Here is a 72,089-nt window from a genome sequence, read left to right on the forward strand (position 1 = left end):
GTGATCAGATGACCTCTGCAGGTGATATTTTAAAGTCCTCTCAAGGAGTTTGAATTGCACAGTATACACATAATAGTATCATGAATTATTTAAAATTATGTCTTAATCCAGACAGACTGGGATCATTCTGAGCTGGAATTGTCTTTGTACTTTAACAGATCTTTGGATTTTTTCCACTGCTTACTTTGATGATACCCTTTGCATGTCTGAGTTTGCTAGTTGTTTAGAGTTCACAGCTTCAAGAAATCCTGCAACTGCATTATCAAATCTCAGACCAGTCAGCATCAGCAAAATTTGTTAAGAGTGATTTTAGCAGACTGTAATAATTCATGATCTATATTGTATTCCTCTCTCTGTATTTGGTTAAGATCCTCAGTTAGGGCTCAGACCTGCTCTGTATTGAATTCCAATGAAACATTGTCCACAGATATGGTGTGACAGGAATTCCCAGAGATCAGCTGGGCAAATGACTCATTGTATACAGATATAATTGAACAGAGTTCTGAACTGGATTTGAGCAGTACAGCTCCAGACTTCCATGGAGGTATATAGTTTTTCAAAAATTGAAGTTATGGCCACAGACATCTGTTGACTAAAGTGTTATATGGAATTTTTCTATTATGCTGAACCCTCATGTCACTTGACGTTTTCTTTCATTTTATTCCTTTCATAAGCCTGGAAGGCTCATTCTGCTGGCCAGTGGTCTCTTGTTTTCTTATTAGCCCTGTTGAATTGTCTGGGCACACTTCGTGGCATCATGTTCCAGGGGCTAATGACTTTTATCTTCAAGCACAATTTTCACAAAGCTAAAAAATGTGACTGATGAGATGCCATTTTGTTGAATTGCTGTAAATTACTTAATATGTGGCTAAAAAAAACCCAAAAAACCAACCAACAACCCACGCATCATTATTTTTGCTTGCTTCTTTAATGGCATTAATGGCATTAATGGCAATAATAATAATAATAATAATAATAATAATAATAATAATTATAGTAGTTACAACATCATCAATAAAACATACAGAAAAATCCTAATTTTCTATTATCTCTTGAGTCATATAATAGTCTATATAATTCTCTCCTGGAGACAGCCATATGGAGACAACTTACAAGGGAACAGAAAGGGAAGGAGGAAGGAAAGGGAGATAAGAGAATAGAATGTAAAGAGGGAGGAAAAGTGAAAAAGAAGATAATAGGTAAAATTCTATACAAAGAAGAAAACAATAAAGTTACACCATGTTATGTGACAACTGGAATGGAATCTTCTCTACACGAGCTGAGGATTTTTAGAATGAAACAGAAATGTCAGAAAAGCCTGACAAAGAAATCCATTGATTGCCACTTAACACACATTGGAAAGCACTTGCCTGATGTATTCTACAGGTTACAAATATCAGTCTTCACAAAGTTTTGAAGAGTCATGCCTATTGAATATAATTTCCAATGGTAGCTTCAACTCAGTGAAATTCAGGTATTTATGGTACAGAGGTCCACCTGCAAGCCAGGTAGCTCAATTCATTTGCCCACCTAAAAATGTCTAACACCATGTCATTGTGTCCAGCCTGGCCTCCAGCTGCCATTGCAGCACAGGACGTGTTTCCAAGAGTTCTTATGCAATATGTGACTGTCATCTCCATGTGCATGCCCTAGATACTGAGTGGCATCTCAGATGGCACCAGACATTGAAGTGGGGACAGGAGAGTAGAGTTTTAGGTCCTCCTTGAACAAAAGTGATTTAAGGAATCCATCCAGCACGTAGATAAGTATGTTTCTGTAGTCTTAATTAAGTGAGCTGTGCTTGTAACATTGAAAAAGATGCTTCAGTTCCATCATAGCTCAGGCACAACATTAGTTCACCTTTGCCTTTAAAGCCTATGAGGCTTCACAGATAAATTCAGTCTACATAAAGAAAATGAGGAAACTGGAGATAAAGAGGCAAAAAGGACAAATAATATCTTAAAAGCATATGTTAGAAAGAAACACAATAGAAGAGACTATGAAAGAAAAAATAAGAATTTTAGCTTAGATATTTTTAATTAAAGAGACCCAATATTCAGTACTAAAAAAAAAAAAAAGGCGAGTTAAGCTCTGATTCAACAAAGTATATGAAGATATGACTCTATTTCACTGAGTCTTTTGCTGAAACTTACACAATAACATCTTTTCTGCTTTTGCTGAGAAGATTTATATGCTATATAGTTTTAAACTGTGAATTGAGGCACAATAGCTGGATTAAAACTGTACCTTTTATGATAAAACTACTACTAGGTTGTGTTTAGTAGTCTTCCCATTTCTTTAATTCATCAGTTTTCAAGGATCTCTAAAGAAAACATTTTAATCCCAAATGTTACGGAACACAAATATTATACCTCAGGCATCGTGTTTTCACAAGCATTTTAGGTGCAACAGTAAGAAAATGTAGAAGTTGTTAGACTCTCCTAGTGATCTCTCAAGCATGGGAATTGTCCTACTTGGCTCCTTCTTAATTACTTTTACCTTATTATTCATATTTTCATTAAGCTAGTAAGCTGTCTTTTTTTGTAGTGCATCCCATATCTTTTCTCACTGGAACTGGGATTGTATTAAATTACTGTACTTTACCTCAACCAGGATATCTTACAGTTTCATTTTAATCACTTTATGACATTTCATTTTTGCATACTCTGCTAATGGTACTGACATATTTTGTATCATATTGCACACATATATTAAACACGTACTTTTGGGATAAGCTATTTGGAGTTGGGTTTGGCTGCACACACTCCAGCAGAGGGACTAATCTTATAACCGAATAATCTTTCAGGGAGTAACATCAGGTCTTTAAGTTGACACCCTGGATTTCATAGAGTGGGTAAACAGCTGATTGGGTTTTGGTCTTTATGTAACAAACTGAGGTATGTCACTATAGCTGGATTCTAAAAAGATGTTCTTAACGTATGGGTAGGTGAGTCTAGGTGCACATCGGTCTCTGTGTTTCTGACAGCATCAGAGTTTGTTAGTTTCCCAAGGCATAGTTAGATAGACCCCTCTCTAGTACTTCCAAGTTACCTCCAAGTTACCTCCAAGTTACCTCCAAGTTACTTACAGAGAAACAGATAATTTCCTTATAGAAATTCAGCAATTAAATGTCCTTCCTTACTGTCCCTACCCTTGGGAACAGAACAGCTTTTACTGGGGGCATTATTTAGTTGAATTATGCATTGGGGATGGGTCACTCCAGACAGAAAATTCATTCATGTTTCAAGTAGTGCTTTTCAATAGGAAACACTGCTGGAGTGGGTAGTGTAAAATCGTCAAAGGCATATATGCACTCTTAACTTTACCACTTCTTTCAGTTGCCCAATGAACATTCACTAAGTATTGACAGAATCTCAGAAGGCAGAGAGGCTGAGGTTGAAAAGAACCTCTGGAGGTCTCCTGATATGAGCTACCAGCCCAATCAGGACCACTAAGAAGAGTTGACCAGGACCATGTCCAGGTGGTATCTGAATATCTCCAAGGATGAAGGCTCCACAGCCTTGCTAGGAAAATGGTACCAGCTTTTGGCCACCTTCACAACAGAGGTCTCCTGATATTCAGAAAGAGACATCAGTATTTCAGTGCGTGCCCATTGCTTCTTGTCCTCTTGTTAGGCACCACAGAGAAGAGTCTGGCTCCCTCTTCTTTGAACCCTATCTCTCTTCACGCCTTTGACTTAGGAATTATCTCTTGAAAAACAATATCTTCACACTTAAAATCTTGACCCAGAAATTATGTTTGCACTGACATGGGAAGTAGAAATTTATTTCCAAGTGTATCTTAGATATTGCCTCAGTTGCCTCCACTTATCGCAGCCTGTTATTTGAGAAATTTCTGGGTTTAGTTTCTAAATACTTCTAGTTCCTATGTTTGTCTTAAAGAGTCTTAAAAAAATCTGAACTCAGAAATCAAAGTTCAGAAGTTATGTTTTTTAAAAAAAATATTCTGCCTTTAGTTTTGGGAACATTTAAAAGTGCCTGCAGTTGCAAAGGTCCACACTTGAATCAATCAGTTAAAAACAGTATTAGAGCCACTGAAGAATGGCAAGCACTGCAAACTGCTCTACCTGACCTGTTTTCTATTTCCTATGACCACTTTAGGGTGAAATGAAATATCTGAATTTATTTTGAAGAAACCTATTACTGCCCCATTTTTGAAGAAACCGATTATTACCCCATTAACTGTAGGGGTACTTTGGGCAGATGGCTGGGGCAATAGATAGATAGATAGATAGATAGATAGATAGATAGATAGATAGATAGATAGATAGATAGACAATCTGACTGATACAAAATCTGAGGCCAACACATTTCAGATACATGTAGTCTTTTAATGTTTGCTCATAGGAGTTCTTTCTGTTTAATAGAGGTTCTTGTTTTCCCCTATGCTGTTTTCTTGGAGACAGTCAGTCTATTCTAGAGTGCAGATGCATAAAACTAACACAGGAATGAACAATTTTTTAGTATTTTTTTAGAACGGGAAAATCCCTTGTTGGCACTGTGAAAATACAATGGGAATACACATATGTTGCTGGGACATGGTTGATTTTCATTCAGTAAGAAGACTTGCCTTGGAGATTTTCTGATTTTTCAGTGACATAAATTACTTTAACAATAGGTACAGCTGACCTGCGTTCACCATGTCTCTGGCTTATGTGACCACAAGGGTAGCCCTGCTGTTGAATAAGGTATATTTGTTATATTTGCTAAAGGTGTATTTGTATGTGTGTGGAAAGAGGAAACATCAGCTCATTTGAGGTGTCTGACCAAGCACTTTTAATGCAAAAGGAGATAACAATAAAAGGAGGATGACACAAACAAGGACATACAGAGATACAAACCCAACTGGCAAATGAAAAAGGAGGAATTCAGGCTGGGTCACACTAATTGATGAGGATCTCTGGGAGTGTCAGAATGCTTCTTCCAGCGTAGTTATCAGAGATCTTGTCAAATGGGAAAATAAGGAAAAGGGGGAAAGCAGAAACAAAATACCCAAACCTAACAGGTGAGTATAATGCAAACAAAGATAAGAACCAAACTTGGTCAGTCATGGTGGCAGATGGGCTGTGGAGAAGCTGCAGGCAAACTGGGGTTTTGCAATTGACAACAATGCAACCCTAAGGGTCCTGGATATTGGAGGGGCTCAGTGGGACTATACCAGGTGGTGGGGAACTGTGCAGGGGGAGAAGATGAGTGTTGCTAGAAGACACAAAAAGAGTGATACTCACACAGTAAATCATCAGGACAAAAAAAAGGGAAGTTTATTTACTTGACCTCGTTTATTATAGATTCTGGACAATGACCAGGGATTGGAGAATAAGGTCGCCACCTCTCCACCCCACTGACCAGGCTAGAAGTCCATCAATTGTCCCTCCAAGGAGTAATATGAAACCAACCACTTTATGTTACAAGCATGAGAAGATTCCGCTACAAAAATGTAAACATTCAGAAGGCTAACAGAATATGGTTACAGATGAGAGAGGAACAAAGAAGAGGTAAACAGAAAAGGGTACAAAAGGGGCTAGTCACCTGTAAAAGGGTCATCCCAGTTTGACCAGCCAAGTGAGTAGGATGCCCTTTGTCCAGGCAGAGGTGTCAGATCTATGCTGGAGGAACCTTTGAGCGTGAGTATCCTGTAGGATGAATTTGTCAGTGCTGTATGTGTGCAGTGGGCACCCAGCAGTGAGTCAGAGACCCCTGAGGTGGGTCAGGTGTGCTAGAATCCTCATAGCAGCGCTGGGCAGGCACAGGGAGCCTGCCAGGCCTGGGAGAACTCATGAATGTATGTGTACTTTGAACGTGGGCAGTGTGGGCTGTGTGCTGCACTAGTGACTTTCTGCCTCTGCCAGCCCAAGAGGAGGAGGGGATGTGTCTGCTTGGTCTTGTGTGTGACGTGAGTCTTGAATGTGGGAGCAGCTCGAGCAACACCTTCTCTGTGGCTGCACTTTATCTGTGGTCCCCTGTGTGACCGGACATGTCTGTGTCCTACAAGTCTCTGTGCAGATGCGTCCATGACTGTGCACAGGTGCCTGTGACTGGGTCTCTGGGGTATGTGCTCAGCACTGCTTCTGGTTTTGGAAAACAAAGGGGAAAGTGGCAGCCACATCCATCAGCCAGAGACATGGGACTTGAGGAAGTGACTGCTCCTAATATCAGCTGACATTGCCACTCTAAATATATATATAATTCACTAATATGGAGAGTGTCCTAAGGTTAAAAAAACCCCCAAAACCTAAGTAAAAATAGAAGGTGTCAGGCTTTGATAGTGACAGATTTTTTCCTCCTATTGACAAAATAGCCTTAAAGACTTACATTGAAAATTACATATCTATAAAAAGTCAATCTATAGAGTTCCTGCGCAGAACTACATATCCCCATTATATTGCATGGACTAAAAATGAAGGAATTTATACCTTTAGTCAATTGATAAGCTTCAACAATTCTTGAATAAATATCCTGGTTCCATCTCTTTTATCCTATTAATTATTACAGACCAGTTTAGTTAAGGATATTTTCTGAACTCACTCACTTCACTCTTAGTGTAAAATAGTTGTGGAAAGGTGTGGTACAAAAGATTTTCTGGATGAATGTGTGAATAATGCAAAACTAAAGTGCTCAATTTATCAGGACTCGATTGACTAAAACAATCTCATCCTTACTGCAAGTTTTCATGAATCAGCAATGAAGAAAGGTCTTGCTTTCATTCAAATTTTAAGTGTAAAAATAGTTTGCAGTAACTCCGATGAAAATGAACAGAAAATAAATGAAGTTCATTTAACATATTTTGAAAGTGAAGCTTTGGATGGAGTGGAGTCAGTAAAATTCAGGCAAAAGAGATGATGACAGTAATGGTGGATCTGCATGATGAGTAAAAAAACGTACATATGTAACACTCTAAGGTAATGACCCTAAAATACCTATGTCCTAAAAATACTAATATATGTCTACTTTATGCCCTAAGAGCAATCAGTCCATTTTTAGATGTTAAATGAACATACACCCTATGAAGAAAGAAAAGCTGCGTTGCAGTCCTTGTGGGCTTGTGCGCATCCAGCAGCTGGGTGGCTTTAACTATTCAGTCTAGGCACCCTAGTTATCTGAACATTCCAGTTAGCTATTGATAAATCCTGCTCTACTTGCCCTAAGATTAATTAGTGCTTTAGCCTTCCAGCACACAGTACATTCATTCTTCTTTTCTCTGATCTAATGCAAACGCTGATGAAAAGTTATATCTGACACAAAATCAAAGGCTGCTTCCACTTACTAGTGGACTAGAAAGGGAGGTAGAAAAGAGTAACATTTCACATTTAAGACACGGTAGGGTGGCATAAACATTGAGAAACACTGTCAGGGCAGAGCTCACCACCACAGTGACAACCAGCAACAACTTCCTGGCCAAACCTAACACAGCATTCTGTATACAAACGAGCATATGGATGTTTTGTGAGCAGTACAGCGAGTCAGTGTGGGCCAGGCAAACTCCTGTTGTGTACTAGCAGGAACAGGTTTCTAGGGCCTGAAGGTACTTTAGTGTGCTGGTATGAGGATAAAAAGATATGTCATGTGCTTAAAAATACTCTTCGAGTTTTCTTTCTCAGAATATATTTTTTTCTCGAAAGCTACCTCCTCTGTGTGTTCTGACATTAGATTTTACACTTTTTTTTTAAGTGAAGATACTGTTTAATTGTCTGCTAAAGTGTAAACACGACATGTCCCCATTGTTGCCTTGAGTGACTTATGTGAGATGTTTTTACTGGAAACACTGCTTGTTTTGTCTCCTACCTAAACTCTTCTCAAGCCTATAGATTGCTTTGAATGCAGAGTTTTCTGAACAAAGATTTTTTTCCCTTGAATCACTAAAGTTTATTTGCCTGACATATGCCTTTTGATCTCCCCTCTTCCATTTTTTACATTTATCATCTCTAGGGTTTCTAGTGCTGTTTTATTCACTGACATTTTCTTGTTCTTTTTACATAGTAAATACAGCTAGTTCCTGTACCCTGGTACAGTAGCACAGAGTATAGGTACTACTGTACTCTGGAGAGGGAATGGGAGAAGAATTGAAGTTGCCATCTGTTGGCTTGTAGCTGTGCCCTTCAGCCACTTCCAGGAAGACTCACATTTTAATTCTGGCTACCAGTAAAGTAAAATTTCTATAATTGCTTCAGTTGCAGTTTCTTTCTTATATTTAATACTTACAGTGAGTGCTACTTCCATGGCGTGCAACTAAATAAAAACCCTAGACATATTTCATCTTACTTTATTGTTAATGTCAACAACATTTAATCCTATTAGATCTTTCATTAATGAATAGATACAGATAAGCAGCTCTGAGAGGTATTTTTAAGTAGTAGATGAAACAGGTAGAGCTGAGAGCTCGATTTTTAAAATCTACTTTAGGTGAGATGAATTTCTCCCCAGGAGTGCTCCCTTCAAGGTCTATAAAAAGAGATGGGGGATACCAAGTGATCTGCTCAAAGGCAGATGCTCTAATCTGTAAGCATCTAACATTAAGTGTCCAATCTAACATGGGTGGCTGGTATCTCATAAGATTCAGTGGAAATATAATCAATAATACCATAGAATCCTACAGAGATAAACTGCTAACTTGTGTTTAATATTTTGTGCTCTGGAATGCTCCAGTACCCTTCTGAAGACCTGCTTTCTATCCAGTCAGTTCCTAACTTTGCAGTACTATCGGATTATTTCAGATCAGCTGTGGGACTTGCATTTGTCTTGCTTGACCTTCATAAGTGTTTTCAGTCCGTTCCTCCAGCTTGTTGATGTCACAGTGAATGGCATCCATCTTTCTATCATATATCATACCTCCTTCCCTGGTTTGATGTCATCTGTGAGCTATTTGAGGCTCCATTATGTTCCATCATCAAGAGCATTGATGAGGGCTTGCATCACGTCCCAAGAAAAAAAATTTTTAGCCGATCACCAGATGAATCCATTGACCATTATCCTCTGCATTTTCAACTTTATACAGTTTTTCACCCACTATATCCCATTAGGTCCAAAACAAGGTCAATGAGATCTGAAGGACCTGAGTACTTTAATGCACCTTCTCTGTAAAGAAAGAATAGACTTGCCTAAGGGTTCCCCTATCCTAGAAAACAAACTCCAATGAATTATTTACAAACTAAGAGGAAGAGGATATGGCATTGAAGATACTGAGAACAAGGTAGCTCTAAACCTTTTTCTGATCAGCAGCCAGGAATAGTAAGGAAAGACCTCTTACAATGTTAAGCAATGACAGAGTCACTTAGCAGTATGTTAAATACAAAATGGCTTAAAGACCAAAAGAAAACATGACTGAAATTAAACACAAACAATTGAACCCTTATTTTGAAAAGTATTAGTTTGCTGGAACAGAGTGACAAATTCTAATGAATGTCCTTAATGATTTTACAGTGGGACAAATCATCTGTGAAAGTAAGGTGGTTATAAAAGACACTTATTGTGCAATATGAATGCTAAATGAAATCAGACATCCCTGTAATCAACATCAATAAAAGTACCATAACTAATTTTGCTACTTCAAAGAGCAGCATAATAAAATGTACAAAAAGAAAGAACCCGTGGCCTAAAAATATTGCTCACACATACAAAGATGCGCATGCACATATTCATATATACATTTTCAATGCTGAGTGAAATGCTTACAAATGTAAAAGGAAGCTATTTACGAAGATAGTCTTATCCTATTCGTAGTTATTTCTTTTGACTTTGCAGGGGGAAAGAAAAAACATCATTAAATAAATATGGAATAATTTTCAGTGGATTTGGGTTGATATCCAGAAGCTAGGTAAATTTTACTTTTCATTCAAAAATAACTCAACAATAATTCCTCTGGATTGTATAGTCCAAGATTCCATGAAAGGTTTTACAGGTTTATAAGAGATCAGCATAGAGTTACTATAGTTAATAATGAAATAAAAAGGACATGATGAAGAATAGATACACTGAAGCAGGAACTGACTTTTTTTTTTTTTTTTTTTTTTTTTTTTTTTTTTTTTTTTTTTTTTTTTTTTTTTTTCTCTCTGAGTTTGAGCAAAGGATTTGAGGAAGTCATGCAGTGGGATTTCTAAGACTTAACCATGATAGAAATTGGAGAAAGAGTATATGTTATGTCATTGCTGGTGGTGTGGGGAAAGAAATCTCTTTGTGGAGAAGGGTTTTCTTTTGGTCAAGTAATCATGGAACTGTTTCCTAGCTGGAGGGAGAGCTTTCATGGCACTGGGAACCATGGGGAGTGGTTGTGTGATGCTGATGCCGAGCCAGAGGGAGTGGTGGGGATAGTGTGGCAGAGGGGACGATTGGATAACATCTGTTGCTGGGGATTTCTGTGGCGCTTGTTTTCTTGTACCCTGAATCCTTAGTATTGCTATTGTTACTATTTATTTTCTTATCTCACTGTCATTTCCATCAAATTGTTCTTATCTTCAACCGTGATCTTAACCTTTTGTGCCTTCAATTCTCCTCTCCATCCCCCTGCAGGAAGAAGAGGAAGAGGAGTAAGTAAGCAGCAATGTGGTTTGGAGTGTCAGTAGGAACTTTAAATTATTGACTACCATTCCTAAACCACAATATGTACCCCAGGTAAATTCAGTATAGAAATTTCTGATTTTGAATATGTCAACATTTAGACACTGCTTTGGGTAAACCCCAATACTTGGGGGAAATTGTGCTTTGATTTTTTCCAAAAGATGCAGATATTCTAGCTTCTGTTAGAGTGCAAAAAATAGTTTGTGATTTTTCAAAAGTACTGCTTTTTCTCTTATGCAATCCTGAGTATGAATGAGAAGGTTCCTTTGCTTTATTTTTTTCACACAAGGTGGTGAAAAGCAGTTTTCGCATTTTCTCATGACAGTAATAAATGTATTATCCTTACAAATTTATTATGGAGACGATTTAAAATTTTTGGATGTTATCTTGACTCCCTAAATTTTTTAATTCAAAAAGCACGGATTACTTTCTGATTTAACAAGACAGTATTTTATGAAGTCATGAAATAGTTAAGTGTTCATTTCTCTAGAAAATTCCAGAATTACTTCACATCACTGCAGTGACAAGACTTGAGAGTCACAAGGCTGGTTGGTATTTGTCTTGGTGTGTGTACATAACCCACACTGGATGCTTCTGCACAAGAGTGAGAGCTGATCAGAGCTGATCAAACTTTTTGCTGTGAGGAAAATAAAAGAAAATAAAAGAAGGGTGATCTTTGAGAGGGAAAAAAGGATAAATAATGTTTTTGGCTTTACTTCTGATGGACTAAAGCTATAAAATTGCAATCATTTACTACAAAAAAGTTAGCACAAGTTAAGCTGTTTGCATCAGCTAGGAAAAAGGATAAGTAGCTCCATCTTGAGCCATAATGCCTATTAGATTCTTCCCTGAAGAGAAGTGTGATAGGCACATCCTTTAATCCAATCTGTCTAGGCCTCAATATAGCTGTAGCATTAAAATGATGCCTTTAACATTAAAATTAAACCTCTGTGGAGAAAGAGGTGAATTTTTTCATCTTGTTTCTTCAGCTACTTTTTTTTTTTCCTCTCTATAATTCCTTAATAGCATTTGTTGCTAGTTGAACAAATATAGAAAATACAATTCAAACAGTGAGTCCTTCATGTTTTCATATTTTTTGCTTTAGGAAGCTTGTACCTTCTGAACCATTTCAGCTTCCATCAGATTCACAGAATAGTGCAGAACAGGCTTTCTGAGGGAGGCATCGTGCCGTTGGCAACTCTCCAGGCCTCTTCAATGAAATACTAATTTCAAATAAATTTAATTACCCCTTTTAGAGTTTTGGCTTTTGCTTAATTTGTATAAATAATTTGGGCGTCTAATTAGCTCTCACTTTGTATCACATAAAATAATTGGGACTGCTTTGTCAGGCAAAATCTTCCCTTCAAAATGAATTACTCAGATGCAAGTCCTTGCTCTTAGTTCAGGAATTACATCACTTCCAGCTTCATAATCTCTTTTTCTAAAGCTGTCTGATGTTGATCAGTATGGACACCTCCTCCTGTGCTGCTGGATACAGACACCACTGACTTACTAATATCTCAACAATATTGCAATCCAGCTTCAGCTTTCCCGGGTTGTCACTTCACCACTGCAGCATCTCAGTACCTCTCAATCTAGACTGCACTTTTTCTGGAAGCTGTGTTCTACAAAGCAGAAAAAGGAAAAAGTTAGAGGAAGCATATATTATAGGTTCCTTTGAAAGTCGCATACTATATTAATTGAAGAAGAGTATATCAAATGAAATGAATGGAGGGTTATTTCTTCCCATTTAACTCAGCTTTTTCAGTCAAAGATGGTTATGGAAATACATCTAAAGAGCATGTGGACTCATTCCAGGAAGATCTATGAATTCAGAGCTCATGCAGAGGTTGAGAAACTGTTGAGATGAGCCGTGGCCTTGGGGGCTGTAGCAGAGGGCATATGGGACTCAAGCTGTTGCAAAGAGCCTTCCTGGAGACTTGTCAGGACACTGAAGATTTTACTGCACCTAGGAAAGAAAATCACTGAGATGGCAGACACTTGAATTGGAACAAAGACTTGTTTGAAAAAAATGTGCCTGGGGGGAGAAAATTAAATTTCATTTTTTATTCAGTTGGCATAATTCAGAGGCATAATTCAGCTGGCATCGGTGTTTAGTTGTTTGAGATTCCATATTTAAGAATTGACAAGATCTCCAGGATACCCAGCCTCCTAGAACAACAGGTGAATGCCTAGGTTGAATGCCCCGCAACATCTGAAATCAGCCAAGAAACCTTGGCTATGCTCAAGTTGCTTAGCTGCCTTTAGGCAACTGAAACAAGACCTGGAGATTTCTCTGTTTAAAAAAGTTAACAATTTTAGTTTGCTGTCTAGTGAGACCTCACTTTCTGGACCTTGAAAGGTTTTTTTTTTTTTTTTTTTTTCTCTTGCTGGAAATCTTTTAAAGAGAAACTGTCGGCGGACCTACTTTCAGACTCTGACCAACCACAAGACTTTTTATGGTGAATGTTTTCTCTATCATGGCTTCGAGTTTCTTTTTCACATGAGCATTTTTGGGAGAATAAGTATGATTTCCTAAATGGTAGTACATATTTATTTCTATCAAGAGAAACCAAAAGAGTGGGATTCTTGCAAATAAATGGAAGGGATCCAGACACCATTGCTTGCTGGTATTCTTTAGGACTGGTGTTCAAGTACTTTACATTATGCAGTCATTAAGCTAAAACACAGAAATAAAATAGCATCCCCAAAGTAGTATTCTTAGAAGGAAAGCTTTGCTACTACTACATCCTCACTGGATGGGTTTCTCATATCTGTCTACACCTGATGGTTTATTGGTTACTGTAAAGAAAATAATTGTGACCTATTCTTTCAGAACCCACAACTTCACTGTCAAACTGCCTCCATGTGGAAGGCCCTGCCTTAATGGAATGATTCTTTATATAGCAGTAAACAAATGACAAAGTTAACATGGTAACAGTGAAAACTATTAACATACTGGAAGCAGGTACAAACTGCATTTGTCATATAAGCATGAAAGAGTCATCATATTATTTTAGAAATACGAAGATGATGGTTACTATTGCCAGACCTTTGAGTATCATTTGTCATCAGAGAACAGGCATAAGGAGCAATAAAAATTTAGTAGGGCTAGGATGTGACTGTGCAGTAACTTATCACCTGGTATCATCCTGTGGAAAAAGAAATCTAAAGGAGAATATAGGAACACAGCACAGGAGATACACCAGAATCAATGTATTTCTGATAGTGGTGAGAACCAAATACTGCACTGTGGGTAGAAAATGTCTATGGTTGGTAATTAAGTAACAAAATAACCATGGTAAAAAGTCTTGATAATCCTAGACCATTATCAGCTGTCTTATATATCAGAACCAAAGTTAATGTCCCCTAGATATTTTTATCCTAGGTAATGGAAACACAGACACTCTCAGAGTAAGAGAATTTAGATAAATGCCAGGATTCATTCTGTTCCTACAGTCCTTTAAAGAGATTTACGTTTTGCAGTGTGAGATACTGAAATAGAGCCACATATTATATTCTATACATCTTCACCCAGTCTCACCCCACTGAATACTGTCTTATAAAAATTCTCACATCTTCTAAATATTGAGAATATTATAGTTCACCACAGAGTTTTGCAGAGATCAGCTTTCCCTGTATATTTTCTAGAATGTGCTCCCAGAATGAATAAACTTCCTGATTCTCTTCCTATGTAATATTCTAAAGGAGGCTTTGAGGTTACTACAGATCTCCTGGTCCTGTGATACATAAAACTATCACGTTTGCAGTCATTCCTCGAGATAATTATTTAGTATACTTTATATGTTACAAAGGAATAATTTCTTCATGTGCCATGTTTTGGGTCTTCCTTACCCCTGAAACACCTACTCTTCTTATCTGACTTTGTTCTGGCAGGTCTTTCTTTTCTTTCCCATATGTATTCTTTCTTCCCAGCTTTAATGCAGTGGTCTTGGAGAATTCCTGCTAGAAATTTTTTAAGATAAATCCACAAGTGATGAGAAGTTGATTTTTTTTTTTTTTTTAATTGAACTCTGTTTTGTGAATGCACAACAATAAATACCCTGTAATTTTAATTTCATGTGAAGTAACAAGTGCAACAGTAAAATGTATAGGTACTCAGTGGGAGGATTCAAACAAAAAAAGTTGAGCTTAATACAGAAATAAATCTACACAGAGATTTGTGAGCCATGCTGGCTTTCAAAACAGTGAAATGATATATTTTTTTTTAATTTGTAAGGTCTCTTTTTGTTGATTAATTATATGGATTTGGCAGAATTTTTCTCAGCTATATAGAAAAAAAATCAGGTCTTTTAAACCAATTATATTTATACTTATATTCAAGTTTTCATCTTTCCTAATCTTGACCAAAACATAAAAAGAAATGCATTACAAAATAAACTGCATGGACTCTTTCAGTGTCTATAATCTCAAACTCACAGTATTTTTATGTCAGCCTTCAAAATTCATGCATAGGACAAATATGGAAATCATAGATGACATCCAAAAAGTTTCAAAGTAAATGTGCCACTGTAGTAAATTAAAGATTTCCACTGCCTTAATTGTTTTAATAAATGTTCAATGCAAAATCCTCAGTATCTGGTCTCTCAAACGACATCAATTTCAGAATTCACAGGTGTCTGAGAAAAACTGAGAAAACTCAAACCCACCATATCCTCTCAAATGTCACTTCCTTACAAAATAACATTGACACCTTAGGGATGGCCTTTTGTTTGCATCTGGAGTAAAATGTGTTATAAGAAGATGCCACAGAAGCAAAATGTATTATTCTCACTGAAAAACCAATACTTTCCTTTTGAGATGGGTATAAAGGCAACATGACCAATAGGGCAGTGCTAAGGCATTGCAAAGTGTTATGAATACTTTGGGAGCCATTGTCTACTTTAAAAGGTATTGTATATTTCCCATTTACTTTCAAGATTTCTTCTTTAATTAAATTGTAAACTCCCCACTATTTCACTGTTAAGAGCTAACCCAAGGTAAGTAAAATACCTTCATAAAGCTGAATTCTCTGTGAAGAATATAAAGCTACAGCATTTTTTCCTGTTTGGTGTGATTATGACTAGATGATTAAACTGAGATATTGGACATAGGACATATTATTTATTTCTTGCAGAAGAATTTAATTTCATGCATGAGAAGTCTCTTCTTCCCCTTTTTGTCCACTTCTACATGTCTCACTAAAGCAGTAATTTTTTTGTGGGGAGATTTTTTGAATGACAGTTATTACTAAGGTCCCATGCAGGTGATTATTTTTTTTAGATAAGATGAGCATCGCAGATTATCTGTTGGAGTTAACCTGCTTGTTTTACAACAGATTATTTTTACAGATAAAATGAGCATCGCAGATTATCTTTTGGAATTAACCTGCTTGTCTTACAACACTTAATCCAATAAACTCCTCTGTTTATGGAGGAAACAAAGCACTGGAATAAAGTCCTCCAGGGGATGAAATGTTGTTTATAGGAGGGTGTCTCAGATTTTTGTCCACTTAAGGTAGAATTTTTCATTTCAGTCCATGATCTTATGCCTAACTGATTGAACTACAATACACAACAAAAAATAACATGTAAGAAACTAGACCTGCTGTTCATGTGAGACAGCCAGTAGACTCTGAAAAGGACAGGACGCCCTTCATCTTCTTATTTGCAATACCTTAGATGATTGAAACAGTAGTTTGAAGTCTGTAAGGACTGTAGGATTAGGACTACAATGAGAAGATGGCTAAATTTGTTTTGTTGGATTTAAACAAGTATAAAGTCCAACTTTGCAAGAAACAAGTGGAATGAAAAATGGATTACATTTCTCTTGTGCTTTTACACGTGTATTTTATACCTATCTATTCTTTTTTTTTTCCTCTCAGTGGGTACTATGCACTGAAATTTGCTAAGGAATGACCTAGACTCACAGTGTAAAACACAGGATGTGATGAATAGCAGTATTGTGTCTGGAAATAATAAACATAAAGTTTATCTCATTTAGCTTTGGCCATGTGGTAGCTCAATATCACAATCAAGCCAGCCCAGGTATTTAATGAAGACTAGGGAAACAGTTGCAGGGATTGTCATCTCATCTCAATTGTCTTCAGGATGTATGATTTTTTTTTTTAATCAATTACAGAGGGGTACAGTTTGCTCAGATGCAGTGCACAGCTTCTGGGAAATAAAGTTAAATGCACTAAATCCTTTGAGCCAACTAATAATTTTTTTGTGTGAGATATAAACCAATATTTTGTAAGGAAGCACAGAAAAACTGTAATTTGCTTTGTAAACTTTATAATTTCTGCATGTGGATCTGCCCTTGTGGTGCACAGACAGCTGGGAAGGAGCCCATTTCAACAATTTAATTTAATTAATACCTAAAGTTCAAGGTAGTAACTGGAATCAGCTGAATTTTATCCCACACAATCTGAATTTCTTTTACAATGAGGGAAGTAAGGATAGAATGAAGGAGAATAGGGTAGATAGAAGAAAGGTCATTGTGGAACAAAAAGCAGAGAGTAAAAAGGTCAAAAATAATATGCCCAAAGTACATTGGTGCATACACAAAAAACCAAAAGCTGTTTTTCTCCTTCTCCACATACCCCTCTGCTCCCATATCTCCCTGCAACTGAGAAAACAAACAAACTAACAAACAAACAAACAAACAAAAAACTATCAACCAAACCACAACTGTTTTTCTTGAATAAGACTTGGGAGAGAAACAGAACATTTAGATACTTTGAGGAGCAGAGAACTGCTACACTACTTGTACTACCACACTTGCAAAGCAGTATGCAGAGTTCCTGCATAGTTCTCCTGGGGGAGCTGAAGGGTTCAAACCCTCTGCACTGTATATTAAATAGAAGAGTTAGTTTGAACCATTTGATGTATCTGTAAGAAATAGATTTCCTTGCTGTGCTTTTACTTTTGATGTGCAATGAAAGTGAGAAGAGAATACAATCAGTTGAAGAGCTGTGATACTAGCAAGGAAATTTTACATTAATTTTTCATTCAAATATGCACAAAGCAGAAAAAAAAAGTAGGAAAAAATATCAAGGAGATGTGATAATAGACCATGAATGTAATAAATAGGAAAACTCAGTTTGAAGGAATTAAATGTTAAGGTATAGGACACAGCAGTGGCAGAGGAATGACAGCAAGAGACATCATTCTGACATGTACATATCCACACAGCTTAGGAAATATTGTGAAGCAAATCCTTTCTGTAAAATGCTTTCAAAATGCCCATCATGACAATGACAATTGAAAGACAGGGAGCTGTTCAACAAAGAAGGAGAGTGATACAGTACAAAGAAGAATGAGGATAGAAAAGGACAGAGAGAAAAAAGAAAGCTTGGGGAAGAGTAGGGAAGTAAATGGACAGACACCTATTACAGCTTCAAGGAAAACAGGAATGTGATTATTAGAATGCTCTTTACCCTTTACAGTTATTTTTTATCTCACTCTGACGTTCTTGTGATTATAAATTAACATCAGTTGTGTTTCAAAGGGATAAGTATCACCCAAGCACTAGAATTAACATAAGTGACCTTCAGTGCCTTTGGGTTAGATTATTCAAATTTACATGCTGTGGATTAGGTCATAAGTGAACATTGTGTTGAGCGCAGGTGATTAAACTCAGGGACAAGTTGGCCAGACATCTTGTTTAAGTGCTCATCCTTGGAGATGTTAAAAACCTGACTGGGCAAATCTCTGAGAAACTGCTCAAGATGACTGCTTGAGCAGGGAAGTTGAACTATACAATTTCCAGAGGTCCAAGAAAACCATAACCATTCTGTGATCCTCTCAACATTCCACGGCATAAATATGTGAAAGAAATAAGGACTGCTAAAATCTGCCTTAGGATATAAATTCTTTTTTCCCTGTGACTTATTATGGAGCTAGGTATTATAATTAAGAACAGGTAGGCAGCAAATCATGTCTTGTGCTTTGTTCTGTAAATTTTTTTTCCAAAAGAAATGAAAAATATAGCCTTTATTGCAGCTGTCACAAATTACACTACTTTTATGCAAGATGACAGTTGCCTAAAGAAAACATGGTAAGACATTGTTTTCAATCATTTTTCTCAGTTCATAAATATAAGGATATTATTCCTATCACATGAATATACAGTTATTGTTTCCTTCTGAGATGATATGTCAGATCATAGTTTTTACTGTTCACAAGGTATGCATTTTTCTTCTATGTTTTAGTAGTTTTTGATTTGGACTTTAATTTTGAAAGGAAACTCACTGAGATATATGAATATAGAAAGGAAATATTTCTAGTTTAGCATTTTAGGCTGGTAATTAATTTCATATTGATTTTATTAATCTGATGCTTAACTTTATTCCTTTTTATTTTTCTTTCTTCAAAAGAAAAAAGATTGTATATAAGGGTATAGCTCATTTATTTTCCTAAATATATGTTCTGGGTTGCTCAAGTTGCTGTCTTTTTTTTAAGATGCAGACAGATACAGTTCATGGGAGGGTGCACTCATCGACAGAGATTGCTTTATTTCAGATGAACTTGCAACTGCATATTTGATTAAGCAGCAAGTGGTGGCACATTTGTTGAAATGGACCATTTGTTGTATTAATAAGGTAGACAGAGGTATCTATTCATTATGTGTAAGGTAATGCCAGTTCAGACACTGTTCAAATCCTGTCAGTCTCTGGTTTGGAATCAAGCCTGCATATGGCTCAAAATATAGAGAGAAAAATGATTTTTTTTGCAAATAATTATTCTATTTATCTTTGATAAGGTTTTTTTGCACAGTTATGATTGGAAAATCCTCACCTCCTCCAAAGAATTGGAAAATGCAGTAAAACAGCTGTGTGAATTAGGCCAGTCCTATATGAAAGAGCTGAGATGGAGCTGTGCAAAATGTAGCAGGGTCTGCTAAGACGCAGTGTTTCCTTGAGCACAGGGTTTAATAAGAGAGTTTCCTGAAACAGGGCTAGCATGGTTCTAGTTAGCTTAGAGAAATCCAAAGAGTTTGAATATGTCTTCACCCTTCTGTGTACACTTGTTTATAGAAATGTGTTTTTACCCCGGGTAGCCAGGCAGATATTTAGCATAGTTACACAGTCATTATGCAGATACCAGTTCCCCGCTATAGCGAAGGGTGTGAGCAGCCAAACAGAACACAAAGCTTGCACAGCAGAGTTAGGAAACCGGAGTTCTGTTCTTGTAAACATGACGTCCTGAATATTTTTTCTTATTACCTTTGTCTTAAATTATGTGATTTCTGATCACGCAGTCCAGTTTCACTTGGCAAAAGATTGCTAATAAAATGTGATTTTCAATCTCCTTCTTACATACTATGTATTTGTTTGTAGACAATGACAAAAATGCTCCAGAAAAGAAAGGTTACTTTTCACAAAGTAATTTACTTCTCATCAGATCTTGGCAATTTGTCTTTAGAAAAGCTGTGGGCTAGTCACAACACAGTACAGACATACACAAACAAGAACTGGCATGATTTATGATATCCTTACCTCTAAATCTTCTCTAAATGCACATTTTTTAAGATTTCTGTAGAAACGCATAGAAACATATTAAGAGACACCATTTAATTTGTGGATCAAAATAGATAGGAATGCCATGTACCTTCTTGCCTTGGACTCCACTGTATTTGCCAATACACATTCCCAGGACAATCTTTGACCATGATTTTTTTTCCTGGCCTCCCCAACTTTTTAAGATGTACATTTTAGTACTGTGTTATATCATAGGAAACAGAGAGTAAAAGAGAAGTAAAGAAAGCCCAAGAAATATCTGAAATTATGAAGAAGTTTAAGATAAGTTTTAGGGAAAGGTTTGATTTTTTTCACTTGATAAGCTCCAGGAGAGCAAAAAACTCACATCCCACTAAACACTCTTGGAACTTTTGAGCCTGTGCAATGCAGATAGATTACATATTTTGTGAAGTTAAGGCAAACTTTTGAAAAATATAATAATTGTATGCTGAATTAAGACAAAAATGGTACTTCACTAATTGATTAGAGAAAAGAAATTCACCAAGAAAAACAAAATAAGAGAAAATATCACTGTTCCTAATCAGCATAAACAAATCTAAAATTAAATAAATGATTCATTCAGCTAAAGAAGTTTCCTGAAAAATATTTTATTCTCTTTCTTTCCTCTGCACTGTGTATGTTTTTTTTTTCCTTCTATTTTAAAGATAATTAAAATTAAAATCATTGCTTCTAGATGATAAATTCTTAGTGAAGTTTTATTTATGGAAGCTATTAAAATTGATGAAATCCAAGCCCCTCAGAATTATGACCTTCAATCAAACTTATCTATTCAGCATCTGTATATTATCTACAAAACTTTGATGCAATTTTGCACAGATGAGATACATTATTTTCAAATACTCACTAACTTAGGTAACAGCTTACATTCTGGTAGCTTTGATGGTAGCTTTGATAGATATTCAAGCAATTTTTTTTAATTTAATGGTTTAATTTAATTGAAATTTAAACCAGTAACTAAATTCTTCTGTTCATCTTCCCTCCTCAAGTATCCTTTCCTTGTGTTTACAATGAAGGGTAGAAGTTTGGCCGGAGTGGAATAAGTGTCAGAGAACATCATGCTAAGTGGTTGCAGAGGGAATGAAAATCATAAGGCTGTAATAGTGAGGTTTCTCTTATCCATAGCAGGTGAAGGATGGGAAACATTGGAAAACTGGGCTCCTTTTACCCCAGTCCAGTGCTGAAAAGTCTGTGAGAAAAAGAGCATGCTTCCAAACATTGCTCACTTTAGGGACTCCTAAAAGGAATACGAATAATCCTGCATTGGATTACTTTCCCTTTTTCCTAATAGCATTTAGACAAACTTATATCTTTGGATACTTTACACATACCTTCAGCTTTATAAAATAAAAACACTGGTCCTGTATGATGCAACATAGTCCTGTCATTATATTTAGCAATCTGAACTGGAAAAAATATACCAAAAAGACCCACACTTTAGTTCTTCAGGAGCATGGTTTGAGTCAGAATAGTCACAGAGACATATAATGACTAGTGTGTAGGCCGCCAGTTTTGTCTACCAAGAGCACTCTTGAGAGTGAGCATGAATCAGTTGGGATCGCCTGGCCTCAGGAGTAGGGGTCAGACTGATCTTCTATTAGCATAATAAGGCAGTGCTGGGTGATGATTCTCTCTCTCCCCACTGATGAACATGAGAACTTTCCAGAGATATTTGTGAATCCCTCAAATTACAGTACCACATCATTTTTCTGTGTTAAATTTGTTAGGCTGCTGTGCCATCTCAATTGTTCTGTTACAAGGGAAGTTTCATTCTAAGTTTCTGTTATTAGGTAAGTTTCACTGTTTTCATCCTCCAATGGATTGCTTACTACCTAAGATTCTACCCCTCCTGTACACTGAAGAAAAACTTCTGTCACACTCACCTCTGCCTACAAGTTCCCATCCTCTGCCAGCCTAAGGGTCCTTGAAAAGCTGTGTGGTTTAGTTTACATAGTCCAAACAGAGAATTTGTAACATGATCACAACAAAACAAATATAATTGTGGTTTTGATGGCTAATATTACATTGTTTGTAGAAAGTTCTTTGGCTAGCATATGCTGCATTTCCCTTTACAGCCTAGAGCCAGCAGGAATAAACAGCTTACACCCCATTAACCTTTCGAAGGTATTAAACAGATCTTCTGTCTCTACAGGACCTCTCTCTTATTGACACATGCCACTCCATCTGCAAATATTTGGCAAATACAAACTTTCACATGAAACTTACTACTCAGATACAAATTGGAATTTTATCGAGATTGAGTTGTTGTATTATGCTTACATCAAAATGTGAAGACCTTATTGCGGGCTCACTGCAAGTGTATTGGAAGTATTTTGCAAAGTCCTTGTGAAGCCTATGATACAAGGGGAGCAGTTTTAGAGTATGTGGCATGAAGCCACCCAACAGTTGCTCAAGTTGAGAGGATGCACCACAGCATGACAAGTGGGTTCTATTCATTGCAATTGAAATTTGAATGGACAAGGGATTCCTTCATTTTGCCAGCATAATTCAGACACAGATTTGTCTGAGAGTAAAAATGCTGTTTCCTTTTTCCAGGTGTACAGAGCAAGTCAGTCAAGATTAACCATGGATTGTTCCACCCTGCTGTTTTTGTAGCTAGTTTTCAAATCGTATTGTAATATTTTCAAAGATGACAATAATTTTAACAAGTCATTTCAGGTTTTCAGCAATAGCTTCTCTGTGTCAAACGTTCTTTTATTTTAGGGCTTATAATTTTAACACTGCTAGAGACACTGGTTATTTCAACAAATCAAGATTTTTTTTTTTTTCATTAGTTTCCAATTTCCTTTACTTTTTTACTTTTAGAGGCTGAAATAGTACTAATTAACATGTCAATAATAAGTCCACTCTAAGAGTTCATTTAGCCTATGAAGGTCAAAAGGTTTAGTTTAAAAATCAATAGGTAATAGAAAATAATGATAAAAACTATTAAAGAAGAATGCTTAAAGGAATCAGATAAACACACTTTTTACACTAATAACATAACCTTAAATCTTTGTGAGTTTTGCTTTTCTGAATGGTTGTAGTTCTTCTGCTACAAATATCTGCATTGGCACGTTTGCAAAGCTTTCTGGTTTTCTCTTATGTCAAGTACTCAAAATCCAAAATCTGCATAGTATCAAGAATGGACAAAAAGGAAAGATGATTGATTTAGCTGTAATTCACAGAAGTTAGACTCTGAATAGTTGCATGGCCATGATCACTTATTAGAAAGTATAGAGCAAATTTGTGTAGCCTAGTATTAATTAGTGTTTTTCTGCATCTGCGATTTTGAAATCAGTGGGGTAGTCAGCGGAGTTCAAGAAAAATAAATTTTAATTTCAGTAATTAACAATATCTGTCAAGAATAAGGTAATTTATAGTCTTTTGATATTTGATATTTCTGCCATTGAAGGCAGATTTTTGCTTGATAGCATCCTATTTTTTCATTGAAAGCATTCCTATTGGCCAATTTTAATATTTACCAGCCAAGTGAATTACACTTGGGTAATTGGTAGTTATGTATCCAGTATAAAATAATACTCTTAGAGCATTCTTCCTCTTTTTTTCACCTGTTTTAAAATTATGAAAAGGACAGTCCTGTTAATAGAGAATCAGGCACCATGAATCCTGTTCCTAGAAGACAAACTCTTTCATGAGAAAAGGAAATCTGTCACTGGAGATAATTTTAAGTGTGTTAAGTGAATTCATTTTCTGATGGAGAGAAATAAAAGAAAAAGAAGAAAATCATTATGTATAGGGGTATAATAGAAAGATTAGGTTTTGGTTTTTTGCTATTTGTGCTTGTGGGTGCTGTGAGATTTTCAGAGAAGATGGAGTTACTGCTTACTAAAATAAGATAGAATAGATAAAAGGAAAGCAGAGTTGGTTTTTTTTTGTTGGTGGTTGTGTTTGTTTTTTTTTTTTAATTTTTTTTATTGCTATAGATTGCTTGTATAGCTAAGATTGTGTTTAACCCAGATAGAAGAATATCTTGGGATAAAACCAAGAATGTGTTTTTATTCATGTGCCAATAGATATCAATTATTCAGCATTTAGAAGTTCTCAAACAATGTTGAGTCTGGAGCCCAAATAAAGCAAGCTTTAGAGCTGTAAGACTGAATTCAAATTAATAGCTTGATGTAAAACTTCAGAACAGCAAGCACCAGGATCTTGCTGATGCTGTAGGTTAATATACTACCCTTTAATTCAGACTCAATTCAGATCATGAATGGATCACAAGAGAAAATGAGGCTCATCATTTTGAGCTAGTCAAGCCTAATATTTTTCCTCCTGTTTTTTTCATACTAGCCATTGTGAAAGGATAAGCAATCTTCTTGAGATGAAATTCAGGACTAGAGAGACACCTGCCAAGGCAGGTAAGAAGTGAATTGCCAGCAGTTCTCTGGAGACAGATACACAACTAGTCTTGTTACCTCTGGTTCAAAGCAGGATTTTTAGCATCTCAGTTTCCTGAGCACTATATTCACTCAGGCATTATAGAGAAAAGAAGAAAAAATGCAAATATGTAGAGGGGTTTTAATCTCTTCCATGCTATTTAGCAATACCAAAGAAGTGCCTGAAAACATCAAGAACAATTTAAAATAAGAAAATAAGGAGACATAAATTTTCAAAAAGCTGTCAAGATGGAAAGGAGAAAATAAATTTATAAGACCCAGAAATAGAGAAACAGAGCATATACCAAGCTTGCAGCAGTGACAAGTCTATTTGGTCAAGTCTAAGGTGTGCTGAAATACTTCCGAGGCTATGCAATTCCAGATCATAAGAATTTGCTGCTGATTTATGATGTTCTTTACGTTTCGTCCTTTTAATCTCCCTTTTATTATTTCTCTCCAATGTTGAAAATCGTTGTAGAAATATCTGGAATTTAATGAAAATTTAGAACGGAAATATAAACTCAATGAGCTGTTTGAAAAACATGTCTAAAAAATAAAGAAATTATTTTATCTTAAAGACTGTAATCTGAGAGTTTCAACATGTCAGCAACAGTATGCCATTCACTTTATCTAGTAAAAAACATAAAAAGTACTAATGATTCTACATAAATTAAATGAAGCCATTTTTTCACTGTGTGCTCCTTATGAAAAAAAAAAGATGGTGTTTCTATCTTGTGGAAAAAAAAAAGGAAAAATAATTTAGTCATGATAATCCTCTAATATCTTTTTCTTCAGACTGAACTAATAGTGCGACTAGTAGAAAAAGACCTTTTATATATGTGTGTGTGTGTGTGTGTGTATATATATATATGTATGTATGTATGTATATAAATATACACACACACACACACACACACATATATATATAAAGCATGTTTTGTGGAAGCATTTAATCATCTTGAGTGCTAAGCACACACAAAACTGAAAAATAGCCTAAGAACCACCAAGATCAATAGACTGATAAAAGGACAGAAGGACAAGGACAGAAAGTGCAGTGTACAGATCAAGTGGGAACCAAAGTGTTTAAAGTTTTGTGAATATGATTAATATGTTAAAATCACATAACTCCTCAGTTATCAGAAAAGAACAGCCCAGAGATGGTATAAACTACCTACGCTCTTCAAACCACACTCAATTGTTCTTTCCTGTTGAGGTAGTGGTTTTGGTCCATGATTTCTCAGGAAACATTCCCAGTCATGTTCTACTATTGGACTTGCTCACCTGAAAATTGTGAGAGGATTCTACAGTTAAAGTTTTGGATACTTCTCTCTTAAAATCATAAATTGTAAAGGATAGTACAAAGTTTGATTTGTCAGATTTGTGGTATAATCTAAATAGAACAATAAAATGAAAGTCACCTGGAAGATACCGCTGTAGCTACCTGGTTAGAGGTAGAATAGGAATTTTGGAAATATGGCTTGGCTATAATATGATATAACAGAATTTGTCTCTTGATGTTGATAGCATTTAATCATTAGCAGACAAAGAGAAAACTTTTTTTTTTTTTTTTTAGTAGACGAGTGATTGTCCTGGAATTCCTACATTGAATTTCTTGTTACTAACAAAAGGAAGCTTTTATTTTCATGATATATATTGTTAGATCTTGTGGTTGAGAGCTGTAAAGAACCTTGCAAACAGAAGCAAGCAAAGAACGTCCAGAAAAAAAAAACAAAAAACAAAAAACAAAACAAAACAAAAAAAAATCCCCCAAAACCAGAACAACAATAAGCATCCCCCAAAACAGATAGTAATATTTGAATGTGTTGTTTTTATTTTTTTAAAAAGTTTATATGATTTTTCACTTCTTCTTACTTTAAGTACGTTTTTCAACCTAAATGACCATAAATGATAAATGACCAGAAAAAAAAGCCTATATGGTTTGGGATAAATATCTTTTCCCAGAAACATAGGAATCAGAACACCTCAATTTATTCTTCTTCCTAGTGTTATCAAAAGCAGATTAAAAAACAGAAAAATATTTATGAAAAAAATAAAAGTATTTCTATCTAAAATAGTGCCTTAAAATATTAAATGCTTCTAGTAACATATCTTTCTTAATCTCAAATGGCTTGTGAAATATTTCAAATCTAACTTCTTATTTTGCCTGAAGGTTAAGCATTACTTTTCTCAGATAAATCAATTGTACTCATTCAGACTGCATTTTTAAATTTATTTTATTCCTGTTACTTTTCTTTCTATTTTTTTTTTTTTTTCCCAGGCAGAATTTTTTGCACAGAGCTTCTAAGATAAAAAAGTTTAAATCCAAAATGAAATGCCATTTCTGGAAAATTACATTTCAGATTTGAGGACACTCAAATTAGTGTCTACACATTCCTGTTTCAGGAAAAGTCCATGGTTGGAGCTTTCACTATTTATGCAAACTCTTGAGGGTCAGAAGTTCAACTGTTTAAAAGAAGTACAATTTTGTTCAGGTGGCTCACAGTGAAATCTAAAATAAGGCAATTTAGCTTGAGTGTTTGCATAACAAATTTTCTACAGGTTTTCATTTTTTGAAATCCTAAAGAGGTAACTGCTCTCTGGAAAAAGCTCTCCTGTACGCAACTACATAGGAAATGAGGATTGAGAATACAAGAACTTTTTAAGAGAGGCTGAAGGAGATACCAGAAGAGAGTGAGAACTAAGAGGGTGTAGGCTCACAAATCCCCAAAGATTATATTTAGAGAAATGTGTAAATCAAGGAAGCAAAAAAACCCAAGCACAAGCAACTTTTAGGGAAAAAAAAAACAAAAAAACAAAAAAAACCCCCCCAACATATAACTGCACCATAGTTTTCTTGTAAAAGGAGTTAATCAGAAACTGATAAGCAAGAGATGTAAGATGGAGTCAGAATGTGCCTCTGGGTACATCGCTGTGCTTCTGCTGAGATCCTGGGGGAGCTATTGCTACTTAATGCTAATATGTGTGGAGAAGCAGGCTTAGTACCAGATCCCTCTGCTGCTATTCTAGTGGTGTCTCTTTAGTCTCAATGCTAGCTATTCCAAATATATAGGAGGAGAAGACGCTAATGAGAAACTGTAAAAATTAATTAAAAAGTCCATAAAGTTCTATCTGTGCACATAAGAATATGGAATTTTAAATGAAGTACCATGAAGTTACAGAACTAGTGAGAAGTTTTATGTTCTACCGTAAAAATAGATATCTCAGCCTTTCACAAAAATGAAATTTCCATTTTTATTTCTGATGGATCATGTGATTTTACAGCACTGAACTTGCTAATAGTTAGGGGATTCCTGCCACATTGTGTGAGAGTAAAATTCAGTTGCCAAATTTGAATGAAGAGAATAAAACAAATTAAGTATTTTTAAATGAGAGATATATTTATTACTACCCTGAGAGTTTAATCTCAATAATAGTTTCATTGTGTATAGGTAGAATCTGGGTCAGAATAACAAAAGAAATTAAATTTATCATGCTAATAACACCTTTACATCACAGATACAGGTATGCTCATATAAATTTGTAAAAAACCTTAGAATTTCTCAGAAGACATTGAATCAATATATCATACTGACTTATTTGAAATAGTTGCCTCATCACTCTAAACTTTTGATTCTGTAAACCACATATATACAAACTCTGTTGTGAAAATGCTAACAAGTGGGTTCCCATCTGAGTGTGAAGTTGACTTAAGATGAACTGTTAACTGTCATAGCTGAACAAAGCATGTTTCTCCAAAATATCCTTCCATGTAATTACTCTCAGAAACTCTTGATTAGCATCTCTTTTCAAGACAGATAAAGTTTGTAGGAACAGAAGAACTAGGCTGACACACAAGTCTTCTTGCTGCGTTGTGTTATTTGTTTTCATATTGTATTTTATGTTGTTTATTTTCATTGTAAAGGGTAGTCCCCTGTTCTGCTGGAAAGTGTTCTGTTCCAAGGGTTGTCCCCACCCCTCTTCCCTGTCACTCCTCCCAGTTCCCTCCTACGGGCCCTGTCTGTCATTTGGCTGTTCCACCCAGCTTCTGGAGAGTTCGGGTAAGGACATCAAATGATAGCACAGGAGCTGAGGAGGTTCCTCCCTTTATGTTCTCATTGGTTTCTTTGAATGTCCCTCCAGCCCTGTTCCACTTCTACCTTATCCCTCACTGGGTGTTGGTTTGTCCCTGCCTTTAGCCCCTGCCCTGTATGTAAGCCCGGAACACAGGGCTGGGTGAGGACTTGGCCTGAGCTGCAGACGGGGCAGATGTCCAAACAGGACAGGATAAAGCCTGGAATAAAGACCTTGGATTCGCTCTGTCACCAAGTCTGTCCCTTTCCTCTGCCACAGATGGTGTCTCTCTCGTGATAAGTGGAAAAAGCTCCTTTGCTGCTCCCCTGGTGTTTAGGAACCAGGGGAGTTTGCCTGTCTGGTCACAGTCTCGACCTAGCCTGGGCAGAACGGAGCCAGCAGCTCCAATAGAGACAAGCAACACCTTCTGAAACAAAGGTGGTAGAAAACAGGGGGAGAAAATTCCAAGCTAAATCCAGGCTGGGGACAAATATTATGAGTCTGAATTAATTTTGTTAATTAGTGAGTGTGTAGAGAGAAGAGAGCAGTTGGGCACTGTGAGGTAGTGGTGGGAGGTTAATAAGGGGGTCAGTGAAAGGTCATTAGCTCTTGTGTAATAGGGAGAACAGGAGGTAAGAGCTTACGGGCTGTGAAACAGCGATGCATTACCAGGACCTGAGATGTGGGGTGAATTTCAGGAGACCATAAAACTAATGTTCTCAGAGAAAAACTTTTGTGTAAGAAAGTGTATAACACTTCTTACAAACACTTCTTAAGTATTTCTTCTGCTTTCTGGTTACTTTCTGCTTACTTGTGTTCATGAGCAAATACCTTCACATTGACCCTGGAAAAGAAACGAGATTTTTAAGCTCAGATTTTATACAGTATATATCACTGCATTACCACATAATGAGATTCCATACAACAGATGGTTCCATATTTCACAAGGAATATACTGTCTCCATCAAATTACTAGGAGTTACTTCCAAGATAATTTTAACTTCCATTAATAAAACTGATTTACTAGGTTTAGTATTTATGCTCTTTTTGGAAGACTCATCAGATTTAAATGTCTAACTCATATATAAGTCTAAGTGTTAAAACATTATGATCTGCCCTGAGTGATAAAGTGAAGCAGTTTACAAAGTAAATGACATCTACAGCCATTCTAGCAGTCAGCTAATAGTATGAACACATTTGGGGGCATGGCATAATTTCCCAAAATGTTACACAGAAGCACAAAGTTCTCTTGGAGATCACAATCAACTGTTTATTAGTGTCAGAACAGTGTATAACAATGTGACTTTGTTTATTCTAGAAGTGCCTTTGTACTGTACAAGCACTGCATAGTGTTATTTGACAACGAAGAGCTTAGTATCTTGCCAGACTACAGCTACAGAACTTTCAAATCAAAGTACTTCACTCTTGAAAATGAAAGAAAAGCAATGTGAATGATTCTGTACTAATGAAGTGCAGGCCTTCTCTTGGGAACAAAAATATGTTAATTCTTATAACTGAAGCATTCCATGTAAATTGTCAGCCATTCAAATTAAAGAAGTAAGTAATGAATAACTGCATGCAAGATTGCATGGTGATTAGCAGTACAATATTTAATATCAACTGATGTTATCAATCATTTCCCGCTGTAATTACCCAAGGTGTTGAATAGAAAATTGCTTTTAAAGAACATTTCAATAAAAGGAGTAGTAATTATTGCAGGTAACTCGTAAAGGAGACTGTTGCCTCATAGTCAGAAGTTGTCAAAAAAGTTTTCCAGCTTTATGAATATTTTATTATTTTTCTGTACTAAAACAAAATAAATGTTTTCTGAAAAATTTGTGTGCAAAGTGAGTGAGACACACATAGAAAAACAGTCTCTAAACTCACCAAGTAGTAAGTGATCATTAGTGAAACTGTTAATAATGAGTAAAAATTATGTTCATGGTTAGCCACAGGCACAGGGCCTACGTGACAAAATATTCACTGTCAGAGATAGAAATGCATAACTTGAAAGATTACAAGCATGTTGGCTTTTCTTTTTTTTTTTTTTTTGATAATGCAAATTTTAAGCACCTTTTTTACAAAATGTTATGTTTTCAACTGTTCATGTATTTATATATTTATTACTACAATCTGTGGTGATGCTATTCTCTGCTTATGTCATGCAAATAGTGCATGCTAACACACTTTTGAACATGACCAACAAGCTACTTTTCATCAAGCATCAGTAAAATGACCAATTATTTTTCTTGGAGTCTGTGAAATTATACTTATGTAAGACTCTTTGTGTGATCTCTCTTAATTTTGGCTTTTGCAGGTTATCTATTTGATTGAGTTAACCATTAATTAGAGCTGGGACTTGAACATGAGTTTCTTTTATCTCAGGTGTATGTAAATGGCCATCAGATTAATAGATGTTCTGAACTGACAAAGTGGTTGAGGGATACATTTCTCTTTGGTTTTGAATAGAAATTTTGTCCTTGAGCTAAGAGATTTTTCACAATATAATTTTACCCAAATAGATGATTTTGCTTTAAATTCCATATTTGACAACCATCTCTACGTAAACCATTTTTTGTAGATTTTATATTAACATTAGGTAGGGATGAGATGGGAAGGACACCTCTAAATCAGTTTAAACCCACTCAATTAATTTTTATTTCAATATATTTTTACAGCATATGAGAGTTAATTTTACTCCATGTCCTTGGACTGAGCAATTTCTCTCTCACACTAATTTATTTTTTAATTGATGGCACAGAGTCATAAAACTGTTAGATTGTAAGGGATCTCTTGAGATCATCTTGTCCAACACCTATGTTCAGGCAGGGCCACATAGAGCCAGTAATCCAGGATGATGTCCAGACAATTGTACCTTTTTTTTCCTCTATTTCTTCATATATTTTTAATTTTCTACTTCTTTGAAATAAATGCAGGTTTCCTTAAGCTTTATTTTTTTCCTTATTCATTAGTTCCAAGGCCAGAAATACTATTGTGAATTAAAAGTATTATCGTGGAAGAAAATTCATGCTTCACTACATTTTGTTTAATTTCTTTTAAAGATCTGGAAATGTAGAACAGGGGGAACACTAGTACTGTGTTCAAATACCATGCCTAAGTGAAGAGCTGTTATATATTTTACATGATCTCTGAAAAGAACAACTAGAAGGAATTTCAGAATAGAAGACTCAGAAATTCTCACTTTTAAAGAGAGATCTTAAGAAGGCTAACCTTCCATTATGCAGTTTTTAATCTGGTCTTTAGAATACAAGAGATAAATATGTTCTGTTTTACTTGAGAAATAAGTTCTTGGTTAAGACAGTGAAAGGATTGATTGGCTCATTGTAATTGTAATGACTAATTTTTATTAAAGAAATAAAAAACAACAAATGGAAGAGAATATGTTAAGGATGCCTGGAAACTTGATGTCATGCAAAGGAGGTATCTACTTTTAGAGTCTGCAGACACTTTTTTGCTGAGTGTTTTCTACACTTTCCCTAAGCAGTCTCTGTTACCAGAGAATCTTCTTTTTCAATATGAGCACACAGACTTTTCATTAAGTGTTTAGAACTGTATTTTTAGAAGACTGGCAGCAGAGCCAGGAAGGCAGCTAAGCTAGCCAGGACCAGAGCAAGACATGAAAAAAACCCCAGAAAGACTGAAGGGATTTAAGCTAGTGTACCTTATTCAGACCCAAGACTATACAGCTTTCTCACAAACCTTGACTGGGAGTAATCCTAAAGAACAAAGTAAGCAAACATTAGAACAGGGTTGATGATCAGGGGTTTGGTGCTCCAGCTTAACTGAAGGTCTTTTTTCAGTAGACAGAATCAAAATGCACATGGCTGCAAGAACCTAGCCATGATGAACCCGGCCAGTGAAGGCCACTCTTCATCTCATTTGGAAAAGTAGCAATTGTACAGAGTAGGAATCTTGAAATGCTTGCTGTAATATCTGTGTAATAGCTGTAGTATGTAATTCAGTTGAATAAGTTATTAAATTGATGTGTTACAAGAAGGATTAATAACTCCACTGCTGGCATGCACTCATCAGTTTTGAAAAATGTCAGCTATGAATTAAGATTGCCTACGAGTGGTAGGGGGATGCTGTAGTACTTTTAAAGCTCCACACCTCCTATTTCCTGTGAGTTGACCAGAGAGAAAAAACCCCCCAACCTCGTGATGAGTAATTCCTCTTCTTGATACTCCTGATGACCTCCTTGAAAGATAAAAGTAAAATAATTTTACTTGATCAAAATGTACTCTTCTTCAAATTATATTTAAAGACCATACTAATTCTGAAACAGATAAATAACTTGTCTATGCCAGTGGTATTACTCTTTTGGACAGTCTTGTGTTACTGTTGCACTGAGTTGTGTTTCTAAGCATAAGAAATGGAAATTGCATTATCCATTTCAATAAAAATAAGGATGTGAAAGAAAAGTTCTTGTTCAATACCTGCTAAAATGGCTTACAGCCTTCCTCCTCCCTTGCCACAAGCAGATATTTAATTGTTTCTTAGCTGAAAAAATATGTAAAAATTTTCTGCCTACCCCTCTACCTTCTACCTCAGGCCTTCTTCCCTCCTCCCCAAAGCAGCTCAGTGCCCCTTGTTATGCTGAAATTATTAGATCTTTGCTACAAAATCCCCAAATTATCTGAGTTTTAAAATAAAATATTTCTGATATTTTTAAGAGGTTGTTTGTTTGTTTGTTTGTTTGTTTTAAAGCCAAATAATTTCAGTGAGCTTTTTTACAGCACAGCTCTGCTAAGAGTTGTGCCAGTGCAACTAACGCAGAAGCAAACTAGGATATTCAGCTGGAAGTTACCAGCCAGAAAGAGACAAAATTGGGACTCTAAAATCCCAGAGAGGAAATATATCACTGAAATTCACCCTTACTGCATTAAAGCCCTAGGATGAAGCAACACAGTAGTGCTGAGTGGATAGTTGTGAAAGAACATGTGCAAACACTTTGCTCTGGTACATGAGGGATTGCTTTATGTTCAGTATAATGCATACAGATTCAGATATAGTCAGATTACTGTTTGTAAACTGGAAAACAAACAAACAAAAAACCATAGCCTGTAGTAGCAATTCCTGAAAAGAAAGAAAGAAAAAAAAAATCCTGAGGGTAAACTGTCAGTTTACATTGCAATCTTAATAAAAAGGAACAGTTGAAAGGAATCAGGCCTCAAAGTAATAACCGTGTCAGAAACTGGATTGTAAACCCGTATCAAAGAATTATTTTGATTTATGTTTGTAGTACAGAGAGAAATACCACAGAGAGTGTACAATGAAATTTTACTGGAATGAAGTCTCAGAATTTAGTCTCTATACAGTTTGCTACTCAAAAGTCTTGCTCAAGAGGGCCATAAACCTACTTTAACGAAAGTTACTAATTTGCCTACTGTGTGTTGAGTCACCTAATTGTTGTTTAGGTTGATGTAATTGCTATGATAAAAGTAGTAAAATGAACTAAACTAGACTTTCAGAGCTACAGAATGATACCCTCGTTAAATTTAGAGATGATCACAAAATACAATCTGATTGGCTATTAAGACATTTCCGAGTGTTAATTCTGCATAATAAAATGTTTTGCATCATGTAAGAGACAACACAGATAGAACGATGCCAAAAATGAATAGAATTGTTTGAAGTTTGATTACTCAATGCATCCCTTCTTTATAATTTTCTGATTTCTGTGTTCATAATTTTGGTTCTTTATAGGCACTTTGGAATTAAGTAGCTTCTAAGAAAAAGTCTGATCCTTACAGGAAAGTGATGGGGAGGAGAAATACACAACTTTTGTTAATCATACGAGTAACTCTTGGATTGATTTTTCTTATTAAACAGACCTCCTTGCCTCAGTTTCCATATTTGGAAAAAAAAAAATTTCTCTGCTTGCACAGCATGCTCTGGGTTTGAACCATTGCACTGTTTACTGACCCACATGAGGATCTGAAAATATCATTTAAATATTGAAGAAAATGTTTGGATTCTGAATAAAACAGCAAAATGGGGGAATATACTAAGAAAATCCTTACTACATGGATGGAAAATGGCTACAAAAAGTGTGTCCGAGTTCTGCTAAATTATTTTTGAAGGCAGATTTACCAATTTTGTGTGAAAAAATAAAGAGAGAGAAGAAAAATACCAGCAGAAAAAATGGCCTTAAAAAATAAATTACTTTAAAAACAATGTTCTGTATCTGCATTTTATCAATTTCCAAAATTGCATTAAAAAGAACAAATTAAATTTGAGATGTTAACATCTGCATACTCCAGCTACAGGACTGTGCTAGTCCATTATGCTGTCTCAGTATCTTTTATATATAATCATTACTAATGATTTTCTCTTGAGTGAAGAAAGGGCTTCCTGAGTTTTGCTTTAAAAATTTATAAATACATATATTTAATAAAATAAAATATATATGCTTATAAAATAGGAACTGTAATTGAATTTTCTTCACTTCCCTTGTTGCTTACAAGAGAGTGTTCAAATTAGTATGTGTGTTTGCAGGAAGTCATGAATTCATATATATAAAGAATTCAGGGCATTCCTTGTTACTTCTGCACTTTACCTCCAATACTATTCTATGAGACAAAAGTATTAAAAAGACGCTACATAGATTCTTCTTTTAATTACCAGGAAAGGTGAAACTTGTTCATCTGGGAATCAGTAAGGTGTTTCAGGAGGGGTTGCTGAATCAGCTCTGTATTTACACTGTTCTCTTTTCCTCTGAGATTTGTTCTCTTACTTCTCACTGGAGTTTTCATTCAACACTACTCATAATCATGCTGAATTTCTGTATATAATTACAGTTACCATTTTATAGGTCTGTTGTCAATTTCTTCCTCATGACACCCATGCTGTTACTCTAAATGTAATGGAATGCCTCAATAGGCTCAGGCATGATTATGCCAGTCATTGACCCCACATATTAATTTGGCATAAAAGACTCCTTGACCTTCCTTGGTGAGAGAAATAAATTTCTTTCTGACAATTTGGGTTGGAATCAGACCTGTCTATTTGTAATAACAGCTTTCTTTATCTAGAAAATAACATACATACTGAATATGCATACTAAGTAATATGTATTTGCTTACTTAGGGTGATGAATTTTATTTCAAGCATTAATTAGACAATCCCAACCTATGAGTCTCTAGGTTATTGCCTATATTTTAGGGGACAGTATATTTTATACAAATTTTATTGACACCAAGTTAAAAAGATTTCATTAAATGTTCTTTTTTAGTATTGAGATTTTCTACATTGGGAAATAGGAGAAAAAGGAAGGAAAATGGACAGAGAGCAAAAGTCAATGATCCTTTCTAGACCAATCCAAGGAACTTCATGGGCTCTAAATTTTACCTCTTGGTGTCTATCCCTTGACTTCTGTAAAGAAAACAAACACCAAATACAGAAACCAAATGGGATATAAAGAAAACAAAAGCATCAAAAGGAAAACTGAATTTGTGATCATGTCTGTAGGTGCAAAGCCTCCCCAGTATGATTACTGCATGCCCATTTATGTACAGCAGTAAATAACAGCCATTAGCAAAAAACAAAAAACAAACAAAAATGAAAACAAAAAAAACCAAAAAAAAACCAAAAAAAACCCCAAAACCAAACAAACAAAATCCCAAACCCCAAACAGACCATATCAATTAGGTACTTACTGTTCACTTCTGTAGCAAAAAATGCTTAATATAGACAAATTATAAAGTGAATGCATGTTTGACATCTCGTGGCCCATTTCCCGTGAAATATGCACTTAAATGTTAGCATTAGATTTCATAAACAAAGGCCACCCACAACAATGATGAAAGAACATAAAACGCCTGAAGTTGACAGTATAAGTATCAAATCTGATGGAGCACAGCAGTTATAAAAAACATAAAACATGTTGAAAACATCATAATTATAGCTGGTTAGAGATCAAAGGGATATGTGCAATAAAAGCAAACATAAACAGTCAGAGAAGACACGTTAAAAAAGAGTTCTGTTGTAAACTTGGATGTTAGCTATGAGGTAATATTTAGCTGACATTATTCAATTAAAAATAAAATTATTTTATGACATTGATTTTTTAAAAATTATTTGCTTGCTTCAGTTTTAAAATTAAGCAATTATAGTTTAAGTATGAACACATATATTTTGGATTGATAGAGGCTTTAGGATGTAACTCTGTAAGTGCATATACACACATGAGCATATGTATATATACATACATGTACACACACATTATGCACATATTTGTAGGAGTGCATGTTCATACTTCTTAAGATTGTGTAGGTGGAGATTTTATACAACATGTTTTGCGTAACTGGCAACACCTGAGAAAAAATATTTCATAATCTGCCGCTCATCAGTATGTATTATGCAAAGATGGTCCTTAAAGTGATATTATGGAAGTATTATACTTGAAATTTCAACAAAACATGGCACTTGCAAGGTGAGAGGTACCTATCACACACTGAATTCCATCAATTTTATGTTGATTTTTTTTTTTTTTTTCCTCTTTAGGGGATATCTTGCATGACAGAGTTTGCCAGTGTCCGTGGCAACAGGTATCTTCCCCAACAGAGAGTCTACTTCAGAAAATATTGAGCAGCAAGTGGATGTCTTCTAACTTTAGCAATAATTCCTCAGACAACATCAACTGCACAGAAGAAATGTCTATTCAAACCCACTAGTTATAAGAGATCCTAAAGTGAACATCCTATTATAAAAGTCTGGATTCATCCCTTTGCATTGCAGCTGCACATAAAATAAGCTGACCTATTGACCATAATGACATCCAATTGCTTTTGTCACACAGAATCTCTAACATAAACGTGACAAAGATGTAATCCTGGAGATCCACCACCACGTGATTACATTTAGAGTATGGATGAGTGCTTGTCATTTTGGGCAGCAGGAAGAGAATGTAAGGCCATAAAGTCTCAGAAGACTTTCTGTGATTCTTGTCCTTAAAAAATCCAGATGTTGCCAAGAAAAGAGGATATTTCCTGGAAGCTCTGGCTACTGGACCAATTATAAGACTAGGATATTAAGCTACCAAAAATTTAAGTATCAATTGAAAATGTTTAATGAGGACCTTATGAAAGTGAGAAAGGGAATATGGACATATATTGTAAAAGCTTTGAGTTTCTGGCCTTACAAAAGTATTTCTTGTTCAGTTTTCTAAACTCAGATATGAAGAAGGTTAAAAATCAAAATCAGCTGTAACTTATCTTGCATCCTTGAAACTAAAGTTTCCTAATTATTTGCTTGTTCAATTATTTGTGTGGTTGTTTTAATTTCAATTATTCAGATTGTTTTAATGTAACAAAATCAAATAATTTAAAAATAGTTCCAACAAATTTCAGTAATCATTGACAACAAAATAATTTTAGGATTATGCATTTCTTTGGAAACCCTGTGTTGAAAGTACTAATTTTACTATTGTCTCCATCTTACAAAGTCTATTTTGCTATCCTCTTGAGATGCCTGTGGTTTTCCCTCGTTCCAAGCCTTGTGTTTTTAGCCAGCTGACAAAGTTCCTAGTGAATGATGTTTTTGTCCATGATAGCCCAAGTGGTAAGAGGTGAAAACTACGTTTAAGGATTGTCCTTTGGCAGAAAAATCTACACAACATAGTGATGTCAAGAAAGAATTGCAGAGGACTGAGGTACAAAATTTCCTAGTCATTCCTAACTAAAATACTTTAGGATTTTCCAGTGCCAGATTATTTACTTTTTCTTTTTAGAGTCCTATACTGTGACATGTAAACAAGTTAGCATCAGTAGCAAAGCATCATAAATTAAGAAGATCTTCTTTTATTTATTCTTTTTCTTTCATTTCTCCTACCTTGGGAGCTATTTCTTGTATTTACAATGGATAATTCTGCTTGATCTGTAAATGTGATCCCAAACACATGAATACTTTGAAGTACTACTACTACTCTAATTACAAAAGTTTATTTTTTGCCTTATTGCACCAATTAATTGGTATATAGTTGGTTTTTCTTTTCCCCTTCCACAGGGTAGTTATTTAAAAATAGGAGATTCCTTCTCTTTTTGGTCTCATTCCCTCTTCTGTTCTGAAAATGAGTTGTGGGGAGGTTTATTGTTTATGATGTAAAAGGCAAGAGTTTTAGTCAGAGTCCTTGAAATATAGACTTATGTCAAATTTGAAGAAGATGTTGAGAGCCACAAGCTGCAATGTAAATCCTGTAGTAGAGGGGAGCTGTTAAAAAAAACAAACTTAATTAATAGCATCTGAGCAGCATTCAGAATATGCAGCCAGCTATCATCCACACAGACACAAACATTTGCTAACCCCAGAACTGCATCATCTGCCAGGTGTATATACTCTCATCAAATTCAAAGAGACAAATGGAGATTAAAGTAACTTTGTGTATCTGATATATTGATATTGATGAGCATGGTGATAAAAGTACCAGGCATGTTCTTCTAATAACAAACCAGTGAACTGCCTGGTGATAGGAATTTGAGATGGGGATGAGCATAATATAAAACTGGAGAGAGTGGTGGATCTGACAGGGGCTTCTGCTGCTGTCCAGAGGATCCTTGACAGATCCTCAGGCTTCATGGAGTTCAACAGGAAGTGCGGAGTCCTGTATCTTGGGAAGAAATAATTTCAGGCAAAAATGTATGCTGGCCACCAAGCTGGAAAACAGAATGTCAAAAAAATGTTTTGGGGTCCTAGTAGACGTCAAGTTGAACACAAGCGAGCTGTGTGCCTGCGATGCAAAGGAGGCTGGTGGCATTCTGGGCTTCATTGGAAGGAGAGTTGCCAGCCCTCTTCTCAGAGCTGTTGAGGCCACACTTGGAGTACTCTGTTCAGCCCTAGGCTCACCAGTACAGAAGAGACATGGAAAGGTTGAGAGAGCTAGAACTGTTCAGTCTGGAGCAGGTAAGGTTCAGGGAGAGTCTCAGGGGAAAGTCAAAATAAGACAGACCCAGGCTTTCCACAGAGTGTGCAGTAACAAGGCAAGAAACACTGGACACAAATTGAAATATATGAGGTTCAGTCTGAATATAATGAAAGAGGTTTTTTTTCTTCTGTGAGGGTGACCAAGAACCTTGACCAAAGGGCAAGGTTCCCAGGGAACTTACGGATTCTCCATCCTAGGAAATATTAAAAATACTATCCGGATATGAACCTTGGCAACTGACTCTGCTTGAGCAGAGAGGCTGGAGCAGCTGATCAACAGAGCTACCTCCCAACCCCAACCATTTTGTGAGTCTGTGATCTATTAATTTGGTTTAAAAAAGTGTTCTTATTTATGGCTCAACTACTTTATTAGTGAGATAGTGTTTAATAAGAGCATTACTGAGTGATAGGAGGAAGTTTTAAGAGGAAGTGCTTAAATTTTGGAGAATATCATGTGTGCTCTAAGGAGGATGTGAAATACTGCTTTGGGACTCCATGTCCAAGCAGTGATATCCCACAATGTCTGGTGGGTCTGTGTTGGGAATAGCACAGGTTAAACTTCTGCAAAATGCTTTCAGTGGTGGGAAGAAGGTGGTCAGTGGCTAAATAATATACAATATTAAAGCAAAGAGATAGAAATCCTTAGCACTTGAGACTCAGAGCTGAAGAAGCGAAAATTATTCTTGCATTTGTATTGTTGAAAACTCTGGTAATGAGATCTGCTAGTATGAAGAAAATAGAAAGGATTGAAAGAGTGTGTAGATTGAACACGGTGCTATTGGAAGTTAAATATTTCTGTGAAGAACCTTGTTGCTTAATTTGAGAGTGCTAGGGTGTGGTGGTGTGAAAAGTTGCTTTGTTCTGTCTTTAAACATTTTCTGTAAAACTTTTGTAACAAGTTATATGTAACGGTTTGTTCCATTGTACCCCCATTTTATGTAATGGTTTCTCCCCCTGGGAATTTGTTATGTAATTGTTCGTTTTCTGTCAGTCATCCCACCCCTCCACCTACCCTGTCAATCCACTCTCTCTCCTCTTGGGCACCCTGTCTATCACTTCGGGACCCTTCCCTGGTTTCTGGAAAGATCAAGGGAGGGCGTCGAGTGATAGGCCGGTGCCTGGGAAATCTTCTACCCCCGTCTTGTTATTGGATCTTTGTTTAAAAGTTGACGCCCCCTGTTACACCCACATCTTCCCTTATTGGCTGACCCGTTGTCCCCACCCCTTGACCCTCCCCCATTTATAAGTTAGTGCAAATCTTTGTTCGGGGCTCTCTTGGGGCAGCAGTCGTCTGAGGCGGAGCTCGGTGTTGGACTCCCCTTAATAAACCACCGTTTAACCCTGCCTGAGAGAGTTGACTCTTTCTCCGTTGCCGTGGTCGCGACTCCATCTGGTCCTGTCGCTGGTGTAGGGGAACCAAGACCCCACAGGGAGGAGGTCGCTTGCCTAGCCTTCGACCCCGACCTAAGCGCGTCAGCGGCAGTGTGTGGATCTGAGCTAGCCTGTGGCCAGCGCCTGCCTGGCGCAGAGGACACTGTGACACTAGGGAATGTAAATGGTTAGAGAAACAACAACAGCAACAAAATTCCAATCAAACAAAACCAAACAAACCCATAATGCCCTTAAATTAGTATCTGCCTGGTCTTTGAGGTATATGTGGTAGACAGTAAAGAATAGATAAAATATATTTACAGGCTTTAAATCAAGGTCCACTACAATCACTCAGTTTCACCTGGGATTTAGACCAATAATTGGAGAAACATTTTGCTGTTGTTAAGCATATCTTCCTCTAGAACATGTATAGAAAAGTATCAGAATAAAAACATGGTGTTTTAAGAATATGAAATTTTTTAATAAAAGCTCCTTCTCAAGTACTATAATTTCTAGATGTATTTTTGACTAGCAAATTGTGCCTGCAACTTTAAGGAGCAGCTTGTAATGGGAAACAAAAGAAATCAACTTGATAATCTCCACAGTAAGTGTCTGATCTGATTTTGTCTTTTGGCTGTTGAGTGCTCATAACAGCTTTGAAATTCTGATGAACATTTTCCATTGGAAAGATGTAAAAGAAAGTCAAGATTAAAACTAAAGGCAGGTGAGAACTAGAATCTAACAAGTTTAATTTAGAAGAAATATTTTTTTGTAATGTGTAGTGTATTGTAAACAAATACTTGATAAATTAGTCAGGAAGAGGATAAAAATCACTGTACTAATTACTTAATATTAGAGTAAAAATAATATAATAACCATTAAACAATAGTAGACTTTTTGCACCATTATAAATATTTGATTAGAAAATTCTGTCTGTGAAGAGAAAAAGGACATACAAAAGTCCTCAAAATTAGAAAATGGGAGGCAGAAATCAGAAATGTTTCAGACTAACTGCCAAAAATAGATTTCATTATCCTTTCTCATGAAATGTATTGAAGTTTATGGAGGCTGCAACTGCATTTGCCTCGAAGATCTGCCCTTAAATTGTATAAACAGCAAGGAAACAGATAAAGCTGTTTATAATTTTCTGGAAATTATGACTCTTAAATGAATTAATAATCTATTGATTAAATAATTAGTCTAGAAATTGTTGGCTGAATTGGGTGTGGTTTTGAGTAGAAATAATTTTTTTCCTACTAGCACACATGGAAAATATACTGAAGTTTAAAATGGGTCATAGTTTGCTCAGAATTCTCCTTTCCATCACATTTCTTTCCAACCTCTGTTTAGGTAGTATCCTAAAATTGTCAGAAGAGCTTAGAATATGCTGTAAATAACAACCATGAAGTTCTGAAACTTGTGTCACATTTGCCTGTTATATGTTATGCTTTTCTGATAATAGGAGATAAGATCTCATGTATTTCTCCACTGCTGGATGGCATTAATTTATACTATTTTTTTCTAGTCTGTGTATAGTAGTTCACTAGACAAAGAATTATTTATGGACTGTAAAATACATGGCTGCTACAGAAGTCAAATTTTTCCTTTAAGCTCCTGCTTCCGTGGACCTAGGTATTCATACACACAGTAAAGGGGAAGGGCAAGGCACTTATTTCACTAAAATTAGAATCCAAATCAAATTAACTTCCTTTTTATTTTTCTTTAAATTTCAGTTTTGCAGGAACAACTCAAGGGTGTCTCAAAGAATAAGTTGGAAAAGTTTATATGTAAAAAATGCTGTATTTTCCAAAGTAACTTTTTCTTTCACATCGTTGTGGAACTGATTTTATACTGCTTTTAATGAAAAAATGAATTAGAAAGTCCACCTTACAAGCAGAACTAAAATTTACAGTCTAAATGGAGAATCAACCTCAGGAAAACAAACAGAGTGTGTAGGGCATTGAACACTTAGTAGGCAACATGATACTTTAATATAAATTTCTGCTCTGCCTAGTGCAAATCTGGGACTTGAAACTTTACCTTCTACATTGCAGGTTAGTGCCCTAACTCAGTTTTAAAAGCCATTATGGTGTTTTGCCTCGGTCTCATATAGAAAAAATAGAGAGATAAAAGAGTGCAAATAGTTGATAACTCTTCAGTGGAGTCAGAGTAGAGGTGCAGAATTTTTGGATGTGTATTAATGTGAAATAACTTGATTCCCCGATAAATACTTTGGCCCTGTCCTCTGAGCAGCCACACAACACATCCTAATTAATTCTTAGGATCTCCTTTAGAAAAAACTAAGTTATGTCCTCCAAGTGGTTCGGACTGCAGCTCTTAGAATCTGCTTTCTGCAGAAAGTGTGAATGATGCTAAAGCAACTCTTTCAGTTCTTCTTGGAAACTACATCATCAACTCCTGTTCAGTGTCTTTTTAGAAAACTGACATTTCTGAGCACAATACCCAAAGACATGCGGCATGCTGTTGGAAACATGATGCAAAACATCATACTGATCATTCTCCATATTATGCTCATGATCTTTAATGGATGCTAACAATAAAATTATATGTGCTCAAGGGACATGGGAGCATAGACTCATAGAGAGACGAAGTGTGTAGTGGACTGGTCTTCAGCTGTGGCAATATGAACCACTCTGTGTCACCTGAACAGAAACACAACATTGCCTCCTCAGCTGAGTTGAAATACAGTCTTTGCTTTGCTTGATTCAGAACAAGGGCTCAGAATTAATTCTGTTTCATCTCTGTTGAAAGTACAAACCACACTACTAACAAAGGGGCACTGTCAGCTTCTCACAAAAGAAGGCTCTGTCTCCTGTGCATGTGAGTTCTGAGAGAGTCCAGACTTCACACAAATGTCTCTCCACTATTTCAAACTGGCACCTGTATGCCTCAGAAAGCATTCTCTAGAATAACTCACAAGTATCTAGGACTCCTCATGTGTCATATATACCCTAGTAAAATCCTAGTATCACAGGGAAGACTTAAAATAAAAAAGATTAAAAAACATTTTGCCTGAAAGGGTTAAGTACAAATCCCCACTGTAGTGGTTCCTTTTTATTCCTTATGAAAGAACTTCTCTTTCATCCCCAGTTGTTGGTGGTTAGTCTGAAAAGACAAGGCATTTAAGTGTGTTTCTTGCTAACACAATTTCATTGCCATCATAGGTGGACGGAGACAATATCCTGAAACAGAAGTCCCAGTTTATGCGACAAGATTTTTTTTCAGCCACATTAATCACTCCACTGCAGTTTGGCTTGTGATACCTTGCATACAGCAAAATAAATAAACGCCCACATCAATAACTCATTCAACCACATGGAATTCTACTTACCACATGACTGAACATACTATTGATTTTAAACTAACAGCTATCCAGATTTTTCATCCATCCAACAGTACTGATTTGTTCTGTTCCTTTTCATTTCAGTTCCCAAACTTTTTCTTTTCCTTTATCCTTTCTCGTCAGCTTTCACTGGTAAAGTCAGAAGTGGATGCTTTCCAGTGTGTTGTTGTTGTTGTTTGTTTGTTTGTTTTTGTTTTTATTTTTGTTTTTGTTTTAATCCAGGGTATGGTGTGCATTCAGAAATTCCATGTATGATGCCATAGGGTTTTCTTTAGGAGCATTAATGGTCACTTGTTTGCAATACAACACAAACTATTTTCTCCAATTCAGATTAATATCTAAACCCATTATTTTGTTGAAAACCAGGAATCATTGCAAGACAATCCAAAACAATATTTCTTAACAACAAAATTTTGTATTTTAATGGACTGAGTCCATCAAAGCACAGGAGTTTCTATGATCCGGCTCACTTAAGGTAGACTGACTAGCACACTGTGAAATACACTGTAGGAAAAGCTTTGTATAGAAAGCCTCGCATAGAAATGGTGTAGAAAACTGATATATTTTTCCCTATTTCCAATTTTTTTTGTACATTTGCAGTTAACGTGGAATTTGTATAAGGCCAAATGAGTGACTAGACAGTTGTTCAAGAAAGTGGATGAGAAGCTTTGTGTTGCAAGAGGTTTCACAGAAAAGAGAGATTAGAAAATAAATGAAGACACTGAGGGTAAAATCTTAGTTTGCGAAGACAAGCCCTGTGAGTATTTTTTTTTAAACTTGTATCAAAGAGGATTTATACAGCAAATATAATTGTATTTGGAGAGCTTAGCATCTGTTATTTTCATATTGATTAAAATACTTTAAATATCAGGACTCGTGATCAAGACAACACTAGCTTGAAATAAACTGTTGCTTTCTTGCTATTAGCTGAATGCTTTGCAATATCTAAAAGATAAGAAAGAAACAGATATTATTCATGAAAAAATGGCAAATGGAAATAGGCAAATAGATTTTGTCAGGAATATATAGTATTCAGTCCTTTAAGGCTTGATTTTTAGAAAGAAATCTGCAAAGATTTAATATTAAAATCATCATATATTTAACATATAAGAATAATTTTTACAATCTTTGGGTTGTCATCTTTAACATTACAGCAAGGGTTATTTCCTTTTAGTTGCTTCTGTACTTAACTTTTCCTCATTAATATTTCCTTAGTTTAAATGAGAAATCTGATTTCTGCAGTAAATCTATTCCAATCCTATGATATTCTCAGACTTTATTCTTTTTTTTTAAGTAAGGGATACTTATGCCCTTACTGGGTAGATTTAGGAAAGCAGTAAAATATCTGAGATTAAACTAAAGCTCCCAGGTTGATCTGCCACAGAGGTTAAATAGAATGATGCCTGCAAATCCTAGAATGGGAATCTCATGTTCTAACAGTTGTCCTTCCATGAAGTATTATCCCTTAATGTTTTTCAAGCAGCATCTGTGTGAATGTATTTAATTTTGAAATCCCTTGGACTACTCTAGCTCTAGTACATATTGGCAAGTGGGTGGCCATTTGCATTGCTGTGGGAAACAAGGTCTTGTCCCTTCCGGTGCCTGGGGGTCAGCGTTGAACACTGACTTCAGAAGCAGCCAGCAGCCACAGGCTGGATTTGCAAAGGCAGTGCTTTGAATAGATACATTTCTTAAACAATCTTTTTATGGCTCCTGACTGTTTGGTGAAAGGGAGCTGTGGCTGTCCTAAAATATAGCAGGTGTTTCTCACAGGTATCTGTTGCAAAATCCCTGTTTTCATCATTTTTTTCAGAAGACTAAAGTATTCAACAGATGAAGATGGTACATGATTTAAATTCGGGGGAAAAATAATAATAATTAAAAAAAAAGTAAGCAGACTGATAGTAATTGATTTAAGGCTATATTTCCACAGCCTTTCTCTATCATGCAGGGAAGAGCAGCCTATGACATGGTGTGTGAACGAGAAAGCAAGGGAGACTGACATATTAATCCCTCTTGTAAGGAAAAGAGTAGAAAAGTGTCTAGAGAAGTGCAGGGAATGATCAAATCTTTGACCAGGAACAAAAGGGAATAAACTGCTTTGTGAAAGGAAATAAAACAGATCAAAAAGAGGAGCGAATGGTCATGGCTGAGTCACTGTGTGTTTACTAGTTTACTCCTGGGTTTTTACAGCTTTGAGTCAGAAACCATAGAGAAATGTAAGAAACAAGGTTTTACACAGCCTTTCCATCCTCTATTGACATGCTTCTATAACTACTGAATGTAGTAATGACAAAAAAATCCTGAAAAATCTTAGTTTTGCTAAATGAAACATACAAACAAAAAAACTGGCTTTGCCAAATTTCTTTTCACTATAAACAGATTTTGAAGAAGTGTAAAGGCAGACTCTACAAACTGAATTTGAGATATTTTATTTTTAAAATCACAGTGTAGCGCTTGGTATTAGATACAGTTAAGCTACATCTGATTAAATGAGCTGAAAACTGGGAACAAGACAGCTTACAAGTATAACAAATGTCTAGTTAGGTTTTAGAAAGCACTGATCAAAAAACCCAGTTTAATTATGCACCTCATTATTTCTCTTCTTTCTTTAACTGTTGTATCTTTCAGCATTTTTAAAATAAAATTGTTGAAATAAACTGTTTTACCAAAGGGTGCTTTGAGTGCACAAATAAGGTACCAGATGCCCTAGGACGCTTGAGACTTGCATGATCTTGGCAGAGGCAACACAGGACTGCAGGAAATCTATGTCTTTCTAGAAATGCAGCTTGAAGCCTGAAAGGATAGCAGAAGGCTCCTAGCCTGTTTCTGGCCACATACTTTTAGGCAACTGATTCCAACGTCAGGTCAGGCTGACTGTCATTATAAAATGTATAAACTTCAGGCACCCAAAGTTTATATGCAGTGATGTTCTTGAAATAGCAGTTCCCGTATTTGAGAAGATTTAGGTCATAAGTGGCTTTAAATTGAAGAGGTTTATATGGTTTAAGTAAACCAGAATTTGACAGTAGTGTTTTCAACCCACCACTTTTCATTTTCAAATATCTACAGCATATCTATCCAAAGCTGTTTGATGAAGCATTTTTGCAAGTAAGAAAGATGGGGAAAACTGTGACTAAAAAAAAACAGGTAAGAAAGCCCCTTCAATTGCGTCCTAATTTTCATGGCTCATTGTTTCTTGTTGCCATCCAACAGCTTCAGAACTGTCATGGTTCAACTATGGTAGGCAGCTAAGAACCACATAACTTCTTGCTCAAAAACTTCCCCCCCTGCTACCCACAAAACCAACCAAAAAAACCCAAAACAAACAAAGAAGAAAAATCACTTCTCCCCTGATTCTCCCCAAACAAAAAATACCTCCCCCCCAATTCTCACAAACAAACAAAAAAACACTAAAAACCCCCAAAACCCACCCCCCCAATACCCCGAAAAAAACCCACAAACAAACAAACAAACAAACAAAACATAACAAGTGAAGAAAATACAATTGTTCTGCATCAGCCAACTGATGCCAAGCCAGTATCCAAGCATCAGTATCCCTCGCCTACCAATTTTTATTCCTGAGCAGGATGACATATGGTAGGGACAATGCCATACGGTATTCTTTTGGTCATTTGGGGTGTCCTGTCCTGCTGTTGTTCCTTCCCAGCTCCTTGTGCACCCCCAGCCCCCTCTCTGGAGGGGTGGGGTGAGAGGTAATAAAGGCCTTGGCCCTATGTCAATGCTGCTCAGCAGTAAGGAAAAAATCGGTGTTACCAGCAAATATAAGCATGGATTCAAAAAACAGACCCATAGCAGCTATTATAAAAAAAAATCAGTCTCAGAATTGTATCTTTCTCAGCCTAAACCAGTGCAAATGTTTACAGCATGTGCACTGCAAATCAGCATTCAATTACTATTGCTAATATAATTTATGCAGCTTCTGCATTTAGGAATTAAATGGTTTCCCTGCAAAAATAAGAGTGATCCTGTATCTCCTGGTTTATACTACTTCTACTTTTTACCTTACTTTTCCCCTATTCTTTCTAGAATTTTCTTATTTCTTTAAAGTGTGGTGTTTTTTGTTTTTTTTGTTTTTTTTTTTTTTTTTTTTTTTTTTACATATATCATTATTAGCTTCCTTTGCTCTCTATTTCCCTGAATGGATTATATCAGAGTAAATTTTAATTGTCAGTTCTTCCATTATTTCAGTCTCCCTAGTATATTTCCTCAGTGCTGTAAAATATCAGCCAAAGTTTCACTGAGTATTACACATCCCCTCATAGTGAGATTTTCTGACATCAAACCTAGTTCACTGTGGGAAATAGTAAAGGTAAGAAGACTTTCAGAAGCTGTGAAAGCAGGCCTCAGAAGCAGAATGAGCAGAGAATTCAGAGAATTCAGCTGCAAAGCCTGAAAGTAGAAAAGATACAATAGTACAGTAAGCAAGGACATGAAACAATAGTTTGAGTTTTTTAGGCTTGGCCAAGACAGATTTTAAGACTGCAGAAAAATATGCTTAGCAAGATAGTAGAAAATTTTAAGCTTTCTAATGGAGTATTATGTATTGTTAATAGAAAGCATACAAGCAAGTATTGCTTGAAGCAGGTGTACGTGTGCTTTTGGTGATTGGTTAGAACAATTGTCTGTAAAGTTTAGCAATAGGCTATTGGCTGGAAAACTTTTTAAATGCCTTTTAACAAAGAGATCTTTGGCTGCTGCTGGCAAGATGTGAGCTGTTGACATCTTTCAATTGTCTCAACGGGTTACGATTCTGATGTTGCAATAAAGCTCAGGGAACATATCCCAGTAGCCCTGTCCTGTTTGTGCAAGCTCCAACACAGTGCACTTCTTTCTCTCTTTTTAAGAGGTCTCATAAGTACACCAAATATGAAGATTTCTTTTATTTGCTGCATAGTGCATGTTCTCGATATCTACTGTGTTTATACCTCTCTCAAATCATTGCATTATACACAGAACTGCCTCTAACCATTTGGGCTACTTAGCAGAAAAACAAAACCAAAAGAATTACATAAAAACAAACACTCTTTCCCCATCACCTCCCTCCCAACAATTTATAGTTCCTTGGAAAAAAAAAATCCTCTTAAATTTTTGCTTAGTTTCCTTCAAAATCAGTATCAAGGTAATTACTTTTCCTTTGATAAAGATTAAAGCCAAGCTCTTAGACACCATGCTGAGTGTACTGCCATATCTGCTCTATCTGCCCGAGAGATCTGTAGCTACATCAGTGAATTACCTGACTGCCTTTATTATCCAAATTTCTATCAAAACTTTCTCTGTTGTCATTCCAAGCGTTTATGCCATTTTTCTCAGCAGATTCTATTTCATTTCTCAGTAATGTTGCTATTCTTGCCTCCTGTTTTTTTCTTATCTATGCCTTATATCCTGACACTTTAAATCATCATGCTCTGTATTGATTCAGTAAAGTGCACTGTTCCACTCATTTTGTATTGTACGTATAAGTGAAAATCAACAAAAGTGTTTATGGGAAGTGAGGAGGACTGACAAATGTGTCATTCTCAATTCTCAAGTTTTACCCTGATTAATGGGTGAGTGCTCAACAATATGAATAATGATCGCTGGTTTCACAACTGTCCGTAGGTGCCTGGCTGAATAGGATTTCGGTGCCTCAGTCCCTGGTAAAATCAATGAAAATTAGAATTCTAACTAGCTTGGTATTCCTGTCTGCTGTAATAATTAGCAATAGGACAGATAGAAGTATCTATATGGTATTTAAATATATGTGAACAAAACTCAGCATCTTGTAAATTTGCAATGAGTTATGAAATGAGAAGGATTGCTAAGATCCTGATCCTTCAAAACCCTATGGTTGTTTTGGTCTATAATAATAAATAAGTAGATAATTTTATTGATTTTCATCACAGTTTTTCTTGTGTTTTAGACTCTCATGTAAACAGTGTTTTTCTAGGAAGATTTCTCATACTGACTGTACCATAGTGATGCAATCTCATCATCACAAGGCCCCAGAATCCTGCAATCTACAGTTCTTATGATGAAATGAAGAACTTCACTGGATGGAAGTATTACCGTGATGTTGATGTGAAAGAAAATGTTCTATATGCATTCCCTAAAACAAATGTAGGGGGAAAGAAAAAAAGGTGACAATCTGACATTTACTCATGAAAAATGTCAGTATCAAGGAAAACACACATTCCACATTCAGTAGATTTTGATGGAAATTTATCAACAAGTTATATTAAAAATCTCAATATATTAAAATGTTCTTAAAAGGACAGAGTAAGACTTCCAACCAGATAGGTTTATTTAAAAAAATGCAAAATCAGTATGTAAGTAAAACAAGAGCAATGCTGTACTACATTAACTTTTTTTTTTTTCTTCCAAAAAAAGCTTGGTTTTCTCATCTAATTTCACATCTCTTTTAAACTGTCAAATTAGTATGCAAGGATTGCCTTTCTTAATTTTTCATTGAGTATTGGTGACATACTGCCATACTTTTTTCCTCAGGATAAGAAGTAATTGCAGGTTCAGGTTTTTGGGTTTGGTGGTTTTTTGGTTTTTTTAAACTCTTATTTTGAAATTTATCTTAGAGTTGCATTTGGTTTTGTTCAATACAGAGGCACACATCTTTTAATACATTGAACATCTGCAACACACTTGGGGAGTAAAACAGCAACCATAAGATGCATGCTCCTGATGCAGCAACATAAATATATCAGTGACTATTAAATGTAAACATTTATCTCCACAGTACTGTTGCATGACATCTTACTTTCAACAGCTCTTTATAATTCTATATTAAGGGTCTCTTGCAAAAAAAAAAAGAAAAAAAAAGAAAAAAAAAGAAAAAAAAAGAAAAAAAAACTGCCCATAGAGATGGTAGATGCCTCATCCCTGTAAACATTCAAAGTTAGGTTACATGGTGCTCTGAGCAATGATGTAGATGCATCATCTCTGCAATGATGTCCCTGTTCATTGCAGTGGGGTTGGACCAGTTGGCATTTAAAGGTCCCTTTCAACCTACACCATTCATTCTGTGATCTTATAAATATTCTACACCTAGACAGAGAACATGTAAGCAGCTACAACTACTGGAAGGCAATAGGAGGCCTGAAGGTTTACTTCACTTCCCAATGGTGTTCTGTTGCTGAAAAACTCATGTTTATGCAGTAAGAACAACTTCAACTCCTACAAAGATCTGAGCTGCTGTTTAGTTTGTACGTGAATCATCTTTCCGAAGCAGGTTCCTGTTTGTGCCAGTGTAGGGTTAAAGTGTGGACTGAGCTTCTGCTTTCTCCCTCAGGATCTACTTGCAGCTGTTTCAACCTCTACAGAAGTTACAAAAATAAGTAATACCTCAGTTGCACTGCTCACTGCTTCCAGAATCTTGCAACAAAGGAACATCTTTGTGCATTGGCTTCTTGCCTCCAAAAAAGGGTAGCTCACTTTTTAATTGGTCCTTGATATCTTACTCTCTTCTGAAATATGATAGATATTTCTTTAGAAGAAAGTATTTTATGTTGGTCCAATAATTCTACAGTATTAGCTTAATTTAAAAAAAGCTTAGTTTTATTTAGTTAATTTTGTTTGAGATTTGTGGTTGAAATATATAAGCTATACCAAGTTAATAAATTACATTCAGCAGCTGATCCTCCATTAATGTATGTGCACTCCCAACCCAGCCTCCTGCAAGACAACACAATTTATTGTAAATTTCAAAGGAAAAAATTGCATGTAATCTGCATTATTTGGCAACCTAGCTGGACCAGGAATAAGTGGCTGGGCTGTACCTTTCTTTGTAATGTCTGCTTAATTTAATCATGTATGTTTGAGCCTCCTGGAAATGCCAAATAGCCATTTAAAATTCATGTTTGTGATCATGAAAGAAGCATCAAATACATATCAAATTTTGTAAGAAGATAATGCCAGCTAAAAATACAGTTAAACCTTCTATATTTCTTTCTTTCTGTTGTTAATTCCACATTTCTCCACTTATTTCCTGGAACAATGCTGTTTTCTTCATTGACCTAAAAATTATACCAGATTCAGAGCGTGAAGAGTTAACTCATTTCCTTAATATATTCCCTTCTCTTTTTTTATCACCTCTCCTTACGGTCACTGGTCTTTATGTCAGCTCGTTTCTCTTATGCTATGCCTTTAATACACTTACCCTGCCACTTACATGACTGCTCATCTTCCTCTGTCACTTCTTCTAAGAACAGTCATGTGTGTCATCAGTGAAGCTCACATATTCATTTATCATTTGGAAGCAGGCTGCTATTTTTTTCTAAGATCTGATCCCTTAGCACAACAGCCAACCAGTTTTTGCAGTAATCATTTCCCACATTCTCCCCTCTAAAGAGGATTAATCCTATCTTTAATACTTCTTTTCCCTTCCTCTGATAAATCGTAAGGGAAAAGGCTGTTTGTGGTCAGCACTCCTCAGGCTGGCAACTCTGCAATCTGGTTCAATTTCTTTTCCCTTCTTTTAAATGCACAGATGCTGTATTATGGTTAGGCTCAACAAGCAATCAATCCCTTTTCAGCCAAATTGGTAGGGGGAGATATTTTTGTTGGGGCATTTAACTGGTGCTGGAGAAGTTCATATTTTGTTGCAGATTTTTCTGACTGACTGTGATCAGTTCATCATTTCTCTGTACCTCAACTCCAAGTCAATAACACAGAAGAAAAATATTTTCTTCTTCTCATCTTTTCTCAGAATGTTCACAGAAAAAAATCCACTTTATCTCTAATAACTATTAGTTAGAGCTAGAAAGAAAGCATTAAATATTAAATACAATTATCTGCTCATTTCTCAGGGAGAATAGCAGCTGTGGTCTTTTCTGCCTAGTTTTCTTGAAGCAATTTTAGAGTAATGAGTAGTATTCTTCCTTTTTTTTTTTTTTTTTTTCTTTTGACACAGAAGAATTATATGAAGATACTTCTTTCACAAAATAATCCTTACCCTTTTCCACAAAAAGATGAAAAAAGTTTAAATAACCTTTTAAATGAAATATTGCAATAGTTCAGCACTTAAAGGATGAAAGTGCAGTTTTCTAAAAGGTCAGTTCAGTCCCTGAAAACGTTTTCAGTTTAGACAACACATTATGAACTCTGTAGTATCTAGTAGAAATTTTCAGCACCACTAACAATAGGAAGTAAATTCCAGTCACTCGCAGTAAGATGGCAATGTGGTGACATTTGATGCTTGAACATCTGTGCTTTGAGTTACTGCAAGAACCAGCCTGCTGAGGGGAGAGACCCTTTCCCTAGCTAACAGCATGAATTGTTGATATAGGTGAAAAATAAAACCAGAACATGTTATAAAATGATTGCAAGTTATCAGCCTGTGTGGCAGTTTCCCCCACCCTCATTTAGCAAACAAGATTTTAAATTTATCAAATTAATAAATCCCAATGAAACCAATAATCTCACATTTTCTGTACAATTTTATTGGAGAGATCTTTTTATCTTTTTCTTCCAGTGAGCCTCTACTATTATGTTTTATTTTCCAGATGTATGTCCTTGCTCTTTTAAAACTACAGCAGTTCCACTATTCAGTAAAGCTATAAATTTATAGAATATTCTTCTAAAATGCCTGCTTGTTTCATAATTCCACTTCCGTATCTTTAGTTGTTCTAAAATATATTGAACTGTCAGTGTGAGGGTCAGGAGATTAGAACACTTTGTAGCCTCTCTGCCAATGCCTTTGTTTAACTTGGAAAATAAGCTACACTACCAAGGGATACAGGATACATAGAGTCACAAAGGCATAAAAAATTTAAACACTGTATACCACAGACATTTCTTAAGAGACAGAGTGCTATATCCACATGTATTTACTTTGGGCACCCATCAGCAAACTGTCCTATTTAAAACTTGTGAAGAATACAAAACAACACACAAAGGTCTTGCAATTAAAAAAAAAAAAAAAAAAAAAAAAAATTACTCCCTGCTCTCAGAGTTACTGTCTCAGAGAATCACCTGCCTTTTGACCTTGATATATTACACACATTGTCTGACCCTGGTTTACTGTAAGTTAGTTTAAATTTCATGGAATCATTTATTTTACCTGGAAATCAGCAAACCTCATGGGGTTTTCTTGGATTTTTTTGAGTCCTTTCTGGTTTTCATAATATTGAAGGCAAATATTACAGGTTTTCTTATAATTTCTTAGGAAACAGACAGAATGAATATAAAATGTCTTGCAGAACTCCTAAAAGGACAAAAGATTATAGGATAATATTTATTCATATTTAACCTCTGTTTATACTTAAAAATACGTTTATACTGACAGATAAAACTCACCCTTTCAAATTAGAACAATTTTATGAACATTGACAATGAATTAGAGAGCCATAAGGTGTGAAGATAAATGACTCTGTACTTGTGGGAGACCCAATACTAAAATATTGTCTCAGAGAGAGACCATTTATGATGGATCCTTGTCAAGCCCGGGAGATGAAGGTGTTCTAAGTGGCAAGGAAAAAGGGAAATTGTGAACATTTTTGCTTATGTTCAGGTCTATGTGACTTTGTGGTGACAATCCAAGACTTGCTATTTAAAGTTTCACAAAACCTCTAAAGCCGCTGCCTTATTCCTGGAACATTTTTTCGTTCACAATTTGTATAAAAATTATGAAGCTCACAGTCCAAGTACACTGGTAGAGCTTAGCGGTAACCAGAAAAATTACAAATCAGAATTTACTCTTGAATATACTTATCAGATATCTGCCTATAGTGTACCATGAGAAGCACAGATCACAAGTCACCCCCAACAAATTGGAATCTTCTGAAAACACCTCTCCACTCTGAGGAAAACATCTGAGTCCCAACACAGACAAATGATCATCAGTGCCTCCCTCCACTTTTATCTAGGTTTGGGGAAAACATCTTTATGAGTGGTTATTCTACAATGAACTTAATCTATTTTTCTTTTTTTTTCTTACTTTACTTGTTGTCTCATCTTGTTGAAACATTTATAAATGTTAAACACTTAAAATTAGAATAATTAGAATTCATTAAAAGAATGAGACTTTGAAGTCACACACTGAACAAAGACCAGTGTGATTTTCCAGTTAGCTTAGTGTTTACATGTCAAGTTCTCTGAGGGAGGAAAGAGGACAAAGTCAAGTTCTTACCTAAATTTGTCCCCTATTCATACCCCTAGCAATCTCTCTGAAGATGCTTAAATATAACACACCTATTTTTTTGGCACAGTTTTTACAAGATAAAAGTTGACTTTTTTTTCTAATTATTTTTACATCTCCTCCATGTGATGATCATCTTGAATAGATGATGTTGCCCTATTATTTGTATTTGAGTATTTCCCTGAACACACACATTAAGAACCATTCTGCAGAGGTACCCTTTTTAGCCTTTGCTTTGAATAAGTCACCTTTCTCAGGATTGTAGGCTCAGCTTCAAGCTCAGATCTGTCCATGACACAATTCTACCTCTTCAGACAATCACTTCCAGGCTTACTCCTTACCTGTACCTCATTCCTAGCAGGAGGTCTTTGTAAAAATCCTTCTGGTTGATATTTCCACTTTATTCAGTATATATATATTCTCCAATCTTTTTGTCTCTAGTATCTAAACAGAGGTGAATCATGAATCAATAAATATATCTAAAATTTGTAATTTTTAACTCTTTATATTTTCCTATTGACTTACTGTTGAGGATTGTTGTATGTATTTTGAGGTCCATTTTTTGCGTAAACTGAAGCTGAGGAGAGAAAGCCTTTGAACTTGCTGGATAGATGGAAAACCACCATAGAGAGAGAAACTGGGTTTGTACTGCAGCAATTTAATACTGTGCTATACTCAGAAAGTTATGCATTTTACACACAAATCACTGCAAGCACAATGAGTGTTCCTGGCAAGAAACAAATGTTGTTCTTCAGGGTAGGTAACTTATTTTAGGTAACATATTTTAGGTAACATATTTTAAGAACAGAAAGTTGTTCTTATTTGCATCTTGATTCTAATTTTCTTTTAAATTTCAATTTTCCTAAGATTAGCATATAATTTAATCTTTTGATCCTTTTCATCATTTTTTCCTTTCTTGCTTGCTAGTTTTCAATGTGACATCTCCAAACAAACAAAAGTACACACACACACACAACCCCCCCAAAAAAAACAACAAAAAAAACCCCACCCAAAAACACCAGGAAAAAAAATACCCCAACAAACATACCAAAACAGCAACCAACCAACCAACCCAACACAAAACCCCAACCAAACAACCAACCAAAAAGACTTAGAAAAGTGTCTATGATATTATCTTCCTTTAATATGCCAACAGGAAATAATAACTTCAACACAGTGTAAGATATTACCAAATAAGTGCACATAAAAAGATTTTTAGTATCCCACTAGACACCTATATAATATAAAACTAGAAAGTATTTCTCTTCTGATTCCATTCAAATATTGAGACAAACAAGTTATATCACTCAGTTTAAACCTCAGGACAAGATCCAGGCAGGGAGAACAGTGAAAAAGTTTTCTCAAAGCCTAGAAAGTAGCAAAACTAAAAGTGTCCCAAAGGGAGGGAAATTCTCACCAGGAGTTGATGTCGAGAGAAAAAGAAGAGAGTACTCAAAAGAGACTTCTGATGCCTTAGCAGAAGAAAGGACCTAAAGCTATTGCTCTTAACTTTTGACCTGGCACTACAGTCCTTTGAGGCCTCTGGATGAAATGGAAAGAGAAAGAAAAGACAGGATTAAGTGTCACCTGGACAAATAAGACTACTACATTCTTCAATTCTGTGACCTTGGCTATGTGATTTTCCTTGTTAGGTAAAATGAGCAGCAGCAATACGTGCATACAAAGAAGATGTTGAAGTTCAGGTAGTAATGAAATAAATTGGGATTTTTATATATTTAGGCTTCTAAATAATGCAGATCTCTAGCTACCCAGAATTTTTTAAAGCAGCATTATTCTCAAATCATACTTATAAGAAGACCAAAGTCTTCCAACATCCACTAAAGCACTTCATTTTGGACATATAAATAGTTTTAGAAGTCTGTCACACTGAAAATTATTTCAGAGACTGCAGCTCAGCTTTCAATTTGGTATTTGTTTATATATAATCTGGATTTTTCCTTTTAAGTAATTGTATAATCCAGGGACAGCATACTACTTATCTACATATCTAATCTTACTTACATAATGTAGTGCATTAATCCATTAATGTGAGCTTATCTTATTCTACTCAAACTAAGATGTTAAAGATACCTGGTTGGAATTTTGGTTGTGTTGTAGTTATTTTACTTCCATAGGTTGCAATCTGTTTCCATGTGCTTGTGCAAAAACTTGTATCCTAGATTTTTTTATTTTCCTTAATTTAACATTTTTTTCTTTGTCTGGAATTCTAAGCTTTTCTTTCTCAACGAAAAACAGAAAATCAATATTTTTTATTTTTCCATGTATGAAGTTTGTTTCATTCACTAAGCTATTATGTCAAGTCATAATATATTGGACTTTTAAGTACCAGTAGGAGGCTTTCTATATCTGTACAAGTAAGAAAGAAAAGGGGAAAGAAGACATGTCCTGTTGCCTAATAATATCTCACCCTAGAACAAAATTCAATACGAGACTTATGCTTGAGAGCTGTTAGTTATGCTGCTAATTCAAAGGCGTGTCCTGCTCAAACTAGAATTACAATTTAAAAAAAGTTGGAAGATTTTGGTTTGGTCTCTTAAAATAATTCTCTTCAAAGGTCCATTTGAGATGATGGACCCAGAACCACATAATGTTTAAGATTAGAAGGAAGCACTGCAGGTCAGTCTAGTCCAACTTCCCTGCTCAAGCACAGCTCCCTAAAGTACATCACTCAAGATTGTGCTTTGGTTTTCTCCAGGGAAGGAGATATTGCCAGAATCTCTGGGAACCTGCACAAGTGCTCTATCATCCTCACAGGAAAGTTATTTTTTATGTTTAGGTGAAACTTCCTGGTCCTTTTTGTTCATGGTTGTGCTGGTTTTGGCTGGGGTAGAGTTCACTTTCTTCACAGTGTCTGGAATGGGGCTTTGGATTTGTGCTGAACACAGGGATGGTAATACAGAGGTGTTTTTGTTATTGCTGAGCAGGGTTTACACAGAGCCAAGGCCTCTTCTCTCTTCATAATGCCACACTGGTGAGGAGGTTCAGGGAGTATGGGAGGTTGGGAGAAGTCACAGCTGGGACAGGTGACACAAACTGACCAGAGAGGTATTGCAGACCACGTGACCTCATACTCAGTATAAAAGGGAAGGAAAGGAGTTGTTTGGAGTGAAGGCATTTGTTCTTCCAAGTAACCATTACCCATGATGCAGCCCTGCTCTCCTTGACATGGCTGAACACCTGCCTGCCCATTCCTTGATTTGTTTTGCTTGTGTGTGCAGCTTTTGCTTTCCCTATTAAATAGTTTTTCTCTTAACCCATGAGTTTTCTGTCTTTTACCCTTCCAGTGCTCTCTGCTCCTGCTGGTGGGGAGTGAGTGAGTGGCTGTGTGGGGCTTAGTGGCTGGCTGGACTTAAACCACAACAACTGGGTTCATTGAATCCAAGAGAAAAGCTACTTATAATATTGAAAGCTTGGACTCAGTGTCTGTGGGTCCCTTTCAGTTCAACATATTCTGGGATTCTGTATCTAATTCCCAGCCCAGCAAAGCACCATCCCCAAGAGTCATACCATGCATTTGAGAGCATTGTCCAAAAACTTCTTGAAGTCTGTCAGGCTGGTGCTGTGATCACTTTCTTGGGAGCCTGTTCCAGCACGCAGCCCCTCTCTGGGTGAACAACCTTTTTCTAATATCCAAATTAAACATCCTCTGACACAACTTCAGGTCATTCCCTGGGTTGCTGTCACTGTCATCAAAGAGAAGCGATCAGTGCCTGCCCCTCCTCTTCCCCCCACGAGGAAGTTGTAGATTTCTATGAGGTCTCCCCTCATCTCTTCTCCAGGCTGAACAGACCAAGTGACCTTGGCTGCTCCTCATATGGCTTCCCCTCAAGGCCCTTAAGCATCATTCTTGCTCTCCATTCAACACACTTTAATGGTTTAATGTCTTATTTATATTGTAGCACCCAAAACAGCCCTCAGGACTGGAAGTGAGGCCTCCCCAGCTCAGAGCAGAGCGGGACAATCCCCTCCCTTGCCCGGCTGTCAATGCTGTGCCTGATGCACCCCAGGACAAGGCTGGCTCTCCTGGCTGCCAGGGCACTGCTGACTCCTGCTCATCTTGCCATTGACCAGGACCCCCAGGTCCCTTTCCATGGCACTGCTCCCAGCCTCTCATTCCCAATCTGTACAAACATCCAGGGCTGCTCCATAATTATCTGTCATTGAAGAAATTTGAAACCACATCTTCAATACAGTGTATGAATACAAATGAAATAATTTTTGATTTTAATATTCACTTTGGAGCTGCTCCAAAAAAGGTCAGATAGTGTAATAGCGCGTGGCTACTGATTTCATTGTGTCCCGGGAGGTTACAGTTGCTGGCAGGAAAACAGATGAGACAACTCTCTGTTTTGTTAAGCTCAAGAATCCATTTATTTTAACCTTCCTGCCCCACCCCCCCCACTCCCCAGCCTCGGTTGGGGGCGGTGGGGTGTGAAGATGAAGAGAGCGCTGGGGCAGGGTCGTGAGGTTATATAGCGTGTTGTAGGGGTAGGGTTTTCAAAGGAGGAGTTAACAAAGGTAAGATGACCTTAAAATGGAAGCACTCACAAGATGGTGGATGAAACGAGTGAAATTTTGGTCTGATCATAAGATTACATCTGTGCTAAGTCAGCACACTGTAATTTATAGTCAGTGATTAGATGCTGTAACACATAATTGCAAACAAACTGATTACTGAGAATGGTGTTTGAGCTAACTCCCTGGTTGTAATTGTTTGAAATGGACTGAGCTCATAGAGGACAGTGAGATAAGGACTACAGAAAGGCTAATTGCAGTGCTAGTGCTTGGGCCCCTGCTCTGGCCTGGGTGATTTTACTTCAAGCCAGCACAGTGTAAAAGTAATGAGAGTGTTCAGTGTAAGAAAAGGAAAATATACAAGTTGTTGAAAGTCCAGCTAAACAACTTCATGTTTAGCAATGCCTGCACTAAACTGAACTTCTCCAGCTGACCTTTATTTATATCTTGGAGGTTTTTGCCTGTGTTTTAAACAAAGAGATAATTCATCCAGGAGGCAAGGTGGCATTTCAGTTTCTTTAAAAAATAAGAGATAACTAGAAAAAGAGAGAAAACATCATCTGTTTTTGCTCCATTTTTTAAGCAGGATGTTTTAGAAACCTTATCTTAGTAAAACAAATAACCTTCTCCTTCAGCTCTGAACAATAGCAAAAAAAAAAGACTTCTACCACAGTCTTAAAATCTGCAGAATAAAAAACTCATTTATAGTCATAGAAAAAAAATTTGTAAAGCTTTAGAAGATGTCATGACTGAAGCTCCAGCCCTTAGTGAATTATAATAAAAAAGGGAATGTCCCAGTGTCCAGCTTTAATTGTTGTTCATTACCCTGAAAATGCCACAAAAATGTGAAGGATCCAGTTACTGGATTAGCTATGTGCACTTGATAGTTTCAAGTTGTTTCCATAAGTGGTTTTAAAAGGGAAATGCAGCTTGGTTTTTTGTGCTGCAGATGGCGCACAGTAAAGACTACTGCTGTTGAGCTAGCTGCAGAACTGTCAGCCCTGGCTTTTGCTCCATCTTTCCAGAAGTCTGTTTGTTTGCTTTGTGCCAAATAATGACAGGGGTAATTGTTGTTAACAGGCAAAAGCACAAGTTTTGCTTATGCTGCTCAATTTCTATTCCATCTTTTTCCCTTTCCTTTTAGATTAATTTTTTCTTTGAATGCCTATACCAGTTTCACATGCTTACTCTCCTCCAGTCTTTTTTACCTGTGCAAAATGAATAATAAATTATGCCATAAGAAATGCTTCACTAATTGAAGGTAAAAAAGCTGGAGACAATGCTGTCACTGAGCTCTAGCACTGAAGAATATCTTAGCCATCAACTTGGAAGATATTCAGAGGTAGTCATTCCATCATTGGTCACATTGCATAGAATGCAAGGAGAGTGAAAATTTAAAGTAATTACTATATATATATTTTTTCACTTTGATTGCAAGTTCAGCTCCAACAAAATTTTCAGTTAAAGTTTCAAAGATTATTTTTATAGCTCCTCCAAAGCCTAGAAGTACTGAATATGTCTTGTGTCAGTTTATGTCATAAAAGTATTCAGGAAGGACTATTCATGAAGTCCTTCTTTTGAAAGTTGTAGACTCAAAACACCTTAGAGGGAGAGCAGATTTAACTTGAGTCTATGCCATCCTGGGTAAATTCCTAAACTGCAAGATAAAATCACTTTCAAAGATTTTAGAAACTTTTCCTCCTTTTCTCATTGTTTTTGTTTGGTGTGGGTGGTGGGTTTTTTTGTTTGTTTGTTTTTGTTTGTTTGTTTGTTTGATTTGTTTTGTTTTTGTTTTTTTGTTTTTTTTAAAAATTTATTTAATGGACCCTTTGAGGCAATAATCAAATTCCCCCTGTTTTTCCCAGAAACTGTTTTGTGAAATCAAAGTGAAATATCTGTCCTAGTAATAGGCACTTTTGAAAGTCCTAGTTGGCTTGAGCCACACCCTTTGGAGGAGCTTGAGCGGTCTTAATTTCTCCACTGAGTTTTCAAAACCAGCACATTCTCTAATAGATAACTACTATATTTTATATTTAAATGCATTTGACATGCAATTCTTTTTTGTTTGTTTGTGGTTTTGAGCAGGGTTAAAGAGGGCTTTTGTTTGGTTGTTTTTGGGGTTTTTTTTGGCAGAAGAAACCTGCTTGGGTCAACTTACAATATTCGTACCTAAATGACATTGAAGTACAGAGAGATGTTCACATACGTAGCAGCATTATAATTGTTGTATCTTTCATTGGAACTCCATCAATCACTGACAGTTCTGCTTTTAAAGGCACATGGTCTGGAGAAACATAACAGGGTTTTAAATCCATTTTGACAGATATGTAACAGACAGCAAGATGTTATCTTTCAAAATCTGATTCCCCTCTTATTTATACCAATGTGGTTTTCATTAACTGTACTTGCTTTTTTGGGGAAAAAAAAAAAAAGGGGGGAAAAAAAGAAGAAAAAAAAAATTGTACCATTATAAGGAATACTGAAGTTAAGATCACAGTGCATTTGACAACATTTACTACATAGTTGAAGGAAAAGAGCAATTATATGCTAAACTTGTTAATTTTCATTTTTCAGATCACAAATTTTTGCAGCATTTAGGTTCAGCTTCCCAAAAGGAAAAAGGATGGAAGGAAGGAAGGAAGGAAGGAAGGAAGGAAGGAAGGAAGGAAGGAAGGAAGGAAGGAAGGAAGGAAGGAAGGAAGGAAGGAAGGAAGGAAGGAAGGAAGGAAGGAAGGAAGGAAGGAAGACCTGAACCCCCCTAACCAGGAATAAAACCCCCTTTATTCTCATCCCATTAACACTTTGTGCTCCACTCACTTTACCAGGTAATTCTGGCTTTTACCAGAACAAAAGAACCAAATTAAATGCATCTCTGACTTTAAGTAGTATTTGCATGTGTGTGTGCACATGTTATGTCTGTATGCAAGTGTGACCAGGCTATTTTTGTTCGCTATTGATAGCAATCTTGATGTGTGGGCAGATATATATTTCCAGAGGTTTTTTTAACATAATAATGAGACACTTGTGTGATTCTTTATCTACATGTAGAGCTGCAATCATAATTTTGGAAACCCTCATAGCCATAAATTTTCTTTTCCAGGCACTTCCCTCCCCTCTGCCCACATTTGTACACTACTGTTTCCTTTGCCCTACATACACACAAAATGGTTCTCCAGTCTTCTCTTTGCCTTAACATGGAGAAAATCTCAAGGCTGTCCTGAAGTTCACTTGCTGAGGTTATCGAGGGCATTGGGTGCCCTGACATAAACATGCTGAATATTAGGTGCTGCAGGAAGTAAATGTTTAAGGTTTAAAGTTTTCTCATGAAATTTCTCATCCATTGACATTTTTTCAAGTTGTATAAAACTCTTATTATGTCTTTTTATTTCTGAAATAGGTTATTGGTTATTTTACAGGAATCTTTTACAATTTTATAAAACATTACTCTGATTATAAATTTGATGCAGTTTTGTAGCATTGAAAATTTCCCATTGTCTGATTTCACATCATTGACAAATACAATTTTTTAAAATAAATATGGTAACATTTTTAAAGTTAGACTTGATGCCCGTAACAATTTTAAAACTTCCTCTATCTTGTGAGAATGTTGACTTCACTCAGAACTAACAGTACTCAAGCCTCCTGAAAATTTCACTAATTTCTTTTGGGACCTAAATAGGAAGGTGAGTGTTGGAGGGTGGCCCTGAAACTAAAAGGCTGCTGCTCTGAAGTCAGGCTGCATCTAACTTTGTATTTGACCGGTAGCCTTGGCCCCATCTTACTACACCAATGGCATAAAGAACGGACTTTCCAGGTAAGGCATTTTGTGTCCATATTCAAGTCCAGTGCTGAAAACTGGGACAAGAATATCGTGTGGTCTTCTAGCAGTGTTGGAGGAGGCTGTAGAACAGGACAATCTGAAGATCCTAGAGAGCAGTTCAGGTCACTCTTAGCTTAGGTAGACTTTTAAAGGCTGGACTTTTGATTTGCTCTCCAGGCTTCATTGGCTATATTGATTAAGTACATAGGAAATGTACATATTTGCCTTTCCTTTAGACACCTACATTCAGGGAAGTTAGATCTGGATCTAAATTCTGTTCCACAAAACTATTCTTACTAAGCTTATATCAATATAAGTATTGAATATTATGATGAGGAAATATGCTTCTAAATCACTACTACTGATCAGGACTGACTTGGCTTTTACAATGTGAAGACACAAATTACTTCTATCCCTGTATGAGCGTCAAAACACATGGATAATCCCCTCCTGCAAAAAGAAGCCAACTTGTCCTTATCTGTCTTATTGCTTATTTTTCAGAAGTCACTCAAAACAGACACAAGGGGATTGACTTTTAAAAGCTGGTTTCTTTTGAAATAAACTTCAAACTTCAGACACACCATAGCTCCAGATGTTTAATTCCCATGCATGCTGAGTGGCAGAGTGAAGGAAAAAACATGTTTTACAGAAGTTATTTCTTACTTAATACAATAGGACACCTGTGCCCTCCTAGCTCCTAAAAATATCCACCCTTTGACTCCCTCTCTGCTCATCTTCACTTCCACATTGAAATGTGCCATTGTTCTGTTTTTCCATGTGTTCATCCTGACCACCATCCATCTCTGCATGAGAGCAAAGAACAGAAGCTCAGAAATCTCTGGAGTAGTAGAGGCTGCTAGAGGAACTAAAAGCAGATTTTAAAGACTGGCTTGCCCGGGGAGTCTATGTGTCACATAAATGCACGTTTGTGAGGGGAAAAGAACTGTTTGGGGAGAAATCAGGATCCCTGTGAAAGCTCTCTCTGTTCAGACCAGCTGCTTGGTTAGTCCTCAGCAAATACTGATAGGATTGTTTCAAGTTTTATACACATTTGCCTAAGGCATTGGATAGGCACTTCTTTAAACAGAAAATGAACAACAAAATCACAAATTATTAAGAAACCAATAAAAGGGTGATTTTTTGTGGGACCTCATCCCACCTGCACTTGGATGTACAGATGTATTTTTTAGCTCACCAGCAGCTGTCCTGGGAAGGGAAGTTGTCAAAACCCTGGAAAGGTAGATGATAGAGAAAGGGTACACAAAGCTCCCTTTCCACTGTAGGCTGGAAATGCCAGCAGCTCCCACACAAACCATTTTTACAGTTCAGGCCTGGGACAGCTACTTTGATTAACTGTCTCTTGTTCTTTTAAAAAAACCCAGGGTAAGTCAATATGGTCTTTCTAGAGATTGGTTTCTCAGTACAGAAAAGTGAGAAACAACGTCCTTTCTTGCATTTTTTTCTGTTATCCTGGTTTTGGGTTTTTTGTTTGTTAGGATTTTTGTATGTTGGATTTTTTTTGTTTGGGGTGGAGTGCGTTTCTTTGATTTGGTTTGGTTTTGGTTTGCTTTTCTTTTCTTTAGCTGCAGCATCTCCAGGCAGGAAGTATACTGAACAGTGGATTTTAATTTTGACAAATTCTACAAGCTATGGTCTAAGAGCTAATTTTTGTTGTTGTTGCTGTTAGGAAAAGGGACAGGACAAGTTTTTATGAAAGACTATATGTTAAAATTAATTTAGAGGACTGATTTATCTATCTGGATTTTTTCTGTGTTTATGTCGGAAGACAAATAATTTAAACAAAAGCACTTGTATTTTATTTCCAGTTTCAGCTATTCAACTTCTGTACCAGACACAGGCTGACATTTGGAGGAATCTGTCTTTACTCTCGTAATTTTTTAGCTGAATCTTATCAGTAAAGGGGTTCTTAATTTAAAAAAAAAAAAAAAGTAGCCCACCAACCAAACACCAAAAAATTTCAGAAGAAAAGGCCTTTCAAAAAACACCAGGAAACCAGCATGAAGCTAAATCAATGAGGATATATTTCCATGTGGTTTTGACAGCACCTGTCATAAGAAGCTCTATGGGAATGTAGTCTCTGATTCACTGGATGCTTCTATGTGTCTTCTTTGAAACGGGGTGGTGGGATGGGAAATTCTCTGCAGCTAGTCTGTCCCTTTGATAAAACTGCTGATCTGTGGCATCTTCGCTAAAAGCTTATTGCTGTTTCTAGTGCTGCATGTCTTACTCCAGAGAAAGAAGCAGCTGTGAACTCCACACTCCACTGCTACATACCTGCTGTATGACTGCAGCTATCTATGATCATAGTATTTGCTTCTGTCCAACTTCAACTATTCAAGGATTTTGCCTGTTTAAAGCTGTTGAACAAAAGAAGGCACTCATAAACACTGCCTGGGATTTCCTCCCCCCCTGCCCCTTTCTTTCTATTTTTCTTATTTTCTTCCCTGTGACATGAAAAAAAAGAAAACCCAAACCCCAAACATTCTTCCTTTGATATCATGTACATGCAGCATGTTCCCAAAGATGACACAGAAAACAAAAGGAAGCCAGAATCCCCTTTGAGATATGACTGATTTTTATTCCATTCTTGGAATTCAAATCAGTTATTAGGTCAGTACATCAAATCAACTCTAAATGGTTTTGTGATAATTCATTTTTCCAGAGCAGTTCCAGTCCTATCAGTAAATCTGGACTTTCCTCCCATTCTACTGAGTTTGCTTTTGGCTCAGCAACACAGATGTGTATTTGTTTTGCAAAAAAAGCATAGCTTCTGGCTTTAACAAACAAATCAAACATTTTTTGTTCCTCTGGACTTGTTTTGGTGTTTTTTATTTTGAAACAATCAAGAACTTAAGTACAGGAAGCTGTTGTTGCTGGAGGATGTTGTGTTTCTCTTTCTTTCCTGCCCACGCCAAATACACCCCTTGTGGTAATAATCAAGGGAGATAAGACCAAAGAGAATAAGAAAGAGAAAATGAAGGAAATCGTAGAACTAGACAACTCTGTGATTGCAGATACTCTACAAGAGTCACTCACAGCTCAGATCATTAGCACAAAGAAGAAAGGAAGGTGAAAAGTTGTTCATTTGTTTTCAATTGGAATGGGGAAAGCTGATCTGCTAATCTCACAGTACACTCAAATTTCCCCTGACTTCAAAAAAGTATGCTCCTATGATGAATCGATAGAAACTAAAAAAAGAATTAAAGACAAAATTCTCTGAAATCACATCAGGGATTTATAGCTGGAGTAAGCAGTAGTTGCTGTTAACTGGGGAAAAACAGGGATTCAGCTGGTGACAGATGGTTTGTGGAAACAATTTGGTCTTTAAGGAAGAGAGCTCCTCAGGCTCTTGTGAAAGTAGAGACTTAGCCATTGATGGAAGAAGAGGTGCTAATAAGGACAAAGAGTGACTCAGGTCAGTTAGACTTTGGCGGTTAACTGTATATTCATTTTGACAGTTTTCTGTCATGAACAACAACAAATCACATAGTCAGAGCTCAAGATGCCAGCAATTCCCCAGGAAGGTGAAACAACTTGGTGAGTCACAGATTTACTGGGATGGCTAATGCATCTGAGATTTGCTGCCCTGTGGCCTTTTAGCTCTGAATCATGGCATGCGTGTGATGCAGACTACATGAAATGGTGACAGCCATACTCCTTAGCAGCTAGTCCAGTTCAGACTGTGGGCGTATACTGAGACAGTAATATGAAAAACAGAAACCAGTGTAGTCAACCTATTTAAAATAAACATTGGCCTAAATATTCTTGGAGTATAAAACAGTTTAGGGGAGCAGCATCAAACCTATTTGGAGGATGTGTAACACAAGGGTCAGTTAGAGAAAACAATCCTATACAGATTATGATGAGTAACCTGAGTTATATTTCACCTTATTTACAGTGAATTGCCTAGAACAGAATAGAAAATCATCTCTTTTAAGGAAGATATTAATATGAGATAACATCATCTGAGTGGTTACATAACTGCCATATCTATGTTATATCAATATAATATTAAGTTCAGCCATAGCAGAGTACAATAAACATCTGTTTCCCATTCCTGCCATATCTAAGTCCTTTGAAAAATATCCTGTGTCAATTTTTCCATTGCTTAAAGTTAAGGCTTGTACCTTTTATTATCCATCTTAACAGTGGATAAATTCATAAATTTTGTTAACTTTTGCTTATTGTTGTCTTCTCAGTGTAAAACTGCATAAAATGTGCATTTGATCAGGTTTACGCACCACTCTATGGAGCCAGTGCAATTCAGAGACTGCATCATGTCCTTACTATTTCTTCATTTTGCACAGGTGAGACAAAACATGCTGTGGAGGTTGAAGTGCCACAACCTTCTTATTGCATTTATTCATCTGGAAACAACTGAACTAAATAACTAGGATGCAACCACACAGGGCCTTAACATTTAACACTGTTAACAGCACTGAACATTGAACCGAGTCCACACCAGCTGGCAACCAGCAAAGAGAGCAAAACAGCAGTTAAGCAGAAATAAAATTTATTCCCATATAATTATGAAAAAGCAAGAAGTCTGTATTTTTCAAACCGAAAGAACAATTTTTCCCGCATTCCTTATGTGTGACAATTCTATACATTGTTTTATACATTCTGCTGATGAGTTGGGTAGCTTAGATTACACACCTGAAGTGCATACTAAAAGGAGTTACATTAAAATAAATGAGCTATTCATTTTCAGAGAGGTTTGAGAGAGAAAAGCTTAAACATTCACAGCAGGTGGCACTACCTATTTCATTTAAAAGTATTGCCAGGGAAAAGAAGAATATAATGTCAGGAATGGGTTATTAAGAATATTACATCCAATATCAACTTTGGATCTTCAAAGAAACCAGAAAGACCCCAGTATCTACATTTCATTTACATTCAGACCTGAATGGTAACCTATTCCCTTTTGTTGCCTGTGTCATCCTTCCATATGTCCCGCCCCTGATGTCAAATATCTTTTCTAGGGTAAATGTCAGAGGAAAAAGGGAGATTTTTTCTCACATGGAGAGTTACATTACCTATTTCTCCCCAAATCTGAAATGTCAGCTGTTTTGCTTTCTGGTTAAAATGAAAAAAAAAAAGGAAAACAACAACAACAACCAACCAACCAACCAAACAACCAAACAAACAAACACAACAAAAAATCAAACCCACAACTATTTTCCATGTGCCAATTAAACACATATTGCAAAGACTCATGGGGTTGAAATTATATCATAAAGGGCCAGGATATCTGTGTTTTTGGGAACATTCATAGATGTATTTTGCCCTCACAAAGGAAACACACTAACCTCTAAGAATTATTTTTATTTTGAAGGTTCCTTCCATGGAATACAGAGAGGATGCACTGTGTACCCTGTATCCCTGTAACAGAGTGCTACCACAGTAAGAAACAGACCATAAGTTTTGCAGTGAGTTTACGAAAACCTCAGGACTGAGGCTCATCAGGCCTGCTTTGCATCAGCTAGTCTTGATCCACCTGCGACATTTGTTTCCTCAGTTTAGCTGTAACATATTCTAATGCAACTCGATAAAGTAGAAAAATGCAGGCCTGGTACTACAGCAGAGTCCCTGAAATGTGGGAATGCAGAATGCAGAGCAGAGGACCACAGGAATGGGATGACAAGGCATTTGAGTGCAGGCTGGCACTGAAGATCCCACAGGAATAAACAATTCAGTCAGTCAGTTACAGAAAGGCAGACTTGAAGCCATTTAAAACTGAGTTTAGAGGTAGCAAAGATAGTAAATCCAGCTTGGAGCAATAAAGGAACAGGGAAGGTATTAAAGTATACTCCCAAACATAGAAAAATGACCCCAAGTGGACCCTAGAAGGAGGGGAAAGACACAATCAGCATGAAGATAATGTTTCTTCTGGAAAAGGAGTCCAGCTGCTGATAATCCAGTGTTATAACCACCCCCTCCCACTTCACATCCCAAAATGAAACCTCTGACTAGGATTTCCAAGAGCAGGGAGGAAGTGCTAGCACCACAAGGGAAAATGCTATAAAATAAGAAGTGCCCATATAGAAATTTAAACTATATTTCAATTATTTCCTTTTCCTTAAAAATTAGACTCTGACTAATAATGATTCTATTATTAAGATTTCAGTTACTTTTACAAGAAATTTTTGTCTTTATACGTGCACATGTTTGCTCAAAATAAGGTTTTGTAGATGTAGATGCATGCCATTGCTTTTGCATTTTCACCAAGAGCATGCAAAGGTGGCCATGTGTAAATTTACTGTTTACAAAGAATGTCTGTCGGTGTCCTGCCGGTGGAGAGAAAAATCAGCCATCTTCCAAAAAGGTAGTGCAGCGAAAACAACAACAGTGCTCTCTTTCCAGTGTGATTCAATTCCAGTTGAGAAGGATCATCTCAAAAGTGAGAGATTATTTCAGTTTCCACAACCTATTCATCACTTGGCCTGCCAGCATCACAACCAAGAGTGCCAATTAGTGTGATATATTTCTATTAATTTCAGCCTTAACTGCAAAAATTACTAGTCTGGATATTCTGGAAGTACTGTGACTTGAGCATATAATAAAACTAAACACTGAATTAAACTAAATGGATCTTAATGATGCATATGAAAAAGTGCATAACTTTGGACATAAACATCTGGCTGATGACTGGTGAGGGACTGGGCAGTGTTCATTTATAACACTGCTCACTATCACATGAGGTCCAAACAACCCATTCCATCATGAACTGGTGCCACTGACAGACACTCTTCCACAGCTCTGTTCAGTGCAGTTTGTCCTTCTGGATGGCATTTGATCTCTGCAGCCAGCATCACTATGGTACTGCTGGTGAGCCCAATGGATAACGCGGTGTTATCCACAAACTGTTATTCAGGCAAAAATTTACACATTGTTTACTCATTATTTCTCTGAGGGAATCTTAAATAATCTTTTCATTTGATGCAGTTTTCCTAATTTTATTTTAAATAATGTAACAGGTTTTTTGCTTGGAGGAGATGATTTCCATAATTTTAGCTAGAAGTGAAAATATGCATGGAATGAGGACAGAAACTAATCCTGAAAAATACCTACTGTGCCTGAGCCCATGTTATTTTTTTTAAATTACAGTTGCTCATATTTAATGTGGGTTTTTTTCTTCTTTTTTTTTTTCTTCTTTTCTTAATTTTTTAAAATTTATTTTGTCTCATAAGCCCAGTTTGATGTTACCTTTAGTTAATCTCAAATTATTTTTTCCACCTGAAAAACCTTATTCCCACTGAAGGCATTTGCAGTCCCACTGTTTTTAATGTAAGCAGGTTTTGACCCATTGAATACACAAGCCTTTAAACAGTCTGTTTTAAAAGACATTTTTTTTCTGATGCTATGAACCCCTGAGGTACTATGCCAAGGTTAGGAAGCTGTGCATAGTTACTTTTGTGCTTTATAAAATCTTTAACATTTTCGGCATATAAATCGTTTTTAGCTTTACCTAATTTTGGAGCATAAAGGGCACGTCAAACTTTACTAAACTGAAGCCCCAGGAAACAGTCTGTAACAATGATGGATTTTTATAATGATATAACCATTAATGAATTATTGTAGTTCCTTAACAAGGTTTTAATAAGAAATTTCTTTTGCCAGCATGGTTATTAGTTCTCTCATCTGAATAGCCCTGGGCCTGTCTGTCATAGAATTGTACAACATAATATTTTTTCTGTGTCAATCATACAACACTGCAAATCTCCAAGTCTGAATAAAATAACTTACTTCTCTTTGATTTTTTTTTTTTTTTTTTAATAAAGGTTAGGGTGTTTGAATATACACCTTGAAATGAAGATATGTTGACTGCAGTACAGCTGTTACTTGTGTTTAATGGAAGAATACCCAGTGCTACTCAGACATTTTCCTCTATGCTAAAATGTCTAGGAGAAATTGCAGTGCAAGATCTTTTTAAACAGAGTAGGTGGTTCTCTGTGTCCTTATTTGCCTTTTTATGGATAAGTTGTGCTCTTTTCTTCTTCTTCTTTAAGGTATTTCTAGATGTCTGATTGATATTTTGAATATCTTGATAAACATTAGTCTTTTTTATTTTAGTGATGGTATTTGTCACCATCTGTTTGTGTGTGTGTACACATAATTATTTACTGATGTCCACTTGAGACAATATAACTAAATTTTTAAACCTTAGTTTTAAAATACTAAAAGAACATTAAATCTGCAAAGCTGAGCAGTGAAAAGTTAAGAAATGTCAGTCCTATCTTTGTTCAGTCCTCTCGTGTATATGTTACACTACAGTTATTAATTACTTGTTTAATTATTCAAGAGACT

Source organism: Hirundo rustica, chromosome 2 (assembly GCF_015227805.2).
Source record: "Hirundo rustica isolate bHirRus1 chromosome 2, bHirRus1.pri.v3, whole genome shotgun sequence".
Lineage (NCBI taxonomy): Eukaryota > Metazoa > Chordata > Aves > Passeriformes > Hirundinidae > Hirundo > Hirundo rustica.